Below are 60,687 nucleotides of genomic sequence, written 5' to 3'. Positions count from 1 at the left end.
TCAGTTGTATTTGTTTACCCCACTAAAGATGGCAGTCTTGATTTAAAGAAAAAGGCCCAAGGAATGGAAATGCTTTCAACCCTTGTTGAATAGAGTGCCATCTAGTGGACTCAGAAAATAAAGAAAATGGTTCATAAAGCTTAATTTGGCCATCACAACTAATTAGCAAATTAAGATGGTGACCATGGTAAACATTATACTACATCCTTTGTGTTCAGTGCTAATTAGCAAATGTTAGCATGCTAACACAATAAAATAAGATGGTGATCATGGTAAACATTACGCTACTTCCTTTGTGTTCAGTGCTAATTAGCAAATGTTAGCTTGCTAAACCATTAAGATGGTGACCATGGCAAACATTACACTACTTAATTTGTGTTCAGTGCCAATTAGCAAATGTTAGCATAGTAAAACATTAATATAGTGACCATGGTAAACATTACATTACTTCCTTTATGTTGAGCGCTAATTAGCAAATGTTAGCATGCTAAAACATTAAGATGGTGACCATTGTAAACATTCTATTCCATCTTCCCATTCGTTTGTGTTAAGTGCTCATTAGCTAATGTTAGCATGGTAACACTAAACTAAGATAGGGAACCAGGCAAGTACATTACCTGCCAAACAACAGGTTAGCATTTTCATTGTGAGCATGTCAGCATGCTGAAATGAGCATTTAGCCCAAAGCATTGCTGTAAGTTCAGCTTCATAGTACATTACTCTAGACTCCTTGTCTTGCTGTAGATACGTGTGTGTTTTCTGATGCTGTTGAAGTCTCAGGAGCACTTCACTTTGAAGTGACATTTATGTATAGTCCAACATCACATTTTCTTACCTTCATCTCTGTGTTTTGGTTTTTTCATCTCAGGTTTTCACACACCCTCTTGAGGCTGAAATTATTCTAGTATGGTAAGTTGTCTTTAAAGAAACTCTTCTCAAACAAGAACAGGCTGAGGGAAGTATTTTCAATATTTATTTTCCAAGGATGAAACGCATCTGCTTCCACTTATGGAAAGCTCCTTCCTCCTCCTCTCTGCCTCTGGGGTGTTCAGGCAGTCAAGCCTCACAAAAGTTACAAATCTATAATAAATATACTCAAATATGAACCAAATGGTCACAATGAAATTACTTGAGGACACATTCATGAAAATTTAAAACAAACATCTTACATTAGAAACAATTGAACATTATGGTTTGTTTTTTAAACTACAAAGTATGTCTAAAATTGATTTTGTGTTCCTAACTATACCTGAATCAATAGGACAAGAGCTTGGGGGGGATTAACAAGCAGTTTGTTTAATTTGTTGCATAGTAAAAAAAAAATACAAAGCAAACAGGCACTCACAGCTAGCTCATTCTATAAAACTGATTATAAGAAGGATTTCAAGAGCATATAAGTCCAGGGTACTGAAAAGGGGGAACTGACATGCATACAAATAGAGTATTCTCTGCTACCTTTTACTGTATGATATTGAAATTGAAGGAAGTAAGAAAAATGTAACAAATCACCACACACCACTCACACGACACCTCATTCGTCTCTCCGTCGTTGACAGAAAGATCTTTATTGGTATCCCCACACCCTGCCCTGTACCGCGCAGCCGGGAGGAGTGCACAAGGATCACACTACTTACAAAACAGCACCTGTGAAAAAAGATTTACATGTAGCGTCATCGTTTCTCAGTTTCGGTGACGAGGTAGCTAACACTGAGAAATTGACAGTCTTAATGTGTCTTTAATGTTCTATGTGGTCGGTACAGAGTTTAAAATAACTGGATACAGACATTGGTTCATCAAAACTGTCTTGAAAAAATACCTGCGCCGATGAACGCATCACCGGCTGTATTTGTATCCTCAATAGCACCACAATGTTGTTGTATATGCAAACATTTCACACAAAAAACGAATAGACAAATCTGTAAAAAATAGAAGTGAAGGGACATTGGACATAGCTTCAGTGGGATTTCTCAAAGCCTATGAACAGCAGGTAGGCTATAACCACCATTTTAAAGCTTTCATATTCATTCATCTTTGGCAATGTTGCATAAATCTTTGGCAATGTTTTGTTAAAAAATGAAATTTAAGGGTAGTATCTTTGGACGAAACTTCACCATAGTGAGCCTCGAAATGCATTACATTTGGGGTCAAACATACACAAGAAGACAGAGGAATGATTCTGATTTTTACCAATTTTAAGTAAATTCCAAACATTCATTCTAAATTACAAATCTTCGATGTCTTGAACTGGGTTGAAAGGCACAATAAATATCTTGCCACAGGGCCAGAATAGTCCTCAGTACTCGTATGTACAATGTGGCTGATCGTGTCAGCTGTCAGTTCAATAGTCTCAGGATTCTCCTCGACGCATCCCTGCTGACGATTTTACAAGAAGCACACGGACCCGATGTCGATGCCGAACTCTTGATCGGGGCCGCCAATGTCCACAGGGGCCATATCCACAATAGGAAGTCTTGCAGTTTTCTGTGTCCTGTACTCAAACACTGTCTTTCCCCAGTTGCCATTTGGTTGCTGAAAAAAGATTGACAAATATAAGTTCAGTTACTAATGTAATTGTTCCCTACAATGAAGAGCAATGCATCTCAATGCAATGGTAAACATTGTTTAATGACTTTTTCTGTGCTCAGGGGCACGGACTTCAGACATTAGTTTTCTTTGCATAGTGACACTCAGCATCTGTTTTCTTTTTTTCTTATTGTCAACAAATCCCATGAAAAGACACAAACCAACAATTAATTGATTGGCTGTGTATCCAAAGCCTGATATATCTTATTCCTCCGTGCCATAGAGCGCCATTGTTGAGCCACACTGTTGCACTGGGTGACATGTTCCTTTATTACGATCAATGCTACACAATAATTTTATTTTGACTCAATGCGATATACACAAACCTGCTGCCAAAACTGCTCACTATAGCACACAAAATGTGCTTTATTCTTTGGCTGTAAATAACCCCTGCACCCAATGTTGCCAAGTCTTCTCCAATGAAAGTAGCTAGCATTAGCTCCAAAAGTCGCTAGATGACGTCATACGCCCATGTGCATATTTGTGACTTCATCACGTATCATTTGCATAACGCTTAGTGGCTGTGTCAGCTGACTGGCGGCTGCACAGCTCAAGAGAAGAGGGAGAGAGAAACCCTGTGCTGTTGGCAAAAGAGCCCTGAACTGTGATTACTCTGAGCAGCATGCATGGAAATGAATTACAATATAATATATCTCACTTGTCCCCTGATGTTTTGAAGTCACCAAATTACCTACACTACCTAGACATGCATTTAGTCCTGCCTAGAGCGTCATTATTAGATCTTTTATTTTTTGCCACTAGAGGGCAGCACAACAAACTGTAAACACCAATAACATAGTATCACCTTTATAAGTTGTTATGGCAAACGGTTGCCTATTTAAACATTCAGCAGAAACATTCATTTGGAATTGTGATTATGTTTAACGTAAGTGCAATATTCTCTCTTCTTGTAGCTCTGTTTTTGGTCTTCTCCAACTCCTGAGGGAAATATGTGGCTCTTTAGCTGCTAAATGCTCCACTATGTTCACTAGCTAACTCGCTAACTTTGTCTGTCTGCCGTTTGGTGCTGGGTAGGTAGTGTACAGTCAGTTCATCAGTTCTTTTTGGATAAAAACAGCCAGCTGCTCAGGCTGGAACGATGCTAATGAGAGCCTTAAAACCATAACAATGAGCTGAAAGATGCTAAATGGTGACAGACTATTTGTTGTTTTCGTCATTTCATATGATTTGTTGAGAACAAAAAAAACATAGAATAAGGCCAGTCTTACAGTTAATAACGAATGAAAATGTGAAAAGAGCATAGCTACTGTTGAAATGTGAGAACTTACTGAGCAGGAGTCCTCCACCACTGTGTATCTGAAGCGGTTGTTTCCCTCTGCTTTGAGCTCCAGATCGTTGGAACCTTTGAGGACTACAGCTTTCTTATAGTTGCCCGCCTTCTCGTCCTTATAGCCCACAGAGTTCTTGCAGTGGTATGTGATGGTCTGAGATGCCTCCTTGGAGAGCAGGCGGATGAAAGTCATCTGAACGGAGACGGAGTTTCCCGGCTGATCTTTGTTGCCATAAGTGAACTAGAGAAACAAAGAAAGCAACTTTCAGTAAGCCAAGACACACTACTAATAATACAAAATATGGTTGTTCTGCCCCCTTTTTCTAAGTCTGTAGCTCTTAATGTTTCAATTACAAGAACATATTCTTCACAAGATTCTTCTTCCATAAAGTCTTAGGGCACTTCACTGTGCCTTTGCTCCCCCTCTTTTTTCCCTATCATCTTTTTCCCATCGTCAAAATGTTACTGCTCACATGTGTTCCACGGTTGATGTCAGCTCCGAACCAGACAGGTTTGTTCCTGGAAGAGCTCCACCACACTTTACGAGGTATGCTGGATGGGTTAGCCGTGATGCAGGTCTCTCCGGTGTCCATGTTGCAGTGCACTTGGATGGCGTCCTCCACACTGCCTTGGTTTGGATCCACCCAGTACTCGCCTACACAACAGAATGATCAGGATTTATGGACGTGTAACTTTTGACCGCATCCCTGATTTATTTGACATGATTCCGATCCATATATCATCGACACAAGGTTGGGCGCTAACTTTGTTCTACAGCAGACACGCTGACAAGGCTACCTGCAGATGTTTCCACAGACTTTTTTTTGTCAATTGTAGTTTTTGGTGGCCTCATGAATGCAGGCATCAGCTGACCCTTGTTATGTCATGTTCATGTGCACACATCAGCACACGTGTTGTGTGATTAATCGGCCGACCGATTAATTGGCCTATCGTCTATCAATACAAAGGACTGTCTTTCAGCTCTGTTTTGTACATTTAGTATATGTAGAAGACAGCTTTCCCGTCCAATATTCTCTCAGCAGTGTAACATCTTCCCAAACACTCCTCCACCTTCTTTGGTGATAGGGGTGGGAATCACCAAAGACCCCACAATAGGATATTATCACGAAACTTATGTCACGATACGATATTATTGCAATTTTCAACATATTGCGATATTGTGCCATATATTGCAATTTATTTCTTTTTTTCCAAATTTCCAATTTTGTGCCCAAAGGAAAATGTTGTCAACATTTGTTTTATTATTTAAGAAGACAAATGTCTCTCAACTGCACCATCTAGTGGACCGAAAAAACTATTGATTTTATTATTCTGGTATCAAAAAGTTACATTCTCATGTGCAATTTATATAATAAAAGATCGATAATGGGGCGCCCTGGTAGCTCACCTGGTTGAGCATGCGCCCTATGTACTAAGGCTCAGTCCTTACTGCAGCGGCCCAGGGTTCGATTCCAACACATGGCCCTTTATTGCAAGTCATTCCCCCTCTCTCTCCCCCAATTCCTGTCTACAGCTGTCCTATCAATTAAAGGCAAAAAAGCCCCAACATATAAAAAAAACTGTGTATCATTATGCTATTGCCACAGAAAATATTGCGATACCATGCTGTATCGATGAATCAATCCTCCCCCCCCCGTCCCATACACCCTGTCACTACCACTCACCACTCTTCTTGTCGGGGTAGCATCTCTTGAGGTCGTCACAGGTCCTGGCAGGATGTTTCCTGCTGCCGTCGGGGCTCTTCATGCTGTTGATCTGGCTGCTGAGGGCCTTCAGGGTGGCGTGGATGCTCGGGTCCACGGCCACTATGTTGGACGCGTTGCTGTTGGGCAGAGCCTCATCCTCGCTGAACTCCGGAGGAGGAGGGGGGCCCGAGTCGTAATCTTGAGGGCCGCCAAAGAGGTCATCCATAGCAGCCGTGGGAGGTCCTGGGGGACCAGGGGGGCCTGCGGGGCCAGGCTCTCCTGGAGGGCCCTGTGGAGATAGGAATAGCGGGGGTATTTTTTTATGTCTATGTGTAGCTTGTATGTGTTTATCTACTGGTCAGAACTAAAGATGTTCCAATACCAGTATCTGAAAAGCCTCCGATACTGCCTAAAATGCTGGTAGCGGTATCGGCAAGTACTGGAGTTTATGAATTGATCCGATACCACGTCATTTATTTCGGAATAAAATCTACTTTAAAGTAGTTTTATTTAATAATTATTTAATAATATCTATATATGTATTTTTTAACACACTGGTATCGGTTCGGTACTCGGTATCGGCCGATACGCAAGTTCAGGTATTGGAAAGGAAAAAATGTTATCGGAACATCTCTAGTCAGAACTCTGTAGAGGCACTTCTAGCGTTCCCTTGTTCCCTACTCACCGGACATCTGTTGGAAAGCTGTTCATCATCATATTGACGGTCTGATCTTTCCTAACATCTGGCTGTGCTACTGGCTGTTTCTTTCAACTCCCTTCGCTGCAATCTTTTTATTAGTTCACTTCACATACAGTTCAACTCTGTGAAACGTGAAAATACCTCCGGTCCGATTTCTCCGCTGATTCCTCGGGTTCCAGGAGGCCCCATCGGTCCTGGCTGGCCAATGTATCCTTCCTTTCCAGAAGGCCCGATAGGTCCAGGAGGCCCCTGAGTCATATTCATATTAAACATCGTTAGTCTTTAGCCTTCAAATCAGGAGTTGGATTCCAAAATGATTGCTAAAATAAAACTATTATGTAACATGTATTGTGTTTGTTCCTTGACAAACTCATTATATCACTACAAAAGAAATTCAGGAAAGCATGTTTTCCTCTAGAAACAAATGAAAGTGTAGCCTTTATTTACCCTGGGTCCGCTTGGTCCAACGATTCCTGGAGCTCCCTGCTCACCTGTTGTACCCTAAAAGGTAAATATGAAAATATCTCTTTATACATGTAATTTACACATTCAATTTGTTTACGTTTTCCCAGAATACACAGGTGCACCTGTGCTTGATGGCTACGACCGGTTGGATGATCCTCAAGCCGGAAACCTTACATGTTATAGTAACTGCACCATACAGTAGGAGACTATTTCTCAAAACATCATCATCTGATTTATGCTTATGTTTTATATTCTATATCATACACAACATAGTTTTTTTTCTCCATTTAAATGGATTTTAGAAACAAAAGGTTCAGTTTGAAAGTAGGTGTTCCAGTTTGCAAGAGAGAAAATGCTTGCTCCAAAAACTCTGCAGCTAATCGACCACATTACAACCAGTTCTGTCAATCAGCCTCTGCACCAATCAGGATTTAGCAATACCTAGATAGAATAGATTAGCAGAGTTTGAGTGTTAATTAACTTGATAAATAAAAAGTAAGAATGTTTTTTTTTTATAGACTTTGAGTCTTATTCAGTCAGGAATATTTCATGTTAAAGAAAAATACGTTCCGTTAGAAGGATTTTAATGCTTTAAGTGGTGACGTTTTCTAATTTGACACGTTTTCTAAATACAATTGAATTAAAGAGAATTACTTTAAAATAAGGTTTTGGGGTTTTTTTAAAGTGACAAAATGCTAAAGCAAAACAAAACATAAAAACAGTAATTTACGTCAGACCGTAGATTTTCACCTGCTGTAACATTCTCCATGGTCAGACACCTTGGATCAAAAATGATTGCTGTTTGATAAATCCAACCTTGGCATGACTGCAGGGATGTCCTCAGTCAGAATTACCCAGACCTCAGATTTGGAGTTGTAAACTTTCTATGATTAAATGAAAGGGTGAACATGTTGAAGGTTTTGGAGCCTCTCCTGAACTGCTGCACTACAGTCTGATGTCACCCCACAAGTGAAATCACTTGGTGCCTGTCCTTACGTTTGATGCTCTGCATGACCGTTAAGACTGTGTAATATGAACCAGAAGCCATTCAAAGTTAAGTGAATGCATTTAAACTGATGTCGACTGCCCCAAACATATTGTCATTTTAGAACACAGTTGGCAAAAGTCAATCTGAACAGTGGAGAGGAAGTGTGAGCACAGGGTGGGCACACTAAGATTTCACAGTTGTTCCAAATATGACAATATTTTGAATCGGATACAGGTCATGTAAACAGCATATTGCGTTTGGATATTACTTATAAGTCCTTTTTCTGAATATTGCACTTTTTGTTAAGATATGTGTGATATTCCGGTATTATTTGGGTTTTAGAGGCATTCTTCGGACATGTATACAGCACATTCAGAATATGAGTCTCAATTGGGGTTTTTACCGCAGTTTGTGACAGTTTATGGCCTCTTGCCTGTTTATAGCTCACGGTCAGCTCTGTGCGTTGCTATGGTTGCTGTGCACAAACCAATGCGAAATGCGCAAATATCGGAATAGGGGCAACAACAAAAAACAGAATATTATGTGCATGTAAACATAGTCAGTGGGATGAGTCAGCATAATCAAATTGTATTACTGATTACTTTAACTTACAGGAGGTCCAGGAAGACCCTGCAGACCAGTGAAGCCTCGATGTCCCTTCTGCCCTCTCTCTCCATGATCTCCCAGGTCACCCTTATCTCCTCTTGGTCCTTGGGGTCCCTGAATTAGAGCGATTGAACACAATTGCATGATGGTTTTGAACATTGACGTTGCATCTAATGTATGTAAGTGATCTGTGTAACTACATGTTGAAGACTCACCACTAATCCTCTCTTCCCAGCCGAGCCCGGGGGACCAACGGGTCCTCTGGAGCCCTGCAAATGAGTCCCATCATTAGAAAGCCTCCAGGGAACACAGACAGCACTGAGAACTCTACAACTCCAAACACACCTCTCCTATCACTTTCTTTTCTTTTCTTTTATCTCAAACTTGTGTTCATTCATTCATTCAGTCTTTAACGTGTAGAAGAACAAAATAAAACCAAAATGTCAACCTAGATAAATGATAATTAAGTAACAACAGAAAAGCAAAAAAACAGACATTACAAAGACATTACTTAAACTAAAATAAATACAAATATGAAGTACTTGTATATGTGTGTGTATATATATATGTATATACACACACATACACTTAAATAAATATTACTGTAAATGAAAAATTAAAGAATTAAATACAAGGTTTCTCTATTTTTTTCATTTCTATCACTTAGTATGACGTTTACACACATTTGAATTAGATCTAACCTGAATCTAATCATGTCTAAATCTGTAATTACAATATTGTTTCTTAATGGACTGACAGGCAGAACAGAAATTAGACACAGAGACATAGAGGTGGGGAAAAAAAGTCCACTTACAGCGTCTCCTCTCCGTCCAGCATCACCCGTTGCACCGACGGGACCTGGTGGGCCAGGAAGTCCCTGAGGACCAAGCAAACCTTCTGGACCAGGATCTCCTCGGTCTCCCTGGAAAGGTTACACCCATCAGTCACTCGCAGTATGATACACAACACACGGGTCACATTTTCATTCTCTTTGTCTCTTACTCTTTGTCCCAGGATGCCATCTTTTCCTGGCGGGCCATCACTTCCTGCAGGGCCCTGAGGACCAGACAGGAAACATTAACACAGCTGTAAACATCACACACACACACACACACACACACACACAATTATTTAGAAGTTGTACTCACATCAGGACCAGGATCACCACGAGGTCCGTTAGCACCCGGGACACCGACTGGACCTGGGGGGCCTTTATCTCCAGGTGTTCCTGCGGATCCTTGTTTTCCTGGGGGCCCCTAAAAAAAAAAAACAAGAAGCAGGGAACTCACAACGCAGCACTAAAAGGGCCGTTTCACATGAAAAACGCTAAATTATTCAACCTTTATGAATACTGGAGAAATCACTGAGGGGCAGCCCTCATTTACAGTGACATTGAGACAAATGTCAAAGACAAACACATCACAGAAAAGAAGTGACACCATCAGGAGAAAAATAGAAAGACACTAAAACTTTCTGGATTGGAAAAATTATTTGATAAATAAATTAGGATGATAGGGATGCAAAAAAAGTACCATTATGTATCAAAATACATATCAGCTATAGTGCTCATCAGTGCTCAAACGTTCATTTTCTCCATAAGGATTTTGATTATTAGCCATAATGTGTAAACCATCCGAGGTAGACTGACGACGAGCGACGAGAAAAAACAAAACAAAGGTTTTATGCCCCTGTAGAAGCCCCAAGTCTGTATGAAATCAACCTCGTTTTGAGAAAAGCATGTTTTATTCACGGACTTATGGAGAAGTACTACACTACCCACAATCCCAAGTGTAACAGTGACTGATTGGTCCAACTCGCTGTTACCATGGAAATGTTTAAATAGTACGTTCCATTTGCCTTGGAAGTCGAGGGCTGGGAATGACGTCACACCCGAGTTGAATGCGTTCCGTTTACAAATCGGTAGCTCCAGCCAGGTTAGCCATTGTTAGCAGTACCAGTAGTTAACAGCGCAGGACGCCGTTTCTATGCATACAAGCAGCGTTGCAACATGTCCACAGATAGAAGTTGGACCGGACTGTGTGTACGACTGATTTAGTGAGACACAAATGAGATAGAAGTGCTAGTAACTGTATGTTACTACAGCTTTCACAACTGTTGATCCACAGAGCAGCCACGTTGGATTTTAAACTCGGAGTACTGCGAGGATGTCCGAGTTCCGAGCTCGGAAATCCGAGTTCAGCGGGGCGCGTTTCCCACTATGACCTTGGAAAATCCAACTTCCGAATACAAATGGGATGCACTAACAGTACCTGTGAACAGCTAGTGAACTGCTACCATTGAAGTCTATGACCACATGTACACAGTCTTGTACCTTTGCCTTTTTTTTAAATGTTCTTTTGCGCCGAATCAAATGTTTTATGGTCACGACTCATCTCATAGCTGGTTGGCTTGGTTCATGGCTAAAAACTCTTCATATAAGCATTTTATGAAACGTCAATGGAGATATTGAATGGTGAAAATCACTTCTGGAACCAGAGCCGTTCTAAAAGTGGGTGGTCACTGTTTAAACTGCTCTATTCTCTGTAGAAGCACTGAGAGGAGGAGAAGTGGTGACAGGATGAATAGGATTCATGTTCAAACGAGGACACGATGTGCAGAATACACACCGCAGGTCCTGGAAGGCCTGGCATCCCGCGCTCTCCTCTCTGACCAGGAAGACCCACAATGCCTCTCTGTCCTGTAGTTCCCTCTGGGCCTGGAGGACCATCAGGACCCTAAAGCAGACAAAACAACACAACACAACACAACACACACACATATAATTTAGATATAACACTGAGGGAGTCCAGTTTTAATATTATTGATTAAAAAGATCCCTGTGTTTTCCAGCTTGATGTAATATATAACAACCAGACAACTTTTTTAAAATCAAGTCAACATAACCCATAGTTATGATCGAGTAGTTGCAACAGACACGGTTTTCAATAGCTTTCAATATACTAAATTATAAATTGGCAATTTGTGATTTCGTCAACACTTTTTAGGCACCGACTAAGTTGCCTCTGCCATATCGAGCATGGAAAAATGCCTCTTCATTTGATACCAAAGGAATAAATCTCATGAGCCAATAAGCATGCAGCAGGCTTGTACTAAGATCTAATAATGATGCTGATTGGCTGTGTAACGTTACACATCGTAGAGGCACGCAGGAAAAACCCTGCGTTAAGCATAGAGAAGGGCTCCGTGTGTGTGTCATTGTGTTTTAAGAGGCTCGACAGTGTGCGTCAGATAGGTGTAAAGGTGCTGAAAAAAAACAAGAAAAGATCTTGTACCGTAATGTGTAATTTCTTTCCTTTTTTTTTTATGAATTTAATAAAATCGTTCAGAAACCGGAATTGAAGTTATGGAGTCTGTAGCGGTATTGAAACATGTTGAACGATACCAGGCTCTAGGTTTAGGTATGAATCAATTTGTCTGAAACTGGCAACTAAAATGTAAAATGTCCTGCAACTATCTAACATCAGTTTACCGTGGGTCCGTCTTCTCCAGAGTCCCCTTTGTCTCCTGGGCTTCCGGGTGGCCCTGCTGGTCCTCGCTCTCCTTGTCTCCCAGGGGCTCCATGGTCTCCACGGAGACCAGCAGGACCCTCTTTCCCAGGAGGTCCAAGGGGTCCGGCTTCTCCAATTGGACCCTGGCATGAAGGGAATACTGTTAGATAATGCAACAAGCACTTTCCAACATTTAAAAGACACCAAGGCCTTTACATACTAAAAATATATGTACATAATATACACATCAGTACAATATATATAAACACTACCAAGCAGTCGCATGACACCACAGCAGTGCTAAACGATCATGTATTCTTTTTTTCTTCTTTATTTGTATGACAAAAATGGGTAGGGAAAAAAGAATAGGGATTTTTAAAATCAATTCCTTTCCCCAGAATCAATTTTTTTTTTTGCCACTGATTCACCTAAATATTTTCTGTTTATAGGGTACTGCCAACGGCGACTACATCATATCCGTTTCCAGCAAACAGAGCAAAAGGAAAAAATGCAGAAAATCCATGTTATGTTCTTCTTTACAAATGAAATAAATGTCAGACTGACTGACTGACATGTGATGTGCATTCTTCTTAGAAAACAATTAGCTTTTAGAAATGTCTCATGATGTATTGTCTCTAGAAGATTATTATTCAAATTAGTTTTTGTTAAAGAAGGAAAAGGAAATCACAATACTTAGTACTTCTAGAATCGCAATAAATGAAAACCACAATACAAATCGAATCAGCAACCATTTATCTTTTTAAAAAATCAAATAGGGATAAAAGCATATCATCCCAGCCCTATTGACAGATGTGTCTTCCTGTTACTCTAACTGGGTTTTGATACAAACTCAGGGCAGTACTTACAGTGGGGCCTGGGGGGCCAACTCGTCCTGCAGATCCTGGGAAGCCAGTGGGGCCCTGGAAGCACACAATTATACCAGGTCCTCAGATATACTGCTTCACAAGAATGGAATGCTATGTTTGAAGTTCAGGTATCAGGTATTAAACTGTGCATATGATGAACAATCAGGAGTGACGGCTTCCTTTGTTCGTGAATTTGTGTCTACTCCATGTAATGTCACCTTATCGTTAGACTGCTGTATTTACGAAATGATCTTACCGGTGCACCCTGTGTTCCTCTTCCGCCTTTCAGTCCAGCAACACCAGTTGGCCCCTACAATAGCAAAACACTCAATTACAAACACATTTATCAGATTTAAAAAAGGTGAAAGCTGACCTCTCTGGAACCTGGAAGACATACAGTACAGCCATGAGAAGTTGTTTTGCAGGATTGAATTCAGTAAGACATCCAAATTGGACCAAATGAAAAGTACTGTATATACTGTAGACCAGGTGCTTCTGGGGCTCCAGCCCTGATTGTTTTCCCAAAAGCCTCTAATCTTTTAGGTTGTAAATTCAATTTAACATTGTGTCATTTCCCCTCAGCCTCTGACTGGAGCGGCAAATCAATGGAGCAAAAGCTATATTACTGGGGCAATATCGCCATTCATTCTGTTACTCTTCTAAAATTAGGTTTCAAGATTAATAATGCTGTTTACGCCAGAATTCTACTCTACAACTCTACTTCTACTCTACCTACATTATGTAACTTCAAACTAGTAACCTCAGACAATGGTTGCCTCTTTTTAGGAGGCAGGAGTGAAAATGAGTCATCCTCAATATTTGCTGTGATCTGGTTTCAGGATGATGAAGACAGTTGGAACTAGTAGAACTGTTAGATACTAAATAGGATAGGCTCTATAGGAAGATTTTTTTCCCCTTGGCAACCATCATGTTTTTCTCAAATAATTTACAGATTTGGAGGCGTTCTATCATTAAATGCCTTGAAAATAGTGCAAATACCTCCCCAGATCTAGGCTTAGCCCTGAAAGTTTACAATGTCTGTCTCCGCCCTGATATACATGTTTTAATATCAAGTAGTAGCCTGCGTAATAATACAAGAAAACAACTTGTTTTTAAAAGTAATCTCAGGAGCGTTATTCATCTTTTGTCTTCACATGTATGTGCAACTCACAGGAGGTCCGTGAGCACCAGACAAGCCTTGAGGTCCTGGTGATCCAGCATCTCCTTTTTGGCCTGGTTCTCCAGGCTCTCCCTTGACTCCAGGTTGGCCATCAGGACCCTGTAAAATGTTGGTCATATTAAGAAGAACACATCAAAACCAATTGAATCTGTTTTTACTTTTACCTTACTTCCTGGAGCGTCATTACGAGCCGTAAATCATATTAAGGAAATACAATACAACAATGTGACTGTGAATGAATACTTACAGGAGGTCCAGCAAATCCAACAGCACCAATTGGGCCAGGGTCGCCTCTCGCTCCCTGTTGTAGGAGAGAGATTATTATAGTGAAGAGCTGTAATAATGTACACCCATTCTGTATCGCCACTATAAACATGGCCTTAATACACGTCATGTAGACATAAGATATATGAGGCTTGATTGATCTTTGCCAGGGCCTGAAACTAACACTCAACCATGCGCCAAATGCGGTTGAAATCATCCATTGGCAGGTAAAACTGTCTATATACCTGCCATGTTGGTGGGTAGCTAGTCTATATCCTCGACATTCCACTTCCTGGATTGCTCCGTTGCCTACCGAAATCCCGCCGGATTTCACTCATTAGGATATCCGTTGCCTTGGGCTTTCTTTGTGTTGGCATTCTAAACTCTGGTAGATTTGTGAGGACTATGGTTAACTGCTCCTCAGATCTCTGCAGGGTAAATCCAGACAGCTAGCTAGACTATCTGTCCAATCTGAGTTTTCTGTTGCACGACTAAAACACCTTTTGAACATACACATTCCACCAAAACTGCCTCCTTCCTGAGGCTATTTTGCAGCAGCACTGTGGCCTGGCTCTTAGCGCGGACCAACACGATTGTGATTAGTTTAAAGAAATGCCAATAAACCAGAGCACGTTTTTGTCCCATCCTGAAATGCTGGGTGGACTAGCCAGACCCTCCTCCACAGCGTAGTGTTCCCTGGACACAAACCAGTAAGAGCCACAGTATTGCAGGTGAATGATGTAAACCCTTTAAAATAAAAGATTACAAATTATAATTCTGTTAATTATGGTGAATGGGTTTAGTAGCCTAGTACTTTTTCACCCGCAGGATTGCACCTAAATGATTACCTAGATTATAGGTTCAATACCATTTCACCAGTAATATTATACTTATGATTAAATATGATATAATACACTATGTTGCAATTTTCTCACACGTAAATTCTTTCTCTTTTGCAGCAGCCGCTGTGTTGCTTTTTTAATGAACTATATGTTCAAACTTGCTGTTTGTGCGCGTGAGTATTTCCGTTTGTTTGTGGTTGTTGCCATGGTTAATCATAGTGTCATGGCTCCATTCATGCTGCCTTTTTATTTTGGTGGTGCACGCGCTTAACTCTGAGTGAACCTACTCCGAGTTGATTGAATCAGCTGTTCTGGAACCGAAAACTCAGTTTCCCATCTCAGGGTAAATCAACTCAGAGATCAGGGTTAGACTCTAGAGTTTGTTAAACCTCCTCCCTGAAACGGGCCCCTGGTCATTGCACTACTGTGGGATAGTATCACAACAAACTTGCGTGGGTTATCCCTGAAAATTAAATTTTTACGTTATTAAAATACTCACTGGTACTCCTCTGGATCCTGGGGGTCCATGTGGTCCTTTGGGTCCAGGTTCGCCCTGCAAAGATGTTACAAGTTTATTAAAAAGCTTTTCTACAACCATTCATTGGGCCTGTGCTGCCCTGCCCCATAAATGCAGTTTTTATATTTGAATAGGAAATGCAAGCCAAAGACTGTCCTTTGCTGGAGGCTATAAGACACAGCCAAGGAAATAAAAGCAGAAGGATTAACAGCAGAGGATTGCTTTCCCAAAACACCACTTGTCATCACCTTAGCCCGTCCTGATGTGAATAGCAGCCTCTTAATGTGTGTTAGGAATAAAATAATGACTCTACCTTTTCACCACTGGGTCCAGCAGATCCTAGCGGGCCAACAGGACCCGGGGCTCCCTGTTAACAGAAAAAACACATCTGGATCTCTGCTCACCACTGTTACCAGTACAGTCAGGTCAGTGGACACAATTTATTTGAACAAGCTGCGACAAGCCTCGAATGAACACACTGTAAAAAAAAATATATAATATGTGTAATTTTAGTATTTTTCTGTATTTTTTCAAAACCAAAAAAAAATTACATAAAAGACTGTGAATGTTCATGTCTCTGATAAAAGAACATTAAAAACCTGAAACTGCAAATAACCATACTTTAATTTTCTTCTATAGAATGAATTTGTTTTCACATAAAAAGACATATTTATCATAAATATTTATCTTTTATTCAATACATTAAACTGTTAACTTCAAGATTAATACTGTAAATACCTTTCTTAAATTAGACAAAATTAGAGACAATTAGTTTTTACAGTTGTGAAAATCCTTTCATTAAACCTATTTTATTTTACAATGTAATACAGTGGTTCTCAAAGTGGGTCCCGAGGCCCCCCAGGGGTCCTGGAGCAGGTGCCAGGGGATCATTTACTTTCACTATAATTCCGTTCATAAGTAACACAATGACAGAATGTATGACTATTTTGGTCATAAGTTTCTTACTAGTCTAATGTAACTTCCTTGTTCATGTGTGTGAGTGTTACATATTTAACTTACTCGTGCACCGTCATTCCCAGCTGTACCTTCTGATCCTTTTTCACCAAGTGCTCCCTACACAAAAGACAGAAGAAAAACAGTTGTAAGGCTCCTTTAATTATTAAAGGGACATTCATTGAACTCAGACATGGACTTGACAGACAGCTCAGATCCGTTGATTGAAACTTAATAAGAACTTAAGTTGATTAGGTTGATTTGAAGAAGGCCTGAGGGCCAAAACATCGGCAGAATAAACAGATGTATGCTTATGGAGCCAGAGTGTGCAACACTTTCTTTTTACTTTCAAGTCAACCTCCAGTGATCAACGCCTCACCACAAACCCTTGGTGTGCGTTACTTTTCTATATTACAACTTAAAAACAACTATCATGTTCAAAAAACGACTACAGCACATTTCCACTGCAACCTATTGGTTCAAACAATTTTTGGAACCGCATAAGTAAACCCATTTTGCAGTCGAGATATATTTATGTGTACTGTAAAACAGTGGTGTAGTCTAATGTATTGTAGTGAGTATACTGTACTGTACGGTCTTTGGTGTTTTTGGTGTTGAGAGTCAAAGACTTCATTTCATGCATTCTGATACACTTTTATGACCCAATTTAGGGTGGAAATATCTTTATTTAGCCTATGTGAAGAAAAAAAACAAACAGATGACAATTCAATATATATCAAAATTATAATGGAAAGTATGTTGTTGCGTGTCATTGGGCATTTTTAAGTGGGTATGTGGAAATCCTGGAGCTTTCTTAGTGGATATACTGCGTAAACCTGCGTATCATGTAGACCAGAGATCTTCAACAGGGGGTCCGGGACCCTTAGGGGGTTCTCAGAGTTACTGCAGGGGGGGCCCCAAGTTAATGTTTAATCTTTATTTATTTTTTCAAAAGTTAATATGTATGAAAATATACATAAACATAAGTCCAACATATTATGAGGAAATCGGCCTATTTGTGATTTGTTTTTAAATGTGCACACTGATGACAGCTTACTGGCCTGTAGGTAAGATAACACATACTAAGCTTTAGGATTCACTGTGCTACATGTATGTTTAACTTTAAAATATGATGTATGTATCAACAATTATTATTTTTAATAGCTTAGTATTGTATGCACCATAAACAGGTATGTATAAAGGCTTATAGGCTGCCCTACCCATTATTGTAGGCCCAGTTTTATATGCAACTTCATTTTATACAATATATGTAGTAGGGGTCCCTGATCCGTCTCTCTTTCAGTTAAGGGGTCCTTGGCCTAAAAAACATTGAAGCCCCCTGATGTAGACTAGACCACTGCTGTAAAACATATATTATATGTAAGAACTGGCAGCAACAAAAAGCAGATAATGATACTTACTCTGTCCCCTTTAGGCCCAGAAGGGCCAGAGATGCCCCTCTCTCCTGGCATTCCCTGAAGACCTGGAGGACCCATGTCACCAAGCATCCCAGGGGGACCAGGACTACCCTTCAGGGACAGACACACACCAAGGTTAGCAGGCCCGTCTCTTACAAACATTAAAACATGTATCGCATTAAACAGGACAACCAAACACACTGCCCACTAACATTTATAGTTTCCATTTTAAACTTCTAGATGTACAGTTTCAATGAAAAGGAAGTGAACCCCCTCTTACCTTCTCTATATTTTGCACAATATCTTCAAATTCATAATGATGGACAAGCTACATCTGGCTGAACTACTAACACAAAAACAATTGCATGTTTTAGTGTCTGTATTGAATTATTTGCTGCAGGTTGGAAAAAGACAATGGCCCTTTTCTTTTTAGTAACTATTGAAACCTTATTTTACAGCAGTGACCTCAACCTGCATGTGTTGATCACATCTCCACATTGGCCAGGGTGAATTTTAGACCATATCATTATTTTATTATATTGATATTTTAGGAATAGTAGTACAGTACCTTTGGCCCATCTGGACCAGGTGCACCAGGGATACCCTTGGGTCCCTGCAGACCAGTTGAACCCAGCTCTCCTCTCTCCCCGGGAATACCTCGCTCTCCCTGGGGAAGAAAAAGCATCGGCTTCAGTTTGAGCTATGCAACTTTACCAACCGCCTGAATCCTTTAGCTAAGTGAAATCCACCTACCCTTGGTCCGATTTGGCCCACGTTACCCAGCTCTCCAGGAATACCCTGAAAGAAACAAACAATGCTATTATTTATGTCTAAACCGAGTCCTGATCACTATCACGCTTCTCGTGTGACAATACAAATGTTAGGAACAGACAGCAAACATTAAAGATAGTACAGTACATTGAAATGAACATGCTTCAGTCAGGGTCATTTAGCCCAAAGCTGCATTTAAAGCTTTCGTCACACTCACTTGGTCACCTGGTTTTCCAGGCTCTCCAGGAGGGCCTTGGTTTCCAGGCAAACCCTGCGAACACAAGTCAGACAAACATGACCATCAGAGCACTTCTTCATAGTGGTGGAACAAGTATTCAGATCCTTTACTTGGAAAATGTACTTAAAGTATTACAAGTAAAATCCTCACATTTTAGAAACTGGAAACGATCCAAACAGTTGTGTGTTTAATGGTCTAATCAATTCAGCTGGACTTGTAGGCCGTTATATTGTTATAACTAAATATTTTATAAACTACATGTGTTTTATGTACACAAATCTTAATGTGTAAAGTAACTAGTAACTAAAGCTGTCAGATGAATGTAGTGGAGTAAAAAGTACAATATTTCTCTCTGAAATGTAGCGGAGTAGAAGTAGAATGTGGCATGAAAAGAAAAGACTCAAGTCAAGTACAAGTACTTCAAATGTATACTCAATTACAGCACTTGAGTAAATGTACCTAGTTACATTCCACCATTGCTTCTCAGCACACAGGGACACATTTCTCTCTTATCTACAGTCTCAGAGTCAGTTTATTAACCTTTTAGTAGTCTATATCCTTTGCGTTCCACTTCCGGGATTGCTCCGGTGCTGCAGGAAATACCGCCGGATGCATGTCTTTTCCGTTTCCATCCACTTTCTTTGTGTTGGAATTTTAAATTCGGTGGATTTCTGAGGACTATGGTTAACTGCTCCTCAGATCTCTGCAGGGTAAATTGAGACAGCTAGCTAGACTATCTGTCACTATCTGTTTTCTCTCGCACAACTTTATTGCAGCGGTTCTGTGAGTTTAGCACCGCCCATGACGATTCTGATTGATATAAAGAAATACCATTTAAACCAGACCACGTTTTCCTCCCATCCCCGAATGATGTGTGGAGAAGCCAGACCCTCCTTCAGCGCGCTTTGGAGGAGGGTCTGGCAAAGCGAGACTAACCTTTTAGTAACGTTCTCACGTCTGACTACAATAAAAAAAAAATGTACGCACCTGGAATCCATTTACACCTGGAGGTCCCTGCTCTCCTCTTTCTCCTGCGACACCCTTTGAGAGGACAAAGTAATGACTCAGTCATTTGTGATAGCAGTAAAAAAAAATGAAATGCATGAATCCAAAGAGGGATCAGACACTTACAGCTGGGCCGGGGGGACCAGCAGGGCCAACTTCTCCATCTTTGCCAGGGGGACCCTGAAGACAAAGTGACAGTTACACATGTGGAGTGTAAGGATGTGCTTGGTATTCTGAGGCTGTGTGAGGTTTTTAGGAAAAAAAATCCTGCTGACTAATGATTCTGTGGAAAACGTCAAACAATGCAGAACTATGAATAAACTGCATGTGTTTTATCTAAGAGACGTATTAGTGTCCTCCCATTCCATGCTCAAGATTTCAAGATTTTCTTTATTGTCACTCCTTCATGTATTTGCATACATAAAAAAATGAAATGTTGTTCCCCAAAGTGCCACTTGTTATAAAAAAAACACTATTAATCATAAAAACTGTAACAATAGATACAAAATACATAAATGAATTAAAAGGTATGGCTCAGAAATTTGCAAATGTGCATCAAATATGCATGCTGATGACAAAACAAAATGCATCGCACATTTTTCAATTCATAAACAGTACTCACTCTTTGACCTGACACTCCTGCAGATCCTTGTTCCCCTGTTTTTCCTGGGTCACCCTTTGTGAATGTAGAAAAAAAGTTGTTTTAGAAACAGAACAGGAGATAAAAAGGAGGACCTGACTGACTATTAATGCAAAGTTTGGAGTGATGCTGCAGCCTTACACTGAAGCCCTTAGGGCCTGGCCCTCCCATGATTCCTGCGGGCCCTCTGTTTCCAATGGACCCTGCGGGGCCTGGGCGACCATCTTCCCCTGGAGCCCCCTAAACAAAGGAAAACCCCACTTTGACTCAATCATATTTTGAATTTTTCTTAAGCCGAAGGCTAACTCCAATGTCTAATTGTGAATGTAAAATGTGAGCGCTGTAACCTACCAATGGACCTGGCTTGCCCTCTGCTCCTTGCACTCCAGGGGTACCAGTAAGACCCTTTGATAAAGAGATGCAAACAATTATGAGCAATGGAAATGTGTGGTACAGACAAATATAGTATATGTATTGATATAGTAGATCAAAACTGGAATGCCAAGCTCTTCAGTGTTACCCTTGCACCTGGTAGACCAGGTTCTCCGGTACGCCCAGGGTCTCCTACAGAAGCTTTGGGCCCTGGTGGGCCAGATGTCCCACGATCCCCTTGAGCACCCTGTAGAAAGAAAAAATCACGATAACTCGTTTAGCTTGCTGATTGAAACGTGAGTGCCAAACAAAACACCCACATCACAAACTGGTACCATCAGCAGGAGGCTGCTATACCAGCTACAATGATACTACAAACATATCCTGCCTCATCTGTTTGAATCTTTACTCTAATATACAGTAGTAAACAATACTATACCTTAGGTCCTGGCAGCCCATCGGCACCAGGGAATCCTCTGTTTCCAGGAGATCCCTGGAAAACAGATCAGGAGTTAGATTCTTTGCCATGTTCATGATTTTATTCTCACACAAAAGATGGATAATAATAGTATATAAATAGATGAATGGAGTCAACAAATTATGTACTGATGCTCCTAAGGCATTCCCCAAAGAGAAAAGGTTATGTGTGTATCTAGAAAATCACCAAATATAACCATAATAATAATAATAATAATAATAATAATAATAATAATAATGATACATTTTATTTATGTAGCACCTTTCATGAAACCTGAGGACACTTTACAGAAATTACTGTGACTAAGTTTAGCTAAGGGAGGTTGTAGGCTGTGATGAACAGGTGGTGCTTGAGTAGTTTTCCCTAGATGTCCAGGGACGTAGCATTTTGGATTTCTGCAGGGAGGGTGTTCCAGAGGGATGGGGCTGCAACACTAAAGGATCTGTCTCCGATTGACCGCAAGTTTCGGGGTGGAGTATATGGATGGAGGAGGTTGGAGAGGTACAGTGGGGCCAGGGCATGGAGGGATTTGTAGGTGAAAAGGAGGATTTTATATTTGATGCGGGACTTGACTGGGAGCCAGTGAAGGTGGATGAGGGTTGGGGTGATATGCTGCCAGGTCTTGGTGTGGGTGAGGACCCTGGCGGCAGAGTGATGTATGTATGTACAGTAGATGTATAAAGAGAACTGGATACAGTGATCAAGGCGGATTGCCATTCTTTCCTACAAGAGATTGTGTATGAAACCGAAAAAGTTCAACTTCCTTGGGGATTAGATGGTTTAATCGGGGTATCCGACTTAATGGATCAAATTCTGGTAGTGAAACTCCAGATTTTTTTCTTACATTGCAGACTCCATGCAGAAAGGCCACGCTGGCAAGGCTGTGAAGCAACGGTTCTAACCATTTGCCATTTTGCAGTCATTTCCAGTTTTACACACAAATTTACCAAAAGTGATTTGTTTGTCCCTACTTTTCCCCCCAAAAGGGTTTATATTCCTTTCTCTCATTTACTGTTCAGAGATTTCCCCTGTCTCTAAAGAGCAGCTCTGTGACTGATACATATTACAGTAGGAGGCAGAATGTTGACTCACTCTCTCTCCAACGGGACCAGGAGGGCCCACAGTGCCGGGGTCTCCACGTTGTCCTCGTTTTCCTTCTTCACCCTGAGGTCCAAGCACTCCCTGGGCGCCTGGCGGACCCTAGAGAGAGGACACACAAAAAAAATGCTATGAAACTAAGTTTCACCTACTCCTTTATTAAAATCATGTGTCCTCATCTAAAAATGAAGAAAAAAACATGAATTTGGGTTTTATTTAAGCATGAACACATATTTCACTCAAATATAAATCATATGTCTCAAAGAGCAGAATTAAAACTTAGTTATTGATATAGATGTAGTAGAAGCTTACAGTTTCTCCTTTGGGTCCAGCCTCTCCTTTAAATCCTGCAACACCAACATCTCCCTGTAACACAAAAATGCAAAAAGTTTGAGTCTCCTGCACAGCAAGCAATCGTGACTAAAAAAAGATTCCAGCAATAAAAAAAAAAACTTAAAGCAAATTCACCAGCGATCCTTTGATACCAGGCTGACCAGTGCTTCCCTGAGGTCCTGGTGGTCCATGGGGTCCAGCATGGCCGCCTGGACCTTGTGGACCAAGATTACCCTGTGAAGAGTAAGTCATGTTAAATGTGACATTTTTGTATCCTTATCATAACTAGTGAAAAAGATGTTTCAAAGAAATAACTGAACATACCACTGGTCCTTTGGTACCCGGGCCACCATCTGTACCCGCGGGGCCCTTTGAAACACAACATGTCTCCAATTAGATCAGCAAAGCAGTGCACTTTCCATCAGAGTTGTGTAAAAGCTAGCTTCATTAACACCGTCCTTATGATGAGCAGTATGTGATGTGTAAGTAAAGTAAGAAATGAACCTGGAGGCCAGTTGGTCCAGCTCTGCCCATATTACCGGTCTCTCCTCTCTGTCCCTGTGGGCCCTCTGGACCCCGGACTCCTGTGGGGCCCGGTTGTCCCTGTGGAACAAGATCACCAAGTACACTTACACAAGTGTTACCTTTGTTATGGCATCAATATATTTCAAATAGACCTTGTAATTGCAGAGATATACTCCATTCCTCTTGGGCATGTCATTTTTGAGTGGGACCCTCAGCCAGAGGCATAGGACTTAATTGGTTGAAAGGGCTCATTAGCGTTAGCATATAGCCAAAGGAAGAGTGTGTTACTGTTCTTACCTTCATTCCTGGGGTTCCTGGATATCCAGGTGGACCATTAAGACCCAAGGGACCCTGTTAAACCAACAACAATGACATGAGTTAGACTTTAGCAATAAATGCTGAAAATGTGCATTCACATGACACAAATGTACAAACATAGTGAATGAAATGTGCACAGTTTAAGCAGGTGATACGTGGTTCCCATCACATTTTCAACTCAAATCCACCTTAACATGAGTATCTATATAAATGATAACACACTGTGAATGCTGACTCACCATTGGACCAGGCTTTCCGAGGTTACCAGGGTCGCCACGTTTACCCTAAAAACAAACACGTTTCACTCTGACTTATAATTCACAGTTAAACACTGATGTAAGGCACTCCCTTTGTAAGTGCCCCGTTTTACAGACAGCTGCCACAAAACAATTCATACACATATCAGTACCATATAACCATATATACTTTTCAAATCTATGACAGAGAGAAAAATGCATGGTATAGCAGATGTTTGTGATTAATACTGGGGTTATGCTTACTGCTACACCGCTGGGTCCAGAGCGTCCTCTCTCCCCTGGCATCCCAGCAGGACCCTGTTACACACAGACAGGGATAAATTACAGTTGGCCTCTATTCAATGCAAAAGTTTAAAGTCAGGAAGTTCAGAGGGTTATTTACAGTATACTGGATATAGCCTTGTCTCCTTTGAGATAAGAGCAGACAGCTAATTCAGAGTAGTCTGTGCACTGCAGTCCACATACACTCATAGTATACATCCACTATAGCTCTATGGAGACATGGGCTCTACTCAACATGCAGAACATTAATATAGCAGCAAACAACTATTTGCTATGTAAAGATATAGTGGAGTAATGGCGTCCTGAGCAGAGAATGAAGTCACTGTGTGTGTGTTGTAATCCGAGCTTCTCTAGTGTTTTGGTAGCCGGTCCATCTGCTCGTGCATGTGAGTGCTTTGTGTGTCTGTATTAAGCGCCAAGGGCCGTGAAAAAGCGTTGGTATTTGATGAGTTGCAGAACGGCCTGTGAGAGCCGTGTGGAGGCAACACATTTTCATGAACGGGTTCGATTACACTTTACTTGAAGGTACCTACATATGAGTTACCACGGGTTGTTATGATATTGTATGAAATTACAGCAACCATGTGGTCGGGTTTTTTTCAGTATTTCAAGTACAGACCCTTTAAAAAAGAAAGCATTAGAATATAACTTACCATGGGTCCAGGTGCTCCCATTTGACCAGGGGGCCCTGTGGCACCCTACAAAACCACAGACAAAAGGACTTGTTAAGTAATGAGATAGCAATGCTACATGGCAAGATGTTTTACAGGCTCTTTAGCAAGGCAGGGAATTAGTTATGTAATTAAGTCAAACAGGTTTCACTTAAACAACTGCAGTAGAAATCAGCTTTTCAACCAATCAAACAAACTGACTGACAGACTGAACATAGTTTTATTTTAGTTAATTTATACCTTGGATCCAACAGCTCCAGTTTCACCTTTTTGGCCAATTATTCCAGCATGTCCCTGTTAATAAAAACAGAAGAAAAACATGTAGAAAAGGAGAAAAAAAGCCAAACAAAGCCAGTTATATTTCTATATATAAATACTCAGTAACGTTTCAGAAAATTTCTACTCACTCTGTGACCCTTCAGTCCGGGAGGCCCAGGTGTACCTGGAAATCCTCTGGATCCCTGTAATAGGTGACATTAAACAGCATTGTCAGGTATATCTATTGAAGGTGCACTTGCAACACACAACACAGGATCTTATTCTGTGTAATTTGAATGACAGACAGAAGATCAAGTGTGTGCAGTGGCGTGATGGCGGAATAGAGGTCTATAAGCTTACTGGTGATCCAGAGAATCCAATTTCTCCGCTATTTCCTGATTTGCCTGGTTCTCCCTGTGTGAAGACATGACATGTAAATGTTACAAACTTTGATTTGGCTGCAAAATGTTTTAGTTGTGAAAGTGAAATAAATGCCACCAAATCATACATCACATTCGTCAAGATGTTTGGAAACATAGACACATGATGCTTTAATTATGACATTTTTCATGACACTGTTACAGACATAGTCTTTTATTTTGTCTTGCTAACCCATGAAAGGAAAACAAAGAACATGTTATAATATATATATATATATATATAATATGTTTATGTTTCAAAATGGATTTTGATTAAAGGGAAACTTTTAATTTGGCACGGACAACAAAATGTTTGCAGCTCACTGATATCTAATTATAACACACTTTGACAGTTAAGTTAACATTTGTCGGTATGCTTTCCATCTATTTACAGGATCTTCCCCTTCACATTATTTTGTCTGTTTACCCATAGGGACTCATATGATTATAGATTTACACTCAACATTTTTCTTACTTTCTTACTGATTACAGTTTTACAGAAAGTGTCACAGAAATATTACAGTGAATGGGCTGCGTCAGTTTTCAGTAGGAAACAATTACTTACATCTTCACCTGGTTTCCCTGGAGGACCCTCAGGTCCCCTTTGTCCAGATGGACCCTGAAAAAAGTCATAATGTAAACACCCAGCGACAACCCATCCCTCTGAAATCCATGACAGTGAAATGAAAATGCATTCATGCCAACCCAGCTGTCTGTGAACAGTAGGTGTGGTGTTACTGCTTTCTCGAGTAAGCAGAACACCAAAACCATGTAAATGAAATGCAAAACCACACCAAGTGTATTGGTGATTTGACCCTATGTACAAATTTTACAGAATAATGATGTTTTACCATATGCCCTGGATCCCCGACCTCTCCAGGTGGTCCTTGGGGTCCAGCTTGACCCTTAGAAGAGTGAGGTAAACGATAAAACATGTAAAAGATAAACAGGGATTGAGACAAAATAATAAAATGTAGTTGAAGTATTAGGTGGGAGTCAAAGCTTGCTGAATATGCTGTGGACTTACAGGTGCGCCGTTTGGCCCGGGAGGGCCTCTTGCTCCAGCCTCGCCCTAAAACAAACAGGATGCAAAATCAAATCACAAACAGGATTCAGCATAGTGTACATAAAAGGCCAGCAATAATTAAATGTGCTCCTTGGGGTTAGAGCAACAGCATGAGAAGAATACAGGGGAGTACTAAACTGATATATTTTCTCTGAGACACTCAGTGGATGTATGGATTCATTTTTTTAAGAAACCTTATAAACTCATGTCGGATGGCTGCCAAAGCACAGACAACAGAGTCTTTAATGACTGGTCCATTCCCCACTTGACTAATGTTCAAGCACACCAAAATATTCCACTTAAGCAGATGAGTTGTTACTAGGGGTGTCATGATTCTCAAAATCCACCATTCGTTTCAATTCAATTTTTGATTTAAACTTTTTTACAACAGGGATGGCAATGCCACAATAAGAGCCACTAAATGGCGGAAATGTACTTTGCAACAACTATTTGAGTTTCTCAGAGTGTACGAGGCTCAATTGAAAGCACCATTAATTTAACAACATGTACCTACAACATGAATACATTTCGAAGAGAAATTGATTTAGTAAACACAATCTAGGTTGGTTTTGTTCCGCAATTATCTCTTTCACACTCCAGTCCAGTTGGTGTCGGTAATGCACTTAAACGTTGGTTTGCCAACTGCCAATAAACCATAAAAAAGAAGAAGAACATGTACCAGAAGGCAGCATGGAGTCCCATTGGAGCCTAACATGCTTTACCTTCACTGTTTGATTCCATAACTCACTCACTGGAAGGAAAAATGTTGCCACATTGTGACTTCAGGGAAGCAGGAGGATTTTCCAGTTCTATTGTTTGTCCGTTGTTTGTTTTTTTCCCCTTGTCCATCTATCATCATCAAGCATGGGTAGATTTCAATAGTCTGCCAAAGTGGTGTTTTTGTTTATTGGCTAATCAAAATGTATAATGTAGTTTCTACTTAAAACAAGAGTAAACTTATCCTAATCTTAAGTCATGTGCTGACAAGTTATAAGACGAGGTGGTTTATGCTCTTTCAGGGGCTGAACAATAAACCAAAGATTACTTTCAATGTTTAAAAAATGAGCCCTTTAGTCATTAAGGCTTCGCTTTTTTCCCTACAAACTTTTTAGTTTAAAAACAAACAAACAGTAGATATTAAATTGTTGCTCAGCAGTTAATATATCTTGATCTTTAATCTTGCCTACATGTTTTGTACATTTGATGGTAGCAGTTGTTGTTGACATATATAGAAGGTATTTGTAGTGTTCTGCATAGTGTGGCATAAAGCATGTCTCAGTTATTATTTTTCAAATATGACTTATTATAGACGAGGACCAAAAAAACTATTTTGAACCATGTTTAAACTGATGTAGTTTAGGTTGTGTTTTAACTGAACAAGCACATTTACAGAAACTAAAAGCATATAGGTTTCAAATGGATCCTCATACATGCATTTTGGCCTCGCAGTTTCATTTATTATAAGCTTTTCCATGTGGCTGTGGCAAATAGGTGACAATCAAACAGTAAGATGTGGATTTGAACAGGTTAAAAAGTATGAGAGGGTGTGTTTATGTGGTGGGAAGCTCCACAATTCCAGTGGTTTTTATTGCGGAAAGCTACAAACAGCATATAATATTGCATCATATTGATGATTAAACTCCACCACAGTGTTGTGTACTCGTCCTGAGGAGTACTGTTCAAACTGTGATGTTGTATAATGTATTCTGTTGCTCTGTAGCGGGCGCTGCACTCTATATGAATACAGCTGACGGGGTTGTTCGATGGGAAGTGCCAATGAAAGGAGTAGTTAATGTGCTTACTATATGTATATGGAAGCATGTTTGTGTTGCATGAGAGTATGTGTTGAGAGATACTTGTATTTTGTGTTGTCTTTGTAACGATGCAGAATGGACAGAGTCCAAAACAAATTTTCCCTCGCGGACAATAAAGTATATCTTATCTTATCTTATCTTATATAATATAGAAAGCCTGAGTTACAAACTTGAGGCAGCTGTAACATCCCACCTGGTGAACATGGGTGTTGCATTATGGGAAATATTAGTCAATATAACTTTGCCTCCACTGCACCAATTTTGAGTATTCATTTTTAAAAAGGTCTATCTTAACTTCTCGAACTTTATGACTAAATTGCAGCAGCACCCTGAAAATTCATCACAATAGATGAAAGAATTGATGTGGTGACAATCCGAACATCAAACCTTACATAGACAGCAGTGGTCTGCTAAATGGAAAATTACAAAATCATTAAAGAGTGCTTACAATCTATACATCAAATCGTGGCTGTGAAAATCTTGTAGCCTATGTCCAAAAAACATTGTTTTGCAGACAAAGTCAGACCAAATCGCTTTGTCACTGTTTAAATATTTGTAATAACCCACAGACCGACGTAAAGGGTGACCAATAGTATTGATTTATGAAAAAAATGACGAAATATGGAGATACAAGGTTTTTGCCCAACAACAACAATATGTCATCCTCTGTCCTCAGAGCCGTGGTTAAAGATGTATTAAACATTTACAACTCTGTTCCTGTTGACTGTTCTTAATAGCTGTTGCGGCCACAGCTACAAGCAGAAAACAACAACAAAAATACAGAATCAAACCAAATTGGAACAGATGAGTGTTCATTTGTCTGCTTTTTGGCTGATTGGTTTAAGAAACACTGACAGATTGGGTTAGTTAATATTTTAATAACATCCTCTTACCCTTGCGCCACTTAACATGGCCTGAGGTCCTGTTTTTCCGTCGAAGCCTCCAGCCATCTGGGATCCCAGGCCCTGCACGGGACGCACACACCCTCTGAGTTAGCTTGACTCTGTTTGTTCAAATATATGTTTTTGCTATTTATAAGTAGCAAAAACGCTAATCTGGATGCAAATGATACACAACAAAAGACATGAAAGACAGGTAGAATTATGGGAACTTGATTGAAATGACACCAGCGTTTGTACATGAGGTGAGTGCAAGTACAAGAAACATGAAGGTGGTTCATTATTTCAAGGTACCAGGTTATTATTGGTCCTCTTATGCATGAATGTGGCCATTGTGTGAAGAAGCTTTGCTATAGTACATGGTAGGGATGTAACGATACACACAACTCATGATTCGATACCATTCGATTCACGATTTTCACGATATGATTTTCTCCCAAAATGAGCTGCAGACTTTCTTTATGTAAACTGTGTAAAACAACAGATGTGTCCTCTTATCAAAAGTGCAACTAAAATTGTGAACATTTAATTTAAAAATAAAAAATCCCAAATCAAAATAACTTAAAGAATAGAAAGAAATCTCTTCAAATAGATAAACTGAGAAGACGTAGTGACATGTGAAGTCAAACAAGTGAAATCCAAAGTAGATCACGCCCTAGGCCGTTTGAAAATTGCATCACGATCATTTTTTTTATCACCACCTGTTGTAATCTTTAAACAATTTTTGGGATTTTTAACTGATTTACGATGCATCGTTACATCCCTGTAGATAGTATATAGATAGATAATAGAATTCTGAATTCTGATTTATAATGGTGTGCGTTGAAAACATGTCAAAAAGAGTAAAGATAACCCCATTACAACAGTCTAAAGTCTAGTGTTGGTTTCATGACGCAATCTTTCTCATGTTTGTTCTTCCTGTGCATGTTAGCTGCATGCATGCAGATGTACATACTAATACTTCTACTACTACTACTACTACTACTACTACTACTACTACTACTACTACTACTACTACTACTACTACTAATAATAATAATAATAATAATAATAATAATACATTTTATTTGTAGAGCACTTTTCATTATTAAAAGTAATCCCAAAGGTCCATCTGTGTGTTTGCGCCATGTGAGAGAGCCCTCAGTGCATGACTCACTCCGGGGTGCGTTGGAGGTCCTGGAGGTCCTGGTTCACCGGGCTGACCTGGTACACCAGGCTCTCCATCATAACCCGGAGGGCCCCGCAGTCCCTAGAGAGAGAGAGAGAGAGAGAGAGAGAGAGAGAGAGAGAGAGAGAGAGAGAGAGAGATGCTGATTGACTCGATTTGAAAAACCATAGTTAGAACTACGCTCAGTCTGACATTGATTCATTATTTTGTGGCTGTGGAAACATTTGGGTACACTCAGATTTTTTATTTATTTTTTCGTGAACTTAAATACTAAAATATAGATTGATCCATCGATCAGTGTAGCTTTGGCCGAGATGTACAGTGGGGCCTGTCAAAGCACTTTGATACAGATGATGCAGTTTAATTTGTGTTTGTTTATGAACCAGGAGCTGTAACTTGCGTTCAGCAGGAGAACCATTGGTGCTAATAAATCACCCTCACAGTGCTCCCCTCCACTGGTTGTAACTCCACCAAGAGGGGCACATTCATTCATCAACCTGCTACGTTTTTGCTTGCGAAGCACATTATACATCAACTTGGCACATAACAGTATATTTTTGAGTGTTGGTCTCTTGCCCTTGAACCCAAAAAAAAGGTACATTTACTGCAGTACTTTTAAACCCTTTTTTGACAGAATAGGGAGTAATATGGAGTCACTCTCATGTCCACAGCAAGGACAAAATCAAGTCAAGGTGTTATGTCACCACACTGAACTCTGCACTGAAATCAAAGACCTTATAGACACAACTGTGCAATATGAATCTTTCTTGCAGTTATCTTTTATTTATTATTACAAACGGCGCAATACACAAAACCTTTTTACTCTTTAAACTTTTTAACATGCATATGTTGACAATTGCGTATGTGAGTTGCACGTGTGTGAACGTGAGCTGTGTGATATGTTTTTTGTATTTATATTTTTAGGAGCAGCAACCATTCGTCGACAAATGGATTAGTCAATCGACAGAAAAATAATCGGCAACTTTAGTTGATAATCAATTAATCCTTTTGTGCAAAAATGGCAGAAAATGCTCTTTTCAGAGTCGAATATGGAGGTTTCCTGCTCTTTCCTGTTTTTATATCATAATAAACTGAATATCGTTGGGTTTTAGACGGACAAAACAAGACAATTAAAGACATCACCTTGGACTTGTCACTTATTTTCTGACATATTATAGATCAAACGATTAATCAGCACAATAATCGGCGGATTAATTGATTAAGACCATTTTCAAAACCAATAAATAAAAATATAGGCTATAACAATGTTAATGTTAATGTTTGAATAATGAAACCACAAGGATGAGAGACTCCATCCCTTAATATTGTTGCCACATAGAGACTAAGATTAATATTGTGCTATATTTAAAGTAATAAAACTAAATAATTATTAATGTATACTGTAACCCATTAAATATGTTGTGGTCTGCCATATATCTTCTGAAAAGCCCCAAATAAATATGAAACTAAATGATATTTGCAATAATCTTCGATATTTCTGATGATATTTAGAGATGTGAGGGTAAAAATCACAATTTGATCACCCTACTTTAACTTTATTATTATTCATGCATGTTTTTGTGCGTGGTGACTGGTGGATGTGACTTACAGGCCTGCCTTTGTGTCCTCGAGATCCTCTGTCTCCTGGAGAGCCGGGAGGTCCCTGTTGTCATAGAAACAAAGAGCCAATCAAAGTCTGAGAGTGATGATATTGTAGTCGTAAACATCACAAAAAGACCTGTCACAGGGGTGCTTCTAAAATGTCACTCAGATGACTAGAGGACGATCCCGCTGTGCAGAAGTCCTTGTAAGGTGATGTTGTGCAGCAGGTAGCTGTCCTCTTATGCCATCTAGTGTCAGTTTAGGTAGTTGAATATTCACACTAAACATGCCATTTGCAGAAGGAGAAATTCTTTTTAGAAGATGGTACGGGGTAAAGTAAACAACACAGATGCTCACCATAGGTCCAGGGCGGCCTCTGATACCAGTCACCTGCAGGGACATCATCAAACACATGTGTTATAACCTTTAGTCAGACCGTGCTTTTTGACTGAAATTGTAGACCTGTTAAAAAGATTTCAATTATCACTTACAAGTGGCACATCTCCGGGCTCTCCCTTCTGACCCTGAATAAACAGATCAGTGACAAAACATCTCAAACTCATACTCCATGATGGTGAGAATATCAGCAAACATCAATCAATCATTATGTATATAGCACCTTTCAAACATAATAAAATGGAATTCAATGTGCTAAACAGTCATTGAAAAAACATCAGACAAGAAAAAGGAATAATAAAGATTAAAAAAAATAAAAATGGATTTAGAGACTAATGCACACTAAGAAAAATACAAAATGAGTAAACTATTTGAAAAAAAAACGTAAAATGTTTAAAACAATACCAATCATAAAACTATATGAATTGTTATGAAATATTAAAACAATAATTGTCATCATACATACACATACATACATACCATACATACATACATACTGTACATACATACAGACATACATACATACTGTACATACAGACATACATACATACTGTACATACATACTGTACATACATACAGACATACATACATACTGTACATACAGACATACATACATTCACATAAGTATAAACACTAAAGCCATAGAAATTATACGACGCTAAAACAAGTACAAACACTAAAGCAATAAAACAATACATGTAACATGTAATGAAGTATAAATAACAGCCAACATCCCAAAACTGTGGCCTACCTTATAGATCCTGCCCCCGCCTACAATGAGGAAAAAGCATAAAAGATCACATTATTTGGGCTATAATTAGGCTGTATGTCAGGAATAATAGATACAAAAATCATCAATAACTCATCAAAGTGAAAGCGGAGAGTGTTGAGCAGTTCTAAAGAGATGAATCTAAGAGACCTATCGTTCTGCAGGTCAGTGAAGGTAAACAGAGGCAGGATAGTCAGTGAACACAATCACCCTGATGGTCTTATCATGAGGCTAGTGATGTGCAACAGCGTGATGATGGCTCTCGTTTGTTGATTGTTTCTGACAGATAAATAGATTATTTCACTGGCAACACAGCGACATGTTAAAAACTAATACATATCTCTTTTTTTTTTTTTTTTTTTAAATTGGGCTGTACAGGTAATTTTTTTTACCGGTGTTAAAACATGGGTGTGTGATTGTTCCCTCCACCTACAATGTAAATAGCAAATTAATAAGATTTATGCACTGACATGTTTTTCACGTCTCGATAGAGCTGCAAAGATTAATCGATTAGTTGTCAACTATTACATTAATCGCCAACTATTTTGATCATGTATTAATCGGTTTGAGTCATTTTTTAATAAAGAAAAGGTAAAATGTCTCTGATTCCAGCTTGTTAAATGTGAATTTTTCCTAGTTTCTTTTCTCCTCTGTGACAGTAAGCTGAATTTCTTTTGAGTTGTGAACAAAAAGTTTTAAGGACGCCATCTTGGGTTTTGGGAAACACTGATCGACATTTTTCACCTTTTTCTGACATTTTATAAACCAAACAACTAATTGATTAATCGAGAAAATAACCGACTGAGTTGCAGCCTTACAGAGGCGGACAAAGGTCAGCGATTGCCTTGGGCCCCAAACTACCAAGGGGCCCCATTAACACCTATTAAACTTCATGGTTAAGCTTGTTTCTTACTCTTCAACTCATAATCATGTCATTCTAAAAATCCATGTGCTAAAATGCATGGATGTATTAAGACAAAATACCATCAGCAACCCCCCTACTAGTGAAGTAGCATGCCTTTGTTTGCCTTGGGCCCCACAGAGTGCTAAATCCACCACTGCAGCCCTACTTCTCAAGCTGACAAATAACCACAGAGAGCAGCTGCTGACTCACCACCAAAAGTGCCCTGACCGCCATCGCCTCCGCCGCCACCGCCTCCGCCTCCACCTCCACCGCCGCCCTGTGGATCAGTCTGACAGACAGGGCAGCACTCGCCCTCGGGGATGACCACCTTCTCACAGTTAGTCAGCTCATCGCACTGGATTTCGTCGCAGAGGACCTGGCCGTTGTCACACACACAGATCCGGCATGGCTCTGGCTTCCAGATGTCCCTGTTGGTGTACACTTGGCCGTCTGCCGTGCAGCTCAAGTCATCTCCTGGAACACGCAGAGGGGGAGGACACTGTTAGTTTATCAACTCTGTGTCTATTCATTTAAAAGCAATCCTTTGTTTATCCACTAAAGGTGTGCCAAAGACACCTGTTCTTTAGTATGATCGTTTTGAGACATTTATCCCCAAGACTGCGCCATATGAAAAAAAAATCAAATATCACGATATTTTTGACCACATACATCGATATTGCGGCGATATTGAAGGGCTGACTATTGCTGCTTTCACAAAATATTTACACAATGAGAGTTTTGATCAATAATCATCAGTAATGTGGATATAATGATTGAGGCAAATAACAGTTCAGAACAGACATCACTTTAACACTTTAATACATACTGTAATGCAGCCTTTAATACCAGGAAAAGACAACACTTGTGTCATATCACGATACTAAGATATCCATGTTGTGTTCATACTTAGCTGGTGTCAAAAAAATAACAGTTTGTGTCAAGTGAAGATACAAGAAAACAAGGAAGAAATCACATGTTCTTGAAAAAAACATCAATTCATCTATCCTCTATTTCAGTGGTTTTCAATATGGGGTCCGGGGACCCCTAGGGGTCCTTGAGGGGGGTTCCAGGGGGTCCCCAGCAAAAAGAGGAATTTATTACTGAATTTATTATCACTATATTTCAATTTAATTTAGAGTGTCAAAATCAAAACAGAAGTTATTTCAAGACACTTTACAGAAAGAGAAGGTCTAGGCCACACTACAGAGACCCAAAAATCCCACCCCCCCCTTCCCCACAAGAACACGCATTTGGTCCGACCGTGGCGAGGAAAAAATGTTAACAGGCAGAAACCTCAGGCATTAATCCATACGTAACACAATGACAGAATGTAGGACTATTTTGGCCATACATTTTCTGTAATAAAAGCAAAAATCCTATCAAATGGGGGGCCTCTGGTCTAATTTGTGTCACTTTAAGGCTCCTTGATGTGAAAAGGTTTGTGAACCACTGCTCTATTCCCTCTGTTAAAGGACACACGTGCTGAGGCCTATCCCAGTATGCACTGCACACAAAGTAAGGTTGTAGGTTTTTATATTGACACTTTAGTTAAACGTCAAGACAAACAGAGAGAGCCCCATCTCTCTATGAGACAACAGGACTGAGCACTGAGCCACCATGCTGCCTGAAATGCATTTCTTCCTCAGGGGAAGTAGTTGCTGAGTTAGGATCCTGTTTAATAACACTGCAGAGTAGTATATTGCTAAACAAATCATGATCCATTTTATATGCTAATAAAGCCATCATCTCAGGTTTGAGTGTGCTACAGTTGCTCTTCAATTCGGAAACAATTTATCCAGACAAAGTCATACTGGAGAAAAAGATGTGCTGAGCATCAATTCATTTCACAGTGTCATGTGAAACAAGGCTATCCACCATATTGTGCACACACTGTCAGAGAACAAAGGCCTGGGAAACGTGCTCCTTTGTTGTAGTGAAGTCTGCAGCTATTAGAAATCATGTTCATGTTCAAAAGAGAAAACCTGCAGCCTTCTATGAGGCAACTGTTACTCCCAGAAGTCTCGTGATCTACTTTTGAAAGTTGACTTGATATTTATAATGCGCGCCTCACACAAATAGCTGAACATAGAATAATGGGCTTGACTATGGTATCTTACACTTGCAGCAAATTATCAGCAGCTATATACACAACAACCCAGAGAATATTTTTCTTTAAAGAAAAAAAAAGGCAAAATGTATTATGTCCAGAATATATGGTGATGAAATAACCAATGTGAATGTAGAGGGAGGCCCCGGGCCTGTTGTGCCTGGCTTTAACAGGAGTCCTATTTGTAAGGACTCTATATTTTAAGTCCACCTCTCTCAGGTCTGCAGAGATGTTCTGAAGACTTTACCTGTTCCTCCTGTAAACAGCAGGTGGCAGCTCTGAGCCTCAGACTGCAGGTAAGTCAGGATAGCCAGCTACAGGAAAAAGGAAGTTGCTTGAAGAGTAGCTCTGACTACTGATGAAGGTTCATATCATTTTCTGTTGTTTTTTTACCAAGAGAAGCTACATGAAGGACTTCATTCTACCTCACTGTACATTCTGGGTGGTTCCAAAAACCTTCGCGAAAAAGAGCAGGGACAATCAGGTAAAAGGGCAGGTCTACGTATACAAAGGCCTCATGCAACAAGACATGTTTTAACATGGCTCAATCCCACTTTTATATTTGTGTAAGACACGCCTGGAAATGTATACACACTGCCGAGGACAGATGTACAGGACAGATGTACAGGAAGACAGATAGATAGATAGATAGATAGATAGATAGATAGATAGATAGATAGATAGATAGATAGATATGGAAGTTTTTTGGCCTCTTTATTCAAATAGCAAAAAACATGTATAGACCAAAAAAAACATGGCAATATAAAATGCAATTGATGAGCCTTCATTCACATTTTTTTTTTTTACATTTTTACTTGTCACAGTAGGAAAAGCACTGGTTAATGAAAGTGATGATGGCTGGATACAATTTAGCTGCTTTGGTTTCAGGTTCTCGGTATCATTCATGCTGCCTCACTTTACTATCACAAGTCAAAATGTCTGCTGTGGGAAAGGCCTATCACTTTATTAAGCGATTGATTAGGAACAAGTCATTCCTTCAATATAATACACCCGGGCTATTAATATCAATATAATTTGTGGATGTAGTGATGAGGTAGACGGCCCCTAAAGTCTGATGTAAGATACATCCAGACTCTTGGTACAAGATCAGAGCAAGCTGACGTCTAGATACTGTAGATTATGGATGGGAGTGATACACTTGTCTTAACAAGGCAGCAGTGGGGCCTATTCAAATCTAAAAATCTCGCTTTACAGGAAACTCGAGGCTTGGATGCTGTAAAATGCACCATGTAATTTATCACTCTTAAGTCCATTACATCTAATCTCATAATTGTACTGTAGGTAGCTGTGATTGGGAAAATACCTCAGATAATGCATGGAAGACACACACACGTGCACAAAAATACGCAATCAAGATTTTTTTTTGTTTCTGCATGTGGTGTTTCTTGTTTTTTTTTCCCCCTTTTGAATGTTATTATAGTTTTTTCTTTTCTCTTTTTTTCAGTTTTGCTTATTCAATTATGTTCTCTTTTTCTCTCACGTATTCTCTCTCAGATATTGTGAAGAATTCTAGAATTATGAATGTCATCGTGAGTTTAAATCTACTGCATGCACTCTTGCAATATAGTATAAAAAAAAAATGAATCCAACAGTTGTGAAAAATGCTTAAAAACATACTCAGAATTGCATTTCTGATGACTTTTTACACATTGCTAGGACATCTGTCCACCTCAAGACCTGTGCGTATATTATATTATATATTGTAAAGCATTCTGGTATTGGGGTCTGACTAAAGGTCAGGTATAGGTCTGACTCACATTAACAGACGTAAGAACACACAGTCCCATTCACCACACAGGATGCCCTCAAGTCAACCGTGAGACTCAAACATCGCCTCTCCCAACCAGCTGTGTTAGCTGAGGTCAACAGCTTGTACCTATGTATATTTTAGAACACCAACACTCCAACTAGCAAATACAACCTGAAGGTTATCTCAGCTATCCCTGTTCTGTCGGCCGCAAAGTATTTGACGACGTTAACAACAAAACATAGTTCAGAAAGGAAAATGTCCTGCCTTTTAACAGCCAGTAACATCTCTTTGTTTAAGTTGTGGCCTATCCCAAATGAAAACCAGCACTTCCTGGAACGCAGAGTACATTTCTCTTCATTTGTGGAGCTGATTGGAAGCACTTTAGCCATGAATCGTGGTTTTTTATGCTGATCTGTTTTTTGGTTTCACAAGAACAAGCATAGCTGTTCTCCTATGCTTTGGTTGTTATGAGTGACTGGATTCAAATTCTAGTTAAATGTCCTTATATTGTTTCTTAAGCTTTAAAAATGCTGCATTAGGCTATCTCTTGTTGGGATCACATTCAGGCAAGTATTATCTTCACAGTTAAACTGGGTGTAACTTTAGTCTTTTTCTGAGACATAAACGCGTAAAACACCAGAGATGTCTGGCCACATAGCTGGAGAGTGATTTTTCCTGTTGGGTTTTGAGAGATTTCAAACACTGCGTGTTGAAAGAGTTTGAAATTTACTGGAAAAGAAGTGTGGTTTTCAGAGTGGTCTTAAAACACCCACCACAAGCCTTGAGGAGGAGTGAGGAGGGGGACGTTCACTTTTTCCCCTCCTCTCAGCTAATTCACTGCAGGTTGCACACTTTTCCACAGACGCCGTAAAAGCCCGGTTTAACCGTGACAACGGTGAAAAGGCACGCTCCCTTTCCGACGGTGACTGCTTGATCTGGATTTTCCACCAGTCAGCGAAGCTGGCAGACGGTTTCCTCTTGTGGTTTAAAACATGGAGCGCTTCAACATGACTCATGTGTCTACCCGTGCCAAGCATTTAGCGCACTTCAGCAGACATCAGCCAGATAACAAAGAATCCCAAAATAAAGTCATTGCCAGGGCCGGCCTGTGGTATAGGCAGTATAGGCAACGGTAGGGGCGTCATCAGGCCAAATAAGTACTGAAAAGTTAAAGATAATTAAAAAAAAACGTTGAAGAATGTCGTGAAAAAAGTGAAAAAAGCAACAAAAACGTCAAACAAGCGTGAAAAACTTAAAAAACATTAATATCTTGCCTACGGCACCAAATTGGTTAGGCTCTGGTCATGGCACACATCCATAAGAAGAGAAAGAACCTGGGAAACCTACTATCACATTTGATGTAGCTGGCAAATGTGAGGGGACGAGATAGTTTATGGATTTTCCTTGGCTAATACGGAGAAAAAAAAACTCATAACACGCAGTGTTGGGGGAGAATCTTTTGCAGCCACAAGCGGATGGGCTAGAAAATGACCTTATGGAAATGATGAGTCATATAAAGCTGGAACTCTCGTTTCCTTGAGAGAAAAAAAGAAAGAAAAAGAAAACAAAGTTGAGTGGGTCCAAGTGCAGCCCCCAAACTGAGAGAGATACAGATACAGAGAGATAGTGCCCACTGCATGGTTTATGAAATCAGACCATGTCGCACGTTTGTTTCCATTCTTGTTGCCGAACAAGTTCTTCATTGCAGTGAGAGTAACCGACATGGTTAATACCGTTAGAGTACAGCCTGATTCCTGGTCCAGATGCAGATGAGTTACAGCTGCTGAGGGGTGGCTCTGCAGCAGCTGCACTGCTCTAAAACCCCTGGTGTCATGCCCAAACATAAATCTTTCCTCTGTGAAGGACCTTTAGTTCAACCCGTGATTGGTCCACTGATAAAGCTGTCCAGAGAAGCAGCCGTTCCACAAAAAAAACATCAGCCAAGGCCTTCTTTTGCCACATTAGCCCAAAAGCCTGAGTTGTAATGTTAAAAACATGTCAACAGTGTTTTGTTTCAAAGTGACTCAAGGTCCTGTGATTTCACCTCACCCTATCTCCTTTATAATAACTGGCACAAGGATTTGAAAATGTAAAAAATAAATGAAGAAGCATCCTGTCGGTTTAATATTCTGAAGCACTGAGGATTGGCTGTGTGTCACGCACACACATACACAGCTGGAAATCTGAAACAACGCTCTAGTTTGAACATGCTCGCTCTCCTCCTTGGCTTCCACAAACAAAGCTCAGTATATTGAGGGAGGGGTTGGAAGCTCAGGCCAGGAAAGTTGAAATTAGCTTGCTGATTACATGTCTAGGCTTTTCCATCAACAGGCCCAATCTCCAATAGGTCTTCTTTTATAGAGGCAACCACAGCTACGAGCTTTTCCTATTTCATGTTCAGGCCTGGGAGGGTTGCGGTCCTGCTAAATTACAAATCCCCCTCCTCGCTTCTTTATCTATTAAACTGACTCATCACTTTCTGTTGCCTTGGATTTGATTCATCTCATTCTTAATGCTGCATATATTAGAGCAAAACTGGTAGTCTCAAACTCTCAAACTTTTTCACATCAAGGGCTCCAAAACTGGCACAAATTAGACCACAGACCCTCATTGGATGAGATTTTGTCCCAGGGTCCCCCCCATCTGATTGGATTTTTACTTTTAGATGTTTAATTACACAAAGTGAATGAAACCCATGACCAAAATAGTCATACATTCTGTCACTGTTACTAATGGATGGAATTTAGGTGAAAATAAATGATTCCCCTTTTTGTTGCGGACCCCCTGGAAACCCCTCAAGAACACCTGGGGGTCCCTGGACCCCACTTTGGGAACCACTGACATACAACATAAGCTTTTCTGAGTTCAATTAAATTAGCTGTAGAGGGGGAACATTAAAAAAAAAAGTGGATTATGCATGTGGCCACATATTCTCAAGCATCCGTCACTGCCAGTGTCATAAAATATTGTGACCGAGATCCTTAGTCCTTACAGTTGTACCAATCAAACGGGTTCTGTGTCTCCATGCCATATGGGAAATGTGATTTACAGCATGTTTGTGTACTCATTATGAACTAACTTTTCTGTGCGACAGTTGGCATGCCCTAAAGTGAGTCATTTGCTTTAATTAGAGAATTAGAAAACCTGAGCTGTTGAAAATGGAAATGCAAGCACCTACACAGTAAATGTTCCTCAAACACGCACAAAGAAAGGTTGGACCCTCCTTGGGCCGAGGTCAGACTCAAAGTTCAAAACTGGTGCAATCTTTTTCTGGTCTGGCATTAAATGTACTCAGAATAAACTTTTTATGTGAAATCCTGTCTACTGCAGCAAAGAAGACGAGGTCCACAGAACACAGCATGTCTTGTATTCATGTGGTCAGGTTACTCTGTGACCATTTATGTTTGCTTTCTGCTTTTCTGCATCACATATGTTGCATGTGACATGTGAAAGGCAGTGTTGTTTAGTAAATATCATATACTCAGCATTACAATAGCCTGCTCTTAAAAATAATGTGTTCAAATTGCAACCCAACCAACTAAACTGACAGTCTATAACTGTAGGTAAGGTTTTTGTTGCCTGTGTGTCAGTGTGGAGTTGCCTCTGAGTACAGAACAATGCAGCACAACATGACTGTTCAGCATCACACAAAGTCCTGGTAAACTGTCAAGCATATGATTTTCATATCTTCTCAAGCTAGATCCAGTGCACATTGATCAAACTAAATAACACACACTGACACACTTTACCACATGTGAACAATGTGCGAGATGTACCCAGTAGACACAAAATAGTGTATGTTTTTGCAATAATGTACATTATTATTATTGTGTGTGTGTGTGTGTGTGTGTGTGTGTGTGTGTGTGTGTGTGTGGGCTTGTTTTAACTATATTCATGGGGTCCAAAAACCGGGAGTCCAGTATACTTGTGGGGTCCCGACAGCTTTGTGGGGCCAAAATGCTGGACCCCACAAGTTTAAAGGTCTAGGGAATGCATTATGTCAGTGATGGGTCCCCACAAAGATAGTGCCACGCACTGTGTGTGTGTGTGTGTGTGTGTGTGTGTGTGTGTGTGTGTGTGTGCGTGTGCGTGTGCGTGTGTGCGTGTGCGTGTGCGTGTGTGTGTGTGTGTGTGTGGGCTTGGGGTCCGAAAACCGGAAGTCCAGTATACTTGTGGGGTCCCGACAGCTTTGTGGGGCCAAAATGCTGGACCCCACAAGTTTAAAGGGCTGTTTGAGGGTTAAGACTTGGTTTTAGGATTAGGGATAGAATTAGGTTATGGTTAGGGTGAGGGTAAGGGTCTAGGGAATGCATTATGTCAATGACGGGTCCCCACAAGGATAGTGCCACAAACCTGTGTGCGTGTGTGTGTCATCTTGAGAACTGTTTATCCGGTCTACTTCACACTTGGCTTCCTGGGTACACTATGAACTGTTTGAATTTGGAGCAGTTTGGACAGCGTTCGATATTGGATATTAATAAACTGAATAAAAATTAAAATTACCGCACGATAAAGGTTAAGGGGAAAAAATCTCTGGCAAAACGCTAGCTTCACTTCTTCCATGTCTACCCTTCACAAGAAAATCCCAGCTCAAATTCACTCAGAGCATTTCGCTAAGAGGAAACTCACTAAAAAGGCAATTTTGCTGACACTAGATAATAAACAAAAGACATACAATATATTGTATTAAGTTGCTGTGAGCTGTAAATTAACCACTTCAAAGTATAGACAGAAGATAACGTTATCTTGTAGCCTGACCGGGCAAAGAGAGCTCTCTTCCTTTGTTTCACTCAGACTAGGTTGTGTAAGTGTGCTAACTTATGACACTAATAACATTACTGCCGGCAAAATACTTCTGCTAATTAAATCCATACTTTAACGTTATTAAATCCATACTTTAACGTTATTAAATCCATGCTTTAGTGTACATAATCGGTGCAAACAAAATATATTGTAGAGCACATACAATCAGCTAATCTCCATGGATACATCTGTAAAGTTTCAATAAACTTTCTAATACTGTATCAATTAACAGTATTACATTTAGTCCGTCCATATACAAGCAGGTATGTAGCAAAGGAAAATGGGTGACGTCAAACATTCCAGTTTAGTAGAGCAGAGCGTTAACATATACAAGGGGTCAGAGCTCCCTGGTGTTTAACATCAACTGAGCCCATAGCCAGATGTGAAAGAATAAACTGTGGATTCTGTACGCAAAGGAACTCAGAGACAAGTTGTTTCCTGCACAATATTCACAATATGCAAGATGCTGACTGAAACACAGCGAAATAAAATGAAGGCTATGTAGTTAAAAAAATATAAAAAAATGGCAGTGAAGTATATATGGAGATGTGACTAGAGACAATATGGCTATATACTGTAGGAGTATCTAGAGTGAAATGGCACAAGTATTATTGTTGCTGTGGGTGTCTTCTCATCTGTAGTTTTTTATCTTTCTTCCACGAAGAGTTCCATAAAATTATGACTTGTGAATTTATACACAACCAACGTTGAAAAAAAAAAATTGGCTGATTATCAAAAATGCACATCCTGTGAGCGTTGACATTATAATGCTTACATCATTTTAATGCCAGAAAAGCTCCCACCCTAACTGTAATCGTATTGGTGTCAGTCAGTGTGGTGTGATCTGTTAAACAGTCACTTCAGCCAAATCACAAAAGTCTTTTCTCACGTACCCCTTGTGGTATCTAGCCATGTAGATCAATTCAATTCAACTCAATAAGGTTTAAGATCTCTGTCTTTGAAAAACTGCCGCCACCACAATAAAAGGGAGGTGAATTTACATTTGGCTTGTATTCAAAGCAGACACAAAAGATGGAAATACACAGTGTAGTTACCCTTGATAATCCACAGACCTCACTATCGCCATTTTTCATTTGAGCTACTTTCCATCAAAGAAATAGTCCCTATGAAAACTGATGACAGCATATTCTGTAGATTATCCTGACAAATCTTGGTGGAAATTATTTTTTGATGCTGGTGGCAGAAATCTCAGAGATTGACTTCTCATAACCTCAGCATGAATTCTGAAATGATGTACATAGCTAGATAAATGTTTTGTTTTTTTTGTGATTTGGGTTGACCAACAGTAACAACGCTGTCTGTAACACACATCACATCCCATCTGTTTTCTGCCTTTCCAAGTGCAGACCGAAGCGCTGGCAGGAAATGTCTCTTTCTCTCTTTGCATTTCACTTTGAATATGTGAGGATTGGAACATAGTCACAGGCGGTTGCATTAAAACATCTTGTTAACCATTCCCCTAGTGCAGTCTTGTGGCTTTTCTGCTGTCTCAGTCACTCATCGGACAACACAGTAGGCCTACAACGTATTGTCACAACTTAAAGGGTAAGACTTCATTTTTAACCATTTCTAACAATCTAAATGCTGACTTGCAAAAGCCAAATAATGGAATACACATGTCCAAGCATTATCATTCTTCAGGTCAGGAAGGTTTTCAAAGTTGTTTCGTGAGGCTGGCGAGGAGCAACCCCAAAGGCAAAAGATTTATTGCCTCCACATTTTGTCTGACCTCATTGCTACAGCAGTTAGGGATGCTGCATCCACTCCTCAAACCAAATGGCTGCCGAAGGCTCCATTAAATCCCCTCTTTTTCTTTTGCATTAGCCTGTGTTTTCTCATATCCCTATCAAGCTCTCCAATCTCACTTTATTTCTCCTTATGCCTATCAAAGCACACAGTTTTTTGGACTTTTCCTCCACACTCCTCTTTTTTTCCCTTTGGTGCTCTGTTCTTTTCCATTTAGTTATTTTAAAAGCTCAGAGAAATGATGCAACTGCTTGGCCACGACACCAGCATATACTATATCATATGTGCAGGCCCTCAGGCAAAGGATGGTCTCCCTAAATATTTACAGTTTTAACTGCACTGCATAGTGTGAGGACACATATGTGAGGAGTTTTAGCTGGTGCACTTACTTATGTCCAAAAAAATGTATAAAATGCAAAATTTTATTGGATTATTGGATTGTATGAGTTCGACAATCGACTAGTGTGGACTTGACCGGAAAACAGGAAATAAACAGAGGTATGTGCACTGGTTGGATTAACACAACTTTTATGCCTTTCTGTCACATCTACTGCAGTCAGATTCGCTGTGTTCCCTCGGAAGGAATCACTGCACATGGATAGGCACTTGTAATGACATTTCGAGCATGTTTAGAGGCTTAAAACAAGTTTAAAACTTGCCCTGTTTAAGCCTGTTGGGTGCTAACGTTAGCAGGGGGATAACACAGTGTAGGCAGCACTGATTGTTTTCGTTTTTTTTTGCTACTGACAGCACTCCAAATTTCCAAACAAAAGAGCTACTTGTTGAAATTGACCGGAATTCTCCTTTAAACAGCCTCAAAAAAAGACATTAATCATATTTTAAAGGTCCCATGTTAGGGACCGTTCGGTATTTATGGAATGGACCACCGGAGGAAAATAGGGGAGGGTCATGTCTTTTTATTCTTTGTTGATGGGAGGGTGAGCCAATTTTTTTTAGTCTAGGGAGGAGGGTCACCCAACTTTTGTATTTATGAGAACAGCAACATTTCAAAGTGGCTTGTTTGGTGCGTAATTATCCATGTAGCTCCATGCAGCTCTCTCAGTCTTGGCCCCTATTGCTAGCAGATGGATCGCTCCCTGTTTAGTCAGCCAGACAATTTGAGCTGTAGCTTTAGAGACCAAACTGAATAAATCCCGCTCGCACATATAAACACAAAACTGCTTTGCTAGCTCCATCGTGTTGTAATTAAGACATCTGCTGAAAAAATAATTGTATTCATTAGCATAATTGCCGTACTGTTTAGTTCAAAAACATCCAAAACACCGTACGAAAACATAACGGGCCAGATGCCAGCTTAAGTCCAGAGTCACATATGTCACGGCTGTAAAAAAAACAATGGTTCTCTGTATATCTTTGCCAAGCGCAAACTAGTACAGAATGTATCAATAAATTGTTGGGGAGGGTCATCCCATTTTTCCATATCATATTGGAGGGTCATCCAAAATGTATTGCTGGTGAGGGTTAGGGTCTATTTTGATTAAAGATCCCAAAACTCCTCCAGTGGCCCCTGAAATAAATAACGAAGAGTCCCTTATGCTCATTTTCAGGTTCATACTTGTATTTGGGGTTTTGACTCAAACAGAACGTCTGTGACAGCACTTTAGCAGGACTTTCTACCTATATATAATATAGTTGTAACATCACAACCGTACAGATGTCGTGATAGCTCGTTTTAAAGGCACAGTTTCTGAATACAGGCTGTGTGCATTTCTCTGTAGGTTGAGCATTTTGATTCTTTCTCAGTATTTATATAGCACCTCAACCTGTTTTATGATCAAAATAGACTTTTTAAAATATGGGACCTTTTAAGGTACACACACACACCCCTCAATGTAAACCAAAAGTCCATTGAATCATGTCCTTTACGTTCTCTCATTAAAAAAATATAATCAAAAGTATATTTCAATACTTACTATTTCCATGAATGTTTTACTTAAAACTTTTTTAAGTTGAATGGGTTTCAATGTATAAATAGAAGTAGAAAGGGGAGTGAATACAGGACTTTATGCAGAAAATTTCATCATGTTCAATACAAACACACTGCTGGAAGATGCTTGTTGGAAACGGTATGCGACATGATTGTATTTACAGTAATGCAATTGTACAAATGGGTTGCAGTCCTGAAACTTGAACACAAAGCCAATGTTATGGAGAGGCTTTTAGAAGCACCGCATGAATCTGTATAGAAAATAGTGTCTGGGCAGATGTTTACGCCAAAGATTCCTCAAAACATTTTGAGATAAGCTTGATTTGGAGTTAGCCCAGTATCATCTCTGAAATGGAAACCATGGCTTAATTCCAGGTCAGTTACATCAATTGTTGGCTTTTCAGGCACTTCACAGAGACATCTATTATTACTTTGCTTTGATAATGAGCATCTGTTATTATTCTAATAGCAACTGTGAGTGTAAGCAAAACATAGAGGGATAACAGCTTGGGCAGTTTCCAGTGATTGCCTCTCCACAGGTACAAACCACCTGGGCCTATCATTAGCTGTAGAAGACTTATCCTTATTTAAAGAGAAACTAGGCGGGGGCTCTACTGGCCAGTAGCCAGTGTTAGCTGTGGTTAATACTGGCCTGATAACTGAGTCAGAGAGGGAGGGGGTCGACACTCTGAGGCCCCTAACTGTGGTGACTTCACTCTGGCTGAAGCCCCGGGGGACACAGAATTTATCACTTTCTCTTTATTGCTCAATGGAGCCCTTGAAGTTTACAGCAGCCTGCATTTTCGTAAATGCTGGAGGCAGACAGAGACAGAGCGAGGCGATGAGGTCAGAAGGGCACTGGTATGATGCATTTTAGTGTAGTGAGGTCACTGAACCCAGGCAAAAGGACTGACCACATGGGTGTCTTCTGAAAAGGTTTCATCTGTGAAACTTACTGGAGCCCGATCGGTCGTGCAGATACAATATTAGCTTTCACAGATATTTAGGTACAGGTGTATATGTTGACAGATTATTAACAATAAGATGCAGTATAGAGATGCCAAAGATATGTTTGAGGTAGTTTAGAAACAATCAGTACGTTTACATGCACACATATATTCCACTGTTATTCCCAATATGACAATATTCCAAAGTTGGATATTCCGAATAAGGCCTTTTTCCGAATATAGCATTTTCCGATTAAGACACGTGGGATATTCCGGTATTATTTGGGTTTTAGAGGCATTCTTTGGTATGTATACCGCGTATTCGGAATATGCGTCTCAATCTGTGTTTTTACCGCAGTTTACGGCCTCTTGCCTGTTTACGGCTTATGGTCAGCTCTGTGCGTTGCTATGGTTGCTGTAACCAAACCAACCAGCCAACAGTTTGCAGGGCTGCAGACTGATAAGAAAGAGAAATACAGTAACTTTTAAACATTATCAGAGACTTTTATCAACAGGTTTTTGGATATTCGCACACATCGCTATGCCGACCTTTTCAAGAAGCTGGTTGAAGGAAAGAAAGAGGGACGCTGTGTTCACATTGTCCGTCCAACAAGTCCGCCACCGCTGAGAAGAGAGAAAAGTCCTGTTTTGCACGGCTGCATGTAAACGGGAATATTAGTGGAATACTTACTTTCATTAGACATGTAAACAGCTTAGTCAGAATATCGTCTTTTTTGGAATTAGGGAAAAAAACTGAATATTATGTGCATGTAACCGTAGTCATTGTCAATGAATATGAGTTGGTGGATTCAGTGTTAAAGCTGTGCCAGGCGGTGTTAATAGAATATAATGATAACCCTAGGCAATGATGTCCAACATTTCAAATATAACATCAATGATGTTAAAAAATAAAAAATATACTTAAACTTTCCTTTATCTGTTAAAGAAGTATTTAAAAAAATCTCTGTATGCAGCACTAATGGACTTCTGGTTACTAACAGAGCCAGTCTACAATCACATTAGCATTAGCTGCTGTGGAGCAAGTTATATAATCTGCGCCTTCAATGTATCAATTTAAAGCTTCTTGTTCTTGTCTAGCATACGTCTTTGTTACTTTTGAGATGAGAAATCAAATGATAAAATGCCATACTAGCTAATACAATTTCATGTTTTGTATGTTCACACACACACACACACACACACACACACACACACACACACACACACACACACACACAGTGTCCTGTTTGTCTCTAATAAGAGAAGTATGAGAGAACTATTCCCTCCCATGTCCAAACTGCATCGACCAATGACACACTACTTTACTAACATATTGAGAGTGTTCCTGCAATGTAATGAGTGCCAAGCACAGGCTTATATCTGGGCAGATCTGCTGCAGTTTGTTTGCTGAAACTCCTCCCTTCTATCAGTAACAGTTGCATACTTTATTCAGCATGTCATCAGCAGCTGGGTGAGCCTGAGAAATGTCTTCCCAAAAAAGGCAGACTCCAACCAGAAAGAGAGGCTGTTTGTTGTCTTCAATTCTAAAGAGCCAACAAATTTCCAGCTGACCTAATTAGATTAGTTTTTTACATTTTGAGCACAGACAGATGTTGGACACATTGTACACTTCCTATACTTTTGTCCATAACATCCTTAAATAAGTGAACTTATTATTTAAATTGTTCATAGGGGAAGGCAGGCATTTGCACTCAAACATGGCAAACAATAATCTTTAAAAAAAACAACAACTGTGTTTTAATCTTGTGTTTGTCTTATCTTCTGACCATGAATCACAATGGTCATTAACAACAACTAGAGCCGAAACATGTGCTTTTACAGAGGAAATTCCAGTTTGACATGACTTCCTGTGCTGGAGTTGGACCAGAGTATTGTGATGTACAGGGGGTAGAGAATCAGACTACAGACAAGTATTAGCCCTTAATGACATGTACCAAACAATCCTCTGGGCTTCCCTCATTGTTGCTTCTTCCACACCCTTTCACATTCTCACTTTTGTTTTTCTCTCCCTTTTCTGCCCTGTTACAGATTCTAGCTCGTATCCTCTTCCCCTGCCTTGACTCCTCTCTGTCCTCTTCCTCCTCTTTTCTCTGTCAGCCCTCTGTTCTTTCCACTCTGATCTGCGGCTGTGCTTTTCTTCCCATTTAATCCCGTTCAATCCCCCTGCTTCTTATAGATATGGAATTATGACGATATTAAGTTTCCTCCTTCCCGGTTTTATCCCATGTTTAAAGCTAAACCCCTAAATACCAGGCCACATCAGTGAAAGGCTTAGAACCAAGAGAGGGCATGCAATTAAAAAAGAAATCAAGAGTCAAAGCCTATACTTAGAGCTCTTATTAAGCCCAGGTAAACACAGACTGACATGATGCACAACACAGTTCTAGCTGTGTAAACCTGAGGTATTTGTTAGTGTGGAACTGATGGCTGAATAAGTGAAGCATTACAGAAAATGTCTATACAACAGGAAACTGGAAACTGTTTCTTTCCAAAAACTCATGTGGCTTTGCTTTAATCTTCAAGTATATTTACAAATGCAAAGTGCTAGTATATGACACGTATGGATATCATTTTCAAGCTAACAGACTGTAAATGACAATGCCAGCGTTTGGATTTGTTGTTCTTTTGGTTCAAATGTTCCTAACTTTTCCTCAATGTACTGTAAACAATAAAAAGCTGGAGCAATAGGGACGCTTAATGTGTGAAGCCTACTAGCTGACAATTTACAAACTAAATTACCATATTTAAAGTTAGCTTTGCCACTTTAACTCATTTTCAAAAACTCAGTGTCTTCGAGCCACTTCTCCGCAGGAGCATTTTACTCATTTGGTGAAATCATCTTAAATGGTAGCCATGAGTCACCGTCGGCTACAAGCAGACATTTCCACATCTCAATGGTCTAGCTCTGTGTGAACAGTGTTTGTTCGGGAACACTGACTGGACATTGCGGCCAGTGGGTAAGGGGCAGTACAGACACACATTGTGTTAAAAGAATGCTCCCTTCTCTCCTGAATAACTTACTTCTTTACTGGACATGTCACAACTGAAAAGATGCATCTTTTGAGCAGGGGTGGAGCAGGAGGGTGGCTACTGAGGCTCCAACCCCGAATGTTTTCTCAAAAGCCCAGAATCTTTCAGATTTAAAAAAAAAAACACATCCTCTTACCTAAACGACATTATAGGTCAGTTTACAAAGACTCCTAAAAACGACGTATATAACCGTTTTATTTACCGCTGCACGGTGGCGGTTCAATCATGTTACCGTAGCATAACGGTTTAAACATGTAGTAAATGTTGTGAGAGGCAACAAGAAAAAGTTGAGGCAACAAAAAAACTAAGTTAGGGTTAGTAAAACAGGGATTGGGGTTAGGGTTACTGGGGTAGGGGTTAGGGTTAGAAAACTGTAAACGTAAAACTACTAAAACGTAAAACTACTAAAATGAGGATGTATGGTGACACTATGAGCTGCTTGTTTAATCGACCCATATGGTCGTTTTCTGGGTGAGGACAGGTTGTTTTTAAAATACCTTCAACTGTTCTATGCTACTACTATTATTACTACTAGATAGAAATATAATATAATTGAGTGAATGTTCTTTTGGGGATTTTTGATTTACAATTAGAGCAGCCCAGATTATTATTGGATGGATTCAAATATAGCAGATTTATCAGCTAAACATTGATTGTGTGATCTCTACTGCAGCATAGTAGAACAAAAACAGGTGTCAAGATTAGTAATGCAGTTTACGTCATATTCCTACCCTACCTGTGTCATGTAATTTAAAAATAGAAACATTGTTGCCTGTTTTAAGGTGGCAGGAGTGAAAATGAGTCTTCCTCAACATTTGCTGTGTTCTGGTATCAGAATGATGATGACAGTAGGAAAACAATTAGATACAAAATAGGATGTAGGCTCTACAGGATGATTCTTTTCCTTGGCAACTATCATGTTTTTTTTGTTTTTTTTCGAATTATGTTTGGATTTTTAGGCATACGACTATCTCACATGCTTTAAAAAAAGGTGAATATAGCTGCTCCCCTGGGGAGCATGCCCCTGGACCTCCCTAGGTTTGGGCTGAGCCCCTAATGTTTACAACTTCTGGCTTCGCCCCTGCTTTTGAGTCGGTTACATGAATCTGAACAAGCAATGCAATGATCCAATGAAAAAGAAAAGCTGTCTTTTTAGCACTGCTGATTGTCTTTGTGCTTCAGAGAGCTCATTGTGTTCCGGGCTAACACATGCGTCTGCTCTGCACACACTATGAGTTTAATAGTAGATGGCATTTTAAGAAACATCATCCCCTCTGCTGAGTTCTGGCAGTGCTGCATAGTAAAGATTCCAGCTAACTAAACCTAATGTTTTTTCCTTCTGAGCATGAGCCTCTTGGAGATTATGTTTGTAATATGGAAGATTTGCATGCGCATGCATTATAATGATTAATTCTGCCAGGGATCATCTCTGTTTTGAGACTGTATTCCATTGATCTGGTAGAGAAATAGAGCACAAGACACGTCTTGACAGTGAACAGGGGATTCCCAAAATATGTGGTCCAACTCAGACAAGGCATCCATCATACATCAAGTAAAAATAAGTCCACTGTTTTATATAGTTCTGAGAAATACAGCATGCCAGAGCTCGCTGATAATGATGCAATGCCTTTAGCTTTAATCCCTAACAGTACAGTGGTTCTCAACTAGAAATGAATCGTGTAAGACAACGTACAATTTAATATTATTACTTTTCACAGACTGCAGTAATGTAATTCCCCCTTCTTCAGCTCCACTACAAGAAAGCTACCTGGATACGAAAATGACCTTGAGGCATTTCACAGTCGAGCCAATCAGCTGTCCAACAAGTTGTTAAGCGCCTAAACATAACTGAGGCCACATTACTAACCCTTGTCACCCATGCAGCTCCACTGGTCCACCCGCTGTGGTTGTAATATACACAACCTCGCTACAACTTAGAATTTAGGTTGGACCATAACCTGCAATTATGGCTGACTGTCACCATGTTGTGGCATTTAAACAAGTAGTGCTTGAGAATCTGACGGACAATATTAACACTTTTTTAAGAATTTATGAGGAGAAGGTTGCATCTAAAGAAATATGGGCATTACTTGCTATTAAAATGCCATCAAGTTCAAAACAAAGTATGCTACTACTATATATTAAGGTCTGTCTAAAGGTTAACAGTAACACGGGGAAATGTGTGCATGTGTCAATCATTGCTTGTATTACTGACAATGGCACTCGCCTTTGCTCAACTGGAAAATTCACTCAGCAGCAACTTTAATCTGATTCTGCTGAATCACTACCTGGCCCCACACGCAGAGAGAGAGGGGTTCCCAGATGGGACCTAACATCTCTTGAAATTGGAAGATTTAAAGCAATTACAGCAGCCTTTGAAATAGTGACCAGGGGACAGACAGAAGACATGTTCAGAGGGAGGGCTATATTACATGAAGACCTGCCATCCTGCAGAGGATGAGCTCCAAGGGGCAAAAGTCCTCCTGATCTTCTAGAAAAACTACAACCAGCTGTATCAACACTCGCTGTACGGGCAAAGTGCGCTGTGCACCAGAAACAGCAAGCTTTCTCAAAGGCATTAACATGACGGTTCTATTTGTTTTCCTGGCATGTGTGGATGGACAATATTACTTTTTAATTGTTAAGAGGGATAATGTGTGCCTAAATTAGATGACAAATAACAATCATCTATCATCTTTCTATCAACAATACTTTCATGAACAATTAAAGAGGAACTCCACCAATTTAGTATTGCACCATAAAGTCGGGGGACCCACAAGAGTGAGATTAAAAAAAGACTTGAAATATTGAAATAGCAGTGGCTGAGATATCCTTTTAGTCCATAGAATGGGTCAAGCTACAAAAATGCTAAATACTGCATTTCCCATGATGCAACACAGTAGCATCTTTCTTCAGACCCTACTTGCCTCATACAGTATATGCCCACTTCTTTCAAACCTCACACCTCCAGGTTGTTATACAGACTTTTCATTAAAAATAAAATAAACTCTGAAGCCCAAGCTGAGATAACCCTGATGACATCATCATACATTTGTGAAGTGTGCCTTTTAAAGGTCTCATATTGTAAAAAGTGAGATTTCCATCAGTTTTCTTTTATTATAAAGCAGGTAGAGATGCTACATAAATACTGTGAAAGTATCAAAATGCTCAATCCACAGAGAAATGCACACAGCCTGTATTAATTAAACTGTGTCTTTAAACAAGCCATCAGGACTTCAATACGGTTGTGATGTCACAACTCTAGTATACAGTACATAGGTAGAAAGTGGTGTTACAGTGCTGTTACAGTCATTCCCCAACTGCAATGACGGTGCAGAGAGCGCAGATACCTACAAAAGCGTTTACCAATCAGAGCAGACTGGGCTTTTTCGGGAGGGGGGCTTAAAGTGTTTTAGACAGAGGGTGAATACAGGTATATTCAGACAGATAGTATAAGAAAAATAATGGGTTTTTTTAAACATTAAAGCATGTAAATATGTTCTAGTAGAAACCCAAAAATACAAGTATGAACCTGAAAATGAGCATAACATGGGACCTTTAATTTGAACCTTTTTTCTACATTGATGGAATACACTATACACTGTGAACAGCACAAATATCAACCTGGAAATTGTTTTATTTATTCAATTACCACACATCACATGTAAATGTAGTGGCCAAGCTCTTTCCATATGACTAGTATGAGCGGCAGTTCCGCCACATTCTTAATTAGAATGAAATTACAACAATTATAGCACTTGGGAATCCCAGCCTGTTCTATGTTTACGTTCTGTCCTGTCATCCTCCCACATGGACAGACAGAGAGGATGACAGGGCATATTGGTAACTAAGTGCCAATCAAGGGCCAGGAAGCCTGTCAGAGGCAGCTGTAATTGCATGTCTTTTAAACAAATAGTTACTTTAACTTGAACCTGCGGAGGTGTTCAGTGTAACGATACAGAAGAAACTTGTTTGAGAAACTGCCACTACTTTTCACGTCTATCCAAGCTCAACACTATTGACAGGTTATGTCTTACATCAACCGGTTAACATCCTCCCCTTCCAACTGTATCTAAAGGCTAAGATGTTTTTTGTTTTTTTTATATATATTTTCCAAATACTGCCAAAATAACTATTTTAACATCTGGAAGTCATCCCCCCACCCCAGGCCTCCATTTTCTGACTGCAATAATTTGGTTTATAAGTAGTTCCCATGGAGCAGTCCTCACAGGGACAATCTGCATTGAAAATCTATCAGCTCCATCATCTGTGCCACCGTGACATCCCAGGATCACCGCTACAGGCGCTACATATCAGACGACTGTTAAAACTTTGACTTCCTCCAACGTGTAACTCAAGACAATGTACAATCTGGTGAGCGCGACCCCCTTAACTGTGGTAGAAAAGAGGCGTGTGATCAAGTCATAGCTCAGAAATGCAGCATGTGTTTCTAATCAAGGCCGTCTGTGGACCTGGTTGGATTCACATGTTTGGACGTTTCAGCTTTGGTAGAAAACAGCCCATTTGTTGCGATGTCAGTGATGTGGCAACAACAACTGGAACCAATTTGGATAATAGAATGACCTCATGCAGGTTTTGTCGATTTCGAATACCAGATTTTTGCTTTCTGCGCATGCATTTCTCTAAGAGAGCGGGGGAAAAAATGTTTTGAGTTGATTTGCGTTTTTTGGCTGTGATGAATATCAATAACCTGGTGATGATGGGACAGATGTTACAAACCGAAGTAATTCACTGGTTTCACAAAGACTGAGTGTTTAGGCTCTTTGATGTAAGGCCCTAAGTGGCATCTTTGAAGATGTTTTACAGCTATGTCAGCGTGTGGGAAGAGCAATGTTCAACACACACACATTTCTATCTCAGGCTAAAACTTTGCGCACAGACTCCTGCTTTCTGTCATTAGAGTCAGTGATCTATTGCTGTTTCCTTTTCCATGATTACATCCCTAAACCTTACTCCAAATATGATTGGAACACGTCTGCTTCTTCCACTACAGGCTGTAGGTTCTGAATGAGGGATGTACCATAATATATTTCATCCTGGTAATCTATACTGGCGTCACCATTTCCAATTTTCAATTTTGAGCTTAAAGTCTGCTACTTGAGCTCATTTGCCAACTTGTGTTCTTTTGCAAAAGTTCCGCACATGTGCAGCCAGCCATATGACTTTCATTTTGAGCTGTATAACTGTAAACTAAAAGAAACAGTAACATTTGTTTCAAACATGTTTTCAAATCTTCAAAGAACCATATTTGATTTTGTAAATTCCACCAAAAGTATGGTTCCTCAGATGCCTTTAAAATAGCGTCCATGTCCTCAACATAGACCTTTGCGGACTTCTTTTTATTCTTCAGAAGAGACTTTAAAACTCGTTCTGATTGTTTACTGAGAAAATGAGACTGCTTGCATCAACATTCAACCACACTCAATTTGAAGTTTCATCTTTGCATATTAAAGTCCAAATTACATGGAGTGACATTGGTAATTGTAGCCATGTGCATTTGCAAGATTCCAGTGCCGCTCAAAGTTTTTTAGGCAGTTTGAGTCAGCCCTGTCTCAATAACAATTCCCCTTACAACTAAATTGCATTCACAATTACGTTTTAAGGGAAACAACGGATTACATTTGTCCTTGACGTATCACGTATACGTTTTCTAATCAAAGTCTGAGATAGTCCGCGTAGGAAGGAGGTTAGGGTGGATGGATGGATGGGTCAAACTAAAACGGGACTTTCAACCACTGTTCGTGTTGCGTGAAACCACAAGTCAGTTTTGACTTGTTTACGTGACTTAGCCTTTACGTCGCGTACGTATGTAGCATACTTAACTTACATACGTAACTTAAATTAGGTAACCAACAACTTTTTCAACCTACAATATTAAACCTAAATATTGTTTTCTAAACTTGATCAAATAGTTTGGTCGCCTAAACCTAACCAAGTACATTTGTTTCAACAACGTTAACCATGTGTTTAAAATGTTCGTTGGAAATTATCTTCCCTTGTATAGGAGACAGGGTTGGGTGAGTGCTTTAGGTTTAACCATTGTGTTGTCCTTCTGGGTCAAAATTGAAAATGAACACTTTAAAAAAAATTTTTTTGTCTCTTTTCGATGTATAACTCAATATTTTTGTAGCATTTTTTTCTGCGATCTTTTTCCACTACCACCAGTGTACACTAACAACAATTTATTACCACTATTTTTACACCATTTATTTGGGAATTTATGGTCAATAAAGCTCATTTAGCCTATATGAAATTGTATATAATTTTTGAGTTAAAAAAGCAGAAGGTATGATTTATTTTGACCAATATTTAAGATCAGATGATGTTTATGGATAATGACAGACTGTCAAAGTTAAGTCAGAATGATGCTATAAAATGAGTAAAACGCCTAAAAGTCAATACAATTAGTGAACTGTGATCCTTAATTTGACTTGTGAAGAGCGTTTTGAGGAACCATCCGTGTTACTTTTGGGCAATTAGGTTGAAAGAAACCATTTCTGCTATAGAAACTTTGAAAACAGGTCAAATTTGACGCAAAGACAACATGAGGGTTAACATAGTCTTGCATTGTACAGGCCTATCTCCATACCGCTGTGTCAGTGCTGGAGTGGTCTGGCTACTATTCTGGGATGGAGCAAAAAACAAACGCTCTGGCTTGTTTGTATTTCTTTAAACCAATCACAACCGCTGTGGGCGGCGCTAAGCTCAGATAGCGGAAATAGCGAGAAAGGAGGGACATGTCAGGCTTTATCCCAGCAATGTACATTCGTTTAGCCAGACCAGTTCTGTTCTCACAGACCCTTATTGGTGGTTATATTTTCTATTCAACCTAAGCATACTAGCCAAACAAATAGTTAAAAATGTGGATTGTAAAACTTGTGTGGAACAAGCCATGAAAGCCCCCTCTCACACACACACACACACACACACACACACACACACACACACACACACACAAACACACACACATGCACATTGTCTGGTGAACCACATTTTCCCTTAGTCTACAAAAACCAAACATTTCCACTGTTTTTATTTGGTCAAAATGAAATCTCCTCACCCACCACTGTACCATGGAAAGAAGCCTGCAACAGCACTGTGCTGTTTCACATGGACAAATATGGACAGGGACAGGATGGAGAATCTGATTAGAACTTTAAAACTACATAACACAATCATACATTAAAAATACAACAAGAACATGTTTCCTAGGTCAGAACAGCAGAAAGCTATAGAGCTTGGGACAGTTGTATATTCCTTCACCGTCCGGTAAAGTTTCCTTTTAAAAGCTTGATTAATGTCCATATATAATTCAGTGAGAATGCCCTATTTGTCAAATGCCAGCATTAGTATTAGAGCTTAATAACTTCTTTAAGCCTAAACGTTTAAGTTAAAGTGCACACGAACAGTGTGAGACAAGTTTTGGGGCCTAAAGCCTACTACACACAGAGCCGATAATCGGCCGTTGGACAGTCTGGTGGGGTCAGTGACTCGAGTCTGTTCGGTGTGTTCCGTGCCGTCTTCCGTCCGAGGGGCCGTCGGCCGCCATTTTGGCACTGCCGGCAGTCGGACTTAAATGGCCCATCTGATTGGTAGAGTGTTAACCCGGAAACGGGGAGCGAAATGAGACGAAAATCTTTTAAACTGACCTTTGTTGATCTGAAATGAAGACAGATTCAGCAACTGCATGGCCTATTTCTCGCTTAAAATGTTTTCAGAAACACGTTTCGGTGAACTATTTCAGTACAATATGAGATCTTATTCTGAACAAGCCGCCATGACAGTCTGTCTTTGAATTTCTGGAGAAACCAGACCCACGTGACGCGTTCGTCCAATCAGCTGTCGGTTTTCATTTTTGGGGGTGATGATACAGATTAGCGCCGCCTGCTGTTATGGAGACGTATTATGTCTTGTCGCTTTGGTGTGTTCCGAGGCACTTCTTTGACCAACTCGGGGAGACTGATCAGTCCAACTGCCTTTTCTGCAGAGGGTCAGCCGTCTGGTCGGTGTCTCTGGGCCTTAACCTGCATTGACTACAGGGTGGCGCTCTATCTGGTGCCCCACTACCGCACGACTGTCTCAGCATTACGTGAAACCGATCCTAAAGAGTTAAGCCAACTCATTTTACATAATGATATAATGAAAGAAATGGTTAAAGTATCTAGAGGGAATGACAGCTTTTAAAAAAAATAAACAGTACTGTCTGTGCTGCACTGCTTAACTCCACACTCCATCAGGGGCCCATCAAATGAACTTTCCAGTGCTCAGTGTAGCCAATGACATCATACGTATAGAAACAACACAGTCCATGTGACGACACAAGACATCAAATGCTCCAGTTGGAAAAAGAAAAAAAAAGAGGGGGAAGCACGGTTGAAGTAAAACAAGAACACTCAGGTGTTCCAGGTCTTGGCGTTGCCAGCTAAAGACATCAGTAGTACGCTGAGTGAGAATCCAACAGCATCTCTCCTTCTCATGTCTCCTCACATCTGGCCTGAATTAACAGGCTGTGTTGCCTCAGAGGCGCGTGAGCTCTGGTGCTGAAATTCTTTTTGCAGATGTACAATGTAGTCCGAAGGGGGGGTGGGGTTGTGGTAACACTTTAATGAATGTTCCAAAGTGGTGGAGTAGTGCAGGAGTATTGCAGAAACCGCAAAAGGTGTTCATTTCCCCTCCTCTGCACATTTTCAGTGCCTGAGGGTGACATCACTTGCAATCACTGACAGATGTCCACAGGTCTGTTTCCTGACTTACATGGCTTGTTTGAATTGCAGATAATCCGCAGTAGAGCTACTCTCATCTCTTTTAAATCTTCTCTAAGCTAGTCTTCAATAACCACGTAAGGTTGTGTCATCCCTGCCACAGATCTAACTTAGCATGTTCCATGCAGTCACTACATTATCAGCTGCTATCCAATGAAAAAAAGGCAATTCCTAACAAGGCAATTGAGCAAATTAAGTTGTCATGTAAGAGGAGACTTCACTCTGGCACAAAAGAAATCCAACACAGGAAGTAGGAAATTAACAATCTGTCTCATTTGTCTTATCCAAAATGACTTCTCCCATAATTGAGTGCACACTTAAAGGAGTTTCTGTTGCCTAAAACCACTGGTGAAAAAAAGGAATTTGTGCAACTTAACCCAACTGCTTGTACAAGCCCAAACAAAAAGTCCATGCTAATGTTCCGTTAATTCAAAGGGCAACCATTAGAAACCTTCACACATTATACTCAACAGCAATTAGGTGTTAAAATAAACAGCAATGGGCTTCACTTACCACTGCTCCCGTCTTGACATGTAACAATCAAAACCTGAGCTACGGAGACTACCAGAAAAAAGAAAGTCCTTAAATGCACAGAGCTCATCATGTCTATAGAAAAGACATGAGCCGTCCTTGTGTGTAAAGCAAGATGAAAAGGCAACAAACAAAAAAAAAATGCTCAGGTTATCACTGCGCCACCATGAACACAAGAGTAGCTCTCCTTGTAAGCAGCAAGCAGACCCAGCCCAGACTGCGTGAGTGCTTTTTTGTGTAGTTACAGCTTTAAATGAGAAGAATGCTGGCCAACCTAATTTTCCTCCCCCTTTTGTCAGCCCTCTCCCATAGCCATCCTCTCACAGGCTTTTGTGGCTGTGGGAGAACTACACCCATGTTCACAAGTTCTCATACTTTCCAGTGTCTGTCTAGTTATCTCACAATGTACTAGTCTTTAACTCTGGTTCACAGTAAAAGATGCAAGGGAACAGATAAGGAAAAATAACTTTGGTTTGTTTGGAGGTGTCACTGATTTTTTTTTTTTTTGTCTTCAGAAGTGGTTGCTAAGCACGATCATAAAACTGCTGTTTTATTGCTGTCTCTGGGGCACCGAACAAGACACACAGTATTAGCTCAGAATCCCTTTTTTTACTGGGCAATTAAACATAAGAATAGAGTTTATAACTACCGTTTTCTGAGGAGAAATTGTAGTCCAGGAATTGTAGCATGTGTCGATTTGTTTGCTTATAAAACCAGTGGCGTCTCTTTAGTTGCGCTGTTCTTAGTCAAAAGTGCAGAAAGAGAGATAAAAAGCAAACTGAAACTGTGTGTGGGTGGCCACACATG

General features: G+C 40.0%; 1 protein-coding gene across 1 annotated transcript; it reads right to left on the bottom strand.

Annotated features, from left to right (window-relative positions):
• Positions 1–1,275: 1,275 nt before the first annotated feature.
• Positions 1,276–60,122, bottom strand: LOC144526036 (uncharacterized). Its single transcript, XM_078263180.1, has 54 exons — positions 59,863–60,122; positions 34,383–34,646; positions 33,251–33,270; positions 32,595–32,627; positions 32,461–32,493; positions 32,111–32,164; positions 30,490–30,582; positions 29,328–29,399; positions 26,582–26,626; positions 26,406–26,459; positions 26,120–26,173; positions 25,496–25,549; positions 25,285–25,338; positions 25,118–25,171; positions 24,860–24,904; positions 24,168–24,221; positions 23,907–23,951; positions 23,647–23,700; positions 23,329–23,427; positions 23,149–23,193; positions 22,960–23,058; positions 22,804–22,857; positions 22,486–22,593; positions 21,355–21,408; positions 21,064–21,162; positions 20,895–20,948; positions 20,685–20,783; positions 20,526–20,579; positions 20,030–20,083; positions 19,886–19,939; positions 18,878–18,931; positions 18,643–18,687; positions 18,458–18,556; positions 17,893–18,000; positions 16,538–16,591; positions 15,831–15,884; positions 15,500–15,553; positions 14,142–14,195; positions 13,886–13,993; positions 12,971–13,024; positions 12,715–12,768; positions 11,830–11,991; positions 10,967–11,074; positions 9,488–9,595; positions 9,342–9,395; positions 9,154–9,261; positions 8,555–8,608; positions 8,346–8,453; positions 6,728–6,781; positions 6,422–6,529; positions 5,560–5,869; positions 4,348–4,529; positions 3,873–4,115; positions 1,276–2,529 (listed from the first exon to the last, which is right to left on the bottom strand). The coding sequence occupies exons 1-54, from the start codon at positions 59,951–59,953 to the stop codon at positions 2,383–2,385; spliced, it is 4,530 nt and encodes a 1,509-aa protein (XP_078119306.1). The 5' UTR covers positions 59,954–60,122; the 3' UTR covers positions 1,276–2,382.
• Between the last annotated feature and the right edge of the window lie 565 nt (positions 60,123–60,687).

Source organism: Sander vitreus, chromosome 11 (genome assembly GCF_031162955.1).
Source record: "Sander vitreus isolate 19-12246 chromosome 11, sanVit1, whole genome shotgun sequence".
Classification (NCBI taxonomy): Eukaryota; Metazoa; Chordata; class Actinopteri; order Perciformes; family Percidae; genus Sander; species Sander vitreus.
The sequence above is the reverse complement of the archived record's forward strand: the minus strand, read 5'-3'. Positions and strand labels throughout refer to the sequence as shown.

Coding starts and splice junctions, on each gene's coding strand:
- LOC144526036 (XM_078263180.1), bottom strand. CDS start 59,953: ATGATGAGCTCTGTGCATTTAAGGACTTTCTTTTTTCTGGTAGTCTCC. Junction 20,580..20,684: donor CAGGCCCTAAGGGCTTCAGT/GTAAGGCTGCAG, acceptor ACATTCACAAAG/GGTGACCCAGGAAAAACAGG. Junction 8,609..9,153: donor CTGGACGGAGAGGAGACGCT/GTAAGTGGACTT, acceptor ACTCATTTGCAG/GGCTCCAGAGGACCCGTTGG.